Source organism: Hyperolius riggenbachi, chromosome 11 (assembly GCF_040937935.1).
Source record: "Hyperolius riggenbachi isolate aHypRig1 chromosome 11, aHypRig1.pri, whole genome shotgun sequence".
NCBI lineage: Eukaryota > Metazoa > Chordata > Amphibia > Anura > Hyperoliidae > Hyperolius > Hyperolius riggenbachi.
The window spans coordinates 190,259,090-190,331,178 of NC_090656.1; the positions used below are offsets into that span (position 1 = coordinate 190,259,090).

Genomic DNA, 72,089 nt, shown 5'->3' on the forward strand with positions numbered 1-72,089 from the left:
AATTTTAACTATCAGCATCACCCAGCACTTATTTCAACAGGTGGTACTGATGCATGTTATCCTTATAATCCTATATAATAAAACCTACAGTGTCCCTGCGTCACCCTCCTCCTGTCCGTGTGTCCGTGATTTTGCGCTACTGCTCATGTGTTGGGACAGGAGGAGGAGGACGGGGACGGGGGCGAGCAGCTGTTGGTGCGGGAGGCAGGCATGCGGGCACGCATGCGCGCTGACATGCGGGACAGACCTAGAGTCCATTTTTAAACGGGCTTAGGTCCCCTAGTTGGTTTATATTCTAGAATACTGCATATCTTAAACACTTTTGTAAACAAATTCTGCTGCGGCTTTATGAGCACCAGAACCCAGTCCAATGCCTTCCATGGTCTCCACAATTGACCAAATGTAAAAAATGCTGAACTTCTATTGGAGCCCTCCTGAAATGCAGAGTGTATTATTGTTATTATTTAGTATTTATATAGCGCTGACATCTTCCGCATCACTGTACAGAGTATATATAGTCTTGTCACTAACTGTCCCTCTGAGGAGCTTACAATCTAATCCCTACCATAGTCGTATGTCTACAGTATGTATGTATTGTGTAGTGTATGTATTGTAGTCTAGGGCCAATTTTAGGGGGAAGCCAATTAACTTATCTGTATGTTTTTGGGATGTGGGAGGAAACTGGAGAGCCCAGAGGAAACCCACTCAGACACGGGGAGAATATACAAACTCCTTGTAGACGTTGACCTGGCTGGGATTCGAACCAGGGCCCTAGCGCTGCAAGGCAAGAGCGCTACCCGCTACACCACTGTGCTGCCCTGTATTATAAATCTTACCTCTTTCAAAGAACTGAATACGAGTATGTAATTTAGAATGGTGTTTAGCTGCATTCTTAGTATGATTGAAAGCCCTTGTATAGAAATAACATGGGTTATGTTTCCAGGAAGAGGAGATCATGCACCTTTCACATGTGAACATGTGAACTACAAGCCATGAGTGAGGATTATAAGGACCTGATTGTATCATTTTACATTACATTGTCTATTTTGTTGAGCCTGAGTGTCTGGTTATTGCAGGATTAACTCCATTCATGGGCCAAGGCAAGGTAACCATTTTAGACATCAGTTAAAACTTAGCTGATAACAACCGCCTCTGCCAAGAATCTAGCATATGTACAGCAGCCCCCGACCCTCTCGACTGCTCAAACATCTCAGGGCTCAGGTACACTTTTAACCAGCTTTGTGTATGCACCCCTCCCCCCATTCCCTGAAATCCTTCCAATCCTTAGAACCTTCCTAATTTCCCCTACGGATAACTTGTGAATACCATTGCGATCTGCCTTTCTCATTCTATGGGATTGGTGGGCTGCTATAGTGAATAGGAGCGATTGTAAGGGCAATAAAGGTGTATGAATTTACAAATCCCTATCAGTTCACAAATATTGTAACCCTGTTTCTTTGCTGTATTAAATCCACTACACCTAGGTTTATTTTTTTCTCCTTCTCCTTCCCAGGAACATTCACTATGGCTGAAAGTGATACTGAAAGAAGCTCAAAAAGAGGTAAGACAAGCCTATTTGAGCTTATGATAGTGCTATGATCATATAATTGCTGTATGTTAAATGTTTTAACCATACCTCCCAACTTTTTGCGATGAGAAAGAGGGTGTAACGATTGTGGAATTCTCTCCGTGATCAGCGCACAAGACGTGCGCTGACACTCCGGAAATCCTCCACAAGCATATAATTTGAGGGAACCCAGCAAAAGGTGCAATGCACCTGTAGAGGGAAATTCCTGTCGGCAGGTGGAGCTGTGGAGTGCAGAGGAACAGCTCCTCTGCCCTGCCACAGATGCCAGACAGGAATTGCATGAAGGGAAGAAACGCAGGGCAAGATAGCCCTGAAAGAGAGAGGTCAAAGCGACAGAGGGTATGTGTGTCCACCAATCTAGTCGCCACCCTGCGACGATGAACACACAACCAGGAAGATAAAGTGAGAAGGCAATCGCCAGAGATGGCGATTGCTAACAGCGACACAAGACCGAATAAGCACAGATGAGGAATGTATGTATGTCCACCAATCTAGCCGCCAACCTGTGACGGTGGACACACAACAGAAGAGACCAAGTGAGAACGCAATCGCAAGAGAAGCGACTGCGAAAGAGAATGAGCACAGGGACAGAATGTATGTATGTGCCCCAATCTAGTCGCCAACCCGCGACAGTGCACATACAACAGCAGATATGAAGTAGGAACGCAATCGCGAGAGAGGCGATTGCCAGAGGTGACACAAGACTACAGCAAGGCAGAGCACGAGAGTAGCAAAGGCACAGCAAATCATACAATGAGGAGATAAGGAAAATAACAAACGCTAACTAAACGCGAACACCGCACTCATTTGCAACAGCGAACGCGTTTTCTCCGCATGATAAGCACAACAGAGACAAGCACGCCTAACTAACCACCGACAGACAAACATGAAACAGAGGACGCGAGCGCTTGCTTAACGGTTACCTCACCGAGCCTCCAGCAAGCGTTCGCAGACAAGACAGATACACGAAAACAGGAATAAGTGAGAGATACGATCCACTGCTCTTTCCACCAGAGCGAGTGCGTTCCAGGCAAGACAGATCAGATGAGATAGCTGGTAGCAACCGCTGCTCCAGCTATACTCCAAGAACAAAGATCAGAACGACTTCCTGTCGACCACTGTTGGGACAGGACAATCGCAACTGACAAACAAAACAGATATGCAATCCTAACTGCACTAGGGAACCTGCCTAGTGCAGTCCCAGGAATTACTCTAGGCTAATCTTCAAACAATAAGCAAGGCTGACACTCCAGGAGTGTTTCACAGGACAAACCCTTATAACCAGCCCAGGTCTGTGATTTCACATGGTATTTATAGTACAAACCTCCAGAGGATGTGGCTAGGAAATTTGCATGACCAACGTATGCAAATTCCCCAGCAGCAGCAAGCTGCAAAACTGACAAAAGGACTCTCTTCCAGAGACCTGCAGAATGCAGACCTGAACAGTGGTCAATAAGCTGCCTGCCTGCGCAGGCAGCCGAGCGATCATCACAGAGGGACACTTAAGCCATGCCCTGCCACGCCCCCGCCACACCCCTAGTCACGCATACAATAAATATTTAATAAGAAAAATATGTTGTTTTATAATTCAAATCACACTGGCCTTTTCTCTACTAGGTCATTTTCCTTCATATTTACGCTTTAAGATTATTAATATATAAATTTAAAAGATGGGAATAAAGTTTAGAGTCAATCAAACACATTTTTTTAGTAGAGAAATATATATATTTACATAGAAAGAGAGACAGAGTCCTGAAAGAGGGACAAATGAGGAGGAAAGAGGGACAGGGCTCCTAAAGAGGGACTGTCCCTCCAAAAGAGGGGCAGTTGGGAGCTATGTTTTAACATCAAAAATGGTAGAACTCTTGTGGAAATATTACAGCACAACTTATTTACTTGCTTATTGTAAGAACTGTACAATAAGAACTGTAAGAACTGTGCAGCTACACAGAGGAGTGAAAAGGACCTGTTCTGCTGAAGTAAACAATACCAAAGTATTCAATACCAGTTCCAGTATGTAGCCGCGCTACACAATCAAGTAGTTACAGAAGAACTTGGATCATCCTAAAATTAATACAAAAACTAACCCCTGATTAGTCTCTACATGATGAAATGCGTAGGGGGGAGCCTGGAGTTATGCAGACGGTGACAAGCTCGTAGTTTACAGCTAATCCTCTGCCTCTAATACTTTTAGCCATAGACCTGAACAAGCATGTATCCAAGTTTCTCTGTGACTTATGGATTGTGTAGCACGGCTACATACAGGAATTGTGTTATTGAAGAGTTGGTGACTCTAACTTAAGCCGCAATCCCCTATACTCAGTGTGTACTTTGTTTTGTCTGTTGGAGCACAGTTTTTTTTTTTTATCTTCAATACTGGTTGCCTGGCTAACCTGCTGATCCTCTGCCTCTAATACTTTTAGCCATAGACCTTGAACAAGCATGCAGCAGAGCAGGTGCTTCTGAAATTATTTATCCAAAGCAACATAAATATCGGGTCACAAAGCCTCCAAAATATACCAAAATCTTTATTTAAAAGACCACTGTCGTGAAAATATTGAAAATTTAATATATATATATATATATATATATATATATATATATATATATATATATATATATATATATATATATATATATATATATATATATATATATATATATATAATAAACACATACAAATAAGAAGTATGTCAGAGTAAAATGAGCCATAAATTACAATTCTCCTATGTTACTGTCGTAGGAGGAAAGTAATTTATGGCTCATTTTACTCTGGAAGAAATGCACTTCTTATCTGTATGTGCTTACATATATTTTAAATGTTAAGATTTTCGCGACAGTGGTCCTTTAAGTACACATACTGTATGTCTAATATCAAGGCTCCCCATTATGCCAAGATAATCAAAAGGTGAATAATCTCCTTAAAGGAGTTCTGTTATGGGGTTTCTAAGGAGGAAAACAGACACTTACCTTGGGCGTCTATCAGCCCCCTGCAGCGGTAATGTCCCACGGTGGCGTCCTCCCATCTGCCGTTCTCCGCCGCCGGCCGCGGTCTAGCGCGGCATGGAATCCAACTGCGGCTGCGCTACAGTGGCCGTGCACCCGCTCGCTTCCGCCTGCGTCATCGGAAGCTTACTGCGCAAGCGCAGTACAAGGCTCCGTTGTTATGCGCCTGCGCAGTAAGCCTCAGATGACGCGAGCGGAGGCGTCTGTGTGACAGCTGAATGATAGCCCGGTGCCGGCTGCGGGAAACGGCGGATGGGAGGAGGACGGCGTGGGACATTACTAGTGTTGGGCGAACAGTGTTCGCCACTGTTCGGGTTCTGCAGAACATCACCCTGTTCGGGTGATGTTCGAGTTCGGCCGAACACCTGACGGTGCTCGGCCAAACCGTTCGGCCATATGGCCGAACTAAGAGCGCATGGCCGAACGTTCCCCGAACGTTCGGCTAGCGCTGTGATTGGCCGAACGGGTCACGTGGTTCGGACCCGAACGCGCTCTGATTGGCCGAACTGTCACGTGGTTCGGGTAAATAAATACCCGAACCACGTCATATCTCCGCCATTTGTCTGTGGGTTTAGCTTTGGGTAGGCAGGCAGGGTAGTTCGCGCTCCAGCCACGCTAGCCAGGGTCCCCCCTGTCATTGTGTCACTGCTGGGAACAGTAGTACACCGCTTGCTCAGCCACACTATATAGCATTCTGTTTACTGCCACTCTGTGTACCTCGCTCAGCCACACTATATAGCATTCTGTTTACTGCCACTCTGTGTCTGCTGGGAATAGTAGTACACCGCTTGCTCAGCCACACTATATAGCATTCTGTTTACTGCCACTCTGTGTACCTCGCTCAGCCACACTATATAGCATTCTGTTTACTGCCACTCTGTGTCTGCTGGGAATAGTGGTACACCGCTCGCTCAGCCACACTATATAGCATTCTGTTCACTGTTCTGTGTCTGCTGGGAATAGTGGTACACCGCTCGCTCAGCCACACTATATAGCATTCTGTTTACTGTTCTGTGTCTGCTGGGAATAGTGGTACACCGCTCGCTCATCCACACTATATAGCATTCTGTTCACTGTTCTGTGTCTGCTGGGAATAGTGGTACACCGCTCGCTCAGCCACACTATATAGCATTCTGTTCACTGTTCTGTGTCTGCTGGGAACAGTAGTACACCGCTCGCTCAGCCAGAGTATATAGCATTGTGTTTACTGCCACTCTGTGTACACCGCTCAGCCAGACTATATACCATTGTTTACTGACACTCTGTGTACACCGCTCAGCCAGACTATATACCATTGTTTACTGACACTCTGTGTACACCGCTCAGCCAGACTATATACCATTGTTTACTGCCACTCTGATTCTGCTGGGAACAGTAGTACACCGCTCGCTCAGCCAGACTATATACCATTGTTTACTGACACTCTGTGTACACCGCTCAGCCAGACTATATACCATTGTTTACTGCCACTCTGATTCTGCTGGGAACAGTAGTACACCGCTCGCTCAGCCAGACTATATACCATTGTTTACTGACACTATATAGCAGACTATATAGCATTGTGTGTACACCGCTCAGCCAGACTATATACCATTGTTTACTGACACTCTGTGTACACCGCTCAGCCAGACTATATACCATTGTTTACTGCCACTCTGATTCTGCTGGGAACAGTAGTACACCGCTCGCTCAGCCAGACTATATACCATTGTTTACTGACACTCTGTGTACACCGCTCAGCCAGACTATATACCATTGTTTACTGCCACTCTGATTCTGCTGGGAACAGTAGTACACCGCTCGCTCAGCCAGACTATATAGCATTGTGTTTACTGCCACTCTGTGTACACCGCTCAGCCACACTATATAGCATTGCGTACTCTGCCAGTCAGTGTGTATATTGCTGGGATCAGTAATACTCCACTCACCGTCAACCACTATATGAGCTCAACATGAGTTCCCCAGAGACCTCCGCTGTGAGCAGCACTCCCAACAACAGCAACAGCCAACGCCCCACGCAAGCTATAACATCCACCCCAGCAGCCAGTGGTCAGCAGCAGCCCTCCCCGGAGGAGAACGTTGTGTCCATCAGTCCGTCGCCAGAGCGATTAATGAGGGCTGCCATTGAGGAGATGATGGGGCCTGATGTGGAGGAGGAGGTCTGGCTCAGGCCAGCATCCCAAGTTAATGTTGAGGACGATGAGGGGTCTGTGTCTGGGGATGTTGGGGTGGCAGAGGTGGTGGGTGGGTCAGACTCAGGAGAAGAGTTGTATGATGAGGATGATGATCGGGACCATCTGTATGTGCCTCAGAGTCCGACCCCGGAAAACATGTTGTATCGTGTGTTTAGGTACTAAAATCTGCGTTCCCTCCCAGTAGTGTTGGGCGAACAGTGTTTGCCACTGTTCGGGTTCTGCAGAACATCACCCTGTTCGGGGTGACTATATAGCAGACTATATAGCATTGTGTTTAATGCCACTCTGTGTACACGGCTCAGCCACACTATATAGCATTGTGTTTACTTCCACTCTGTGTCTGCTGGGAACAGTAGTACACCGCTCACCCGCCACTGTATAGCATTGTGCTCTGTGTCACTGCTGACAATAGTGGTACACCGCTCACCCACCACTGTATAGCATTTCTGTACTGCCACTGTACTGCTGCCAGTCAGCGTGTACTTTAAGGATAAGTGAAATGAGGAAGAAATCCGGTGAAAGAGGGAGGGGCAAGGGAAGAGGTGTTTCCCCTGACGGTTCACGTACAGGCCACAGGGGAGCACCCAAGAAAACCCACTCAATACTGCCCATGTTGTCCAGGACAACAACCCTCACAGATCCAAAAGAACAGGACCAGATAATTACTTGGATGACCTCTCAAGCGTCCAGCAGTGGGTTAAGCAGCACCAGCACATCACGCACGAGGTCCGAGTCCTCAGCCAGTTAAAGTCTGGGCTTTCTTTGAAGACTGCACTGAGGATGTTACCATGGCGATTTGCAAGGTGTGCAAGACCCGCCTGAGCAGGGGGAAAAGTATTAACAACCTCTCCACCACCAGCATGAGCCGCCACATTCTATCCAAACATCCCACTCTGTGGGCAAACGCGGCAGGACAGGGTACCACCAGCAACACTGCCTCCCTTGGGTTCACCAGACTCACCACCAGACCCGCCTCAGCAGCAGCAGTAGCCCAGCCATTGCGTGGTTCACAACATTCACAAACATCAGACGATGCTGACACTGTCACTTTCCGGACTAGTGCTCTTGAGGTCTCCCAGTGTTCATCAAACACAACAACCAACAGCCCTTCGGTGTGCAGCGCTACGGTTGAGTTGTCTGTCTCTGAGATGTTTGAGCACAAGAGGAAATTGCCAGCAAATGACCCCCGGGCCGTGGCAGTAACAGCCAGCCAGCATAGCCAAGCTTCTGGCCTGCGAAATGCTGCCATATCGAGTGGTGGAGACAAACAGCTTCAAGGGCATGATGTCAGTGGCCATCCCACGTTACGTGGTTCCCAGCCGCTACCACTTTGCGCGCTCTGCAGTGCCTGAGTTGCATGAGCACGTGGTCAGCTAAATAACCCGAAGCTTGAAGAATGCCGTTGCCTGCAAGGTTCACCTCACCACTGACACCTGGACGAGTGCGTTCGGCCAGGGTCGATACATCTCCCTTACCGCGCACTGGGTGAACCTTGTGGAGCCTGGCAGCGATTCCTCACCTGCTACGGCGCGGGTGTTGCCCACGCCGCAAACAGCTGGATAACAACAGCAGCACCTACCTCTCTGACTCCTTCTCCTCCAACGCATCTCAAAGCTGTACCTCATCCGGAAATGCTAACCCAGCACCAGCAGCAGTAGGATCGTGGAAGCAGTGCAGCACAGCTGTTGGCATGCGTCAGCAAGCGTTGCTGAAGCTGATCTGCCTTGGGGATAAGCAGCACACAGGGGAGGAAATTTGGAGGGGAATAAAGGAACAGACGGATTTGTGGCTGGCACCGCTGGACCTGAAACCGGGCATGAAGCTAGACACCTGGCACGAACTGGCAATGTACGCAATAGAGGTGCTGGCTTGCCCGGCAGCCAGCGTTATGTCGGAACGCTGTTTCAGTGCTGCCGGAGGCATCATCACAGATCGGCGTATCCGCCTCTCCACAGAAAATGCAGACCGTCTGACTCAAATTAAAATGAATCAATCCTGGATTGGAAACGACTACGCAACACTCCTGGACCCCAACCAAGTAACATGACCGATGAACATCTGGGATGGTTTAGCGTTTCCGGTCCCTGTTTATTGAACCTCTCATCTGTATTACATTTATGACTGCATGGCGGCAAAAAGCATTGCTGCTATATCCGCACGCTTTTTGTCCTCATGCAAGGCCTGGGTTGTTGTGTCTCACAAAGCGTGGCCTTCTCCTCCTGCGCCTCCTCCTGTTCCATCACGTGTGCTGCTGCTGCTGCTGCTGCTGCTGGGTTACCGTTGCCGGTCCCTGTTTATGGAACCTCTTATCTTTATTACATTTATGACTACATGGCGGTACAAAGCATGCTATCCGCACGCTTTTTGTCCTCATGCAAGGCCTGGGTTGTTGTGTCTCACAAAGCGTGGCCTTCTCCTCCTGCGCCTCCTCCTGTTCCATCACGTGTGCTGCTGCTGCTGCTGCTGCTGCTGCTGGGTTACCGTTGCCGGTCCCTGTTTATGGAACCTCTTATCTTTATTACATTTATGACTACATGGCGGTACAAAGCATGCTATCCGCACGCTTTTTGTCCTCATGCAAGGCCTGGGTTGTTGTGTCTCACAAAGCGTGGCCTTCTCCTCCTGCGCCTCCTCCTGTTCCATCACGTGTGCTGCTGCTGGGTTAGCGTTGCCGCGTGGTCCCTGTTTATTGAACCACTTATCTTTATTACATTTATGACTGCATGGTGGTACAAAGCATGCTATCCGCACGCTTCTTGTCCTCATGCAAGGCCTGGGTTGTTGTGTCTCAAAGCGTGGCCTTCTCCTCCTGCGCCACCCTCCTCCTGTTCCATCACGTGTGCTGCTGCTGGATTAGCATTACCGGTCCCTTTTCCTGGAACCTCTTATATGTATTACATTTATGACTGCATGCCGACAAAAAGCATGTTACCTGTGCAAAGAAAACAGACATTTCCCGCATTTAAAAGACAGTTTTCCCTTTGAAACTTTAAAATCGATTTTCTCAAAAACTATAAGCTCTTTTTGCTAAATTTTTTTTTCCTCTTGTACCCACTCCCAAGGTGCACATACCCTGTAAATTTGGGGTATGTAGCATGTAAGGAGGCTTTACAAACCACAAAAGTTCGGGTCCCCATTGACTTCCATTATGTTCGGAGTTCGGGTCGAACACCCGAACATCGCGGCCATGTTCGGCCTGTTCGGCCCGAACCCGAACATCTAGATGTTCGCCCAACACTAGACATTACCACTGCAGGTGGCTGATAGAAGCCCCAGGTAAGTGGCAGTTTTTCTCCTCAGGAACCCCCACAGAACCCCTTTAACTTAAAAATCTGTGACTCAGACAGTTAGTTATGGCCACAACGCTGACTGAAGCAATTAATCATAAAGTGCAGGGCAAAGTTAAATAACATGAACTGATATCTCATAGAGAAGTACACTACATGCGTTTGCGCATTCAATTCATCCATACACCTATGCTAGTCTAGATCGGGTGCCCCCATATCAAAAACTATAGAGTCTGTCCATAATCCACAGGGTAAGTGGGTCAAACGAGAAAAATACCAATAGTGCAAAGACAATGCTTTTGCAAGCGGAGCATCAGCAATAGCCAATATGCAAAGCTGAAGTTTATCAATAGATCTCACCCATGGGATCAGACTATGCTATCCACTAATCCATATATCAGAGGCCTGCAGTCTCAGCAGATGTCCACCACAGGATCCTGTTATGGAAGGTCCCACTCACAGGCCATGCTTAGGGTGTAACTCGCCTGCTTACACGCCAGGATCACACATTGTTCAGGGTGCCAGAACAGAGCTCCGAAGCATGTGGGTTCAGAACAGCGCACCAGACGTGTTGGCTCCGTCCACCTTTGCGTTTCACATCTCCATTGGATGCTTCATCGGGGTGTCACATTTTTTGTCACAAGTCTCTGACATTATTGTCAGATCTGACAAAATTAGTTGCATGCTTGTTTCTGGTGTGATTCAGACACTACTGCAGCCAAATAGATCAACAGGATTGCCAGGCAACTGGTATTGTTTAAAAGGAAATAAATATGGCCGCCTCCATATTCCTCTCACTTCAGTTGTCCTTTAACCACTTCTGCCTTTAGAGTATTTTCCCCTTATGGATAAGAGCAATTTCATTTTTCACATTTCTCCCATTCATTCGCCAATAACTTAATCTCTATTTATCACAACGAAATGATCTATATCTTGTTTCTTCCATTACCACTAGGCTTTCTTTGGGTGGTACATTAGACTAAGAAGTATTTTATTCTAATGCATTTTAACAGGAATAATAAGAACAAAATAGAAAAAAATAATTTCTCAGATTTTTGCCATTACAGTTTTAAAATAATACTGGCTACCATAGTTAAAAACCATGTATTTTATTTGCCAATTTGTCCTGGTTATTACACCATTTAAATGATGTCCCTATCACAATATATGGCACCAATATTTTATTTGAAAATAAAGGTGCATTTTTTTTCAGTTAAGCATCCATCACTATTCACAAGCCCATAATTTAAAAATAATAGTTATATACCCTCTAGACCTACATATTAAACAAAGTTCAGCCCCTAAGGTAACTATTTATGTAGTTTTTTTATTGTAAGTTTTTTTTTAATCACACAAAAATATTTTGGGTACCTTGAGGAGTGTGTGGGAGGGAATGAGTTAATTTTAAATGTAAAAAAAAAGTCTTTAAAGAGAACCCGAGATGGGGTTCTCACAACGAAATCCCCATACAGAGGCTGGGTTTGCCTATAGAGCCCAGCCTCTGTTGCTAATCAGATTCCCCCTAAATCCCCCCTGTGCTCAGCCAGACCCCATAAATCACAGCCGCGCTGTGTGGGCTGTGTTTACCTTCCTAACGTCAGTCTCGGCGCTCCCCCTGCTTCCTGCATCGCTCCAGTCCCCGCCCATGTCCCTTCCCTCCAATCAGCGGGGAGGGAAGGGATGCGGGCAGGACCGGAGCGGTGCAGGAGGCAGGGGAGAGCATTCCAAAGGTAAACACAGACGCTGCTGACACGCTGCGTGTCGGCAGCGCGGCTGAGATTTATGGGGTCTCGCTGAGTGCAGGGGGGATTTAGGGGGATCTGATTAGCAACAGAGGCTGGGCTTTAGAGGCAGACCCAGCCTCTGTATTGGGATTTTGTTGTGAGAACCCCACCTCGGGTTCTCTTTAATGAAAAAAAAATGCTTGTAGATGTAATTTTTACAATTTGGCCACAAGATGTCCTCAGTAAAAAATAATGTATGCATCCTGTAAGCATACAATGTACACTTACAGGAAGTGAAGGGTGTATGGGAAACTTTTTTTCAGAATGATTGCGGCTTCTATTAGAAGCCACTGATCATTGCTACAGGGACTTAGAACAATGAATGGGAACTGCGTTCCCATTTATTGATCTCCGGGCTAATGGGCGGCTGCAAGAACGAGCACGGGTGCACGATCGGCGGGGAGCACACAGAGCTGCGATCTCGGCGATGCGTATATATAGTGACGTTTTTAGGGGCATCGATATACTGTCACAGAGGCAGAAAAGGTTACTGTAAGTTGCCACAGTAATAAGCCCGCAATTGTACACGTAACTAGAGACTGAATTACAGTAACTTTGCCTTAAAGTGAACCCGAGGTGAAAATAAACTGATGAGATAAACAATTATATTTATCCTCTTACTACTAAAAATTATTATTTTTTAACGTATCCAGGGTTTTCTTTTGTATTTAAAAAACAACAAAGTAGGTTGAATGTTTAAAGTGAATCTGAACTCAGACATCCTCTCTGCTCTAAAATATGCACAACAGCATAATAACCAGTGATGATCGTAATCAGTTAATTACAAGTTTACAACTCATTTTTGCATTTACGCTTATACGTAATTACGATTTGTAAATTCAATTGGTTTCGTATAGTGATTCGTAATTTCGCCTAAAATTAAAATTATGCATAGTTTTTCCGTAATTTGTGTAACATTTGGCAGTGAATAGCAAAGCCACCATCCACGATAGTGACACCAAAATTGATACATATGTTAAGGAGAATAGTGAGTAGAAGTAAAAAAAAAATAAAACATTTCCAAAAAGACCTTGAGTTTGATTCACTAACCGGCGTCAAGCCGGTTAGTGAGCCTCAATACCTGGTGGGCGCAAACCACAGAGTTAGGTGGTTTGCGCACCCACATCGGGCACAGCAGCGTGCACAGCGTGTCGGTAATAGTGCGCGGTGCAACGATAACGTTGCACCCGCTGCCCTGTTTTCGCCGTTCACCGGGTGCGACATTTACAGGGCAGCGGGTGCAACGTTATCGTTGCACGCGCACTATTGCCAACGCACCGCGCTGCTGTGCGCGATGTAGCTTTGTGCGGCTGTTAGTGCGCGCATTGCTACTTTTGGTGCACTAAGTGGCTAACACTTAGCGCCAGTTAGTGAATCAAGCCCCTTGTAGTTTTTGAGAAAATCCATTTTAAAAATGCAAAGAAAAAATGGTTTTAAACAAAAAAATGACAGTTTAAATACCATTTTTCTTTGCATATTTAAAATTGATTTTCTCAAAAACTACACTGTGTTTTTGAAAATTTGTTTTTTGACTTGTACCCAATATTCTTCTTAACATGTGTAGCAATTTTGGTAGCAATAGCATGTTATAGGGGCTTTGCTATTAACCACTAAAGTCGCACAAAATTTCACGAAATTGTGCTAAAATTACACTAAAAATTACGCAAAATTACAAAATATTACTTTTACATACGAAAATTAATTATGCTTTCCCCTGAAATTTCGTATTAAGATTACAGTGCGTAAATGCGAATTTCGATGCCAAATTTCGCATGTGCGAAATTTTGGCTCACCGCTGATAACCTTTAAACAAAAAAAAACATTTCTTTGTTACAGCTGATCCAAATTCTAAAATAAAATCTACACAGTTTTTACTTCCTGCTTCATCGAAGCAGACATATTGCTAACATCCTGTACTTTCAAATGAGCTTATCTGCCATCTCAGCTGTGGTAGTCATGTGACACAGGGGAGAGATCAAATTACAACTTGTGATTAGACACAAATGAGGGGTTAAACAGACTAAACTTTCTAAATACAGGTTGCATTTCTCTATGTTGTCCTTCTGTCCTGTGCAAAAGTTCAAGTCCACTTTAAGGTCTCTAATCCGTGGCAGCAGTGTCCCAGAGTTAGAAAAAAGGTCAATAGTTTATATATTTTATCTCTCCATGCCCTCAGAAGTTGTATTCTGCCAGGAAAACTTTTATGGCTGACCACTTTCTTTTATGGTACAAAAAAAAGAACTATATTTTCTGTGATAAAATCATCTTCATGCATGACAATGCACCACATCATGCTACAAGGAATACCGTTGCATCATTGGCTGCTATCAGCATAAATTGAGAGAAGCTCAACCCTATTGAGAAGATTTGGAGCATCCATATGTTAATATGTGACCAGAGGTGGCTCGAACAGTTTGCCTGCAAGCTTTTTGAGGTGAGCATTAGGTATTCATGCTCGGTGCAAGCGGCAAGCACATGGCGATATTCGACCCACCCCCATACATCATCATTGGGCTAAACTTTGACCCCTTACATCACAGTCAGCAGGCACATGGCAGCCAATCAGCCTGCAATCCCTCACGGACCCCATATAAAAACGCACTCACGCCGGTCATGTTCCAGACTGTCTTCGGCTGGGATAGTGAGAGGAAGGGAGAGACATTGCTGGAGATAGGGAAAGCGTTAGCTAGGCCTGTTTATTTTGTTCCTCACTGACTGACTTGCTGTTAAGGCACCCCAAACAGCCCTTCTGAGGGCTACTTCATCCTTCTGCTGTTTTTTTTTTGTATGAGTGCGACACTGCACAGCCCCCAGCCCACAGACACCCACCCATAGCTGTGCTGCCCAGTGTCCACTATAATTGTGTGTCACATTAGACTCAAACAGAGTAGTACTCTAGTTCCTCTGTTATCACTGTATTGTTTGAACTATTGCATATCCCTATGTCTGATACTGTACAGCCACAAACAGAGTAATACTTCAGTGACTTATTTGCCACTATATTGTGTTTGCACTATTGCATGTCTCTGTGTCTGATTCTGCACAGCCCACTGACACTCAGAGCGGTGCCCAGTCCACTACTGCTATTGTTGTTGCCACATTCAGTTGCAGGCATAGTAGCATCTCCAGTGCATTACTTTTCACTTGTTGTAGGCACAGTACCCCGAATAAAAAAAATGATAGGCAGAGGCAGGCCACCCTGCAAGTGTACACGAGGTCATGCTGCTGTGATTTCCTGTGGCCCTGGAAGAATGCACACTGTTCAGAGGGCACGTACCATCAACACCCAAAATGAAATTAGTTGACTGGCTTACACAGCACACCCAATATTCTACAGCTTCTGCAGAGAACCTCCTTGACGCACCATCCTCCTCCTGCTCTGATTCGGGCACTCCACAACAACTTACCACCACTTGCCTGGCAGCCCAAACCACCACCACAAGCACCACAACCGCTCCACTTGATATGTCAGTAGAGTTCTTCACACATCCGTGTGATGAATTTAGTGATGCACAACCATTATTGGCAGAAGATGAAGGCAATAAGGATGTCACACCACGTGATATGTCTCAGTCAGGCATCAGTATACACGTGGACGTAAGGTGTGAGGATGATGATGATGTCCTACCTGTTGTTGGTGCCTATTCGGAGGTGTCTGAGACAAGTGAAGAAGTTGACAATGATGTGTGCATGGATGTCACGTGGGTACCTTCAAGGAGAGGTGAATAACAAGTGGACAGTTTAGATGGAGAGACAGAGAGGAGGAGGAGGCGAGTTGTTGTAAGTAGCAGGGGGAGCTCTTAGCAAGGAGCTAGTGGCACTGTCAGACAGCAGGTATCGGCACCTGGGGTCAGCCAGCCAACACGCCCTTCAACGCCTGCTGTTGCCACCACCAGAATGCCGTCATTCCAAAGCTCACCAGTGTGGCATTTTTTGTGTGTGTCTGCCTTTGATAGCAGCAACCTCTGCCTAAAAAAACGAGTTGTGGGAAGTCCAACACCTAGCGACAATTGTTTTGCAAGGCACCTGATAGCGAAATACAAACACCAATGGGATGCACACGTAAATAAAAGCAGCACACAAACTCAAAGCAACCCTCCTCCTCCTGGTCCAGCAGCATCTTCAGCCATGTCTACCTCTGCTGTCCTTGCCCCCTCTCAACCACGCCGCCTCTCATCCGCTCATCATCTGCCCACAGCAGTCAGCTTTCTGTCAAGGAAGTTTTGGAGCAGAAGAAGCCAATGTCTCAGAGTCCTCCCCTGGCTTGGCGTCTGACAGCTGGCTTGTCGGAACTGTTAGCCCGTCAGCTTTTACCATTCAAGCTGGTGGAGTCTGAGGCCTTCAGAAAATGTGTTGCCATTGGCAGGGCCGGCCCGCCCATGAGGAACTTCCGCGGAAGGTTCGGTTTGCGTACCGCAATAGACTTCAATGGGGAGGCGAATTTTGAAAAATAGAAAAAATTATGCTGGCCAGAAAAGTGATGGAAAACATGTTTCAAGGGGTCTAACACCTGGACCTCCAGGTGGCGGAGTGGGATAGACACCAAAAGTCCCGGGGAAAAATCTGGATTTGACGCAAAGCAGCGTTTTAAGGGCAGAAATCACATTGAATGCTAAATTGCAGGCCTAAAGTGCTTTCAAACATCTTGCATGTGTATACATCAATAAGGGAGTGTAATTAGAGTACTGCTTCACACTGACACACCAAACTCACTGTGTAACGCACCCCAAACAGCTGTTTGCATAGTGATGGCCGTGCTGGACTGGTGCGCAACAAGGCCATGGCAGTTTTCCAGCCCATATGGTCGCCGGGCTGTGGTAGCTCAATGATAGAACAACTGATCAAATTTGGTCTGTCCACAATGAAGCCTATGTAGGAAGGCATAGGTAGGAGTCCCAGTATAGGTAGGTAGGCATAGGTAGGAGTCCCAGTATAGGTAGGAAGGCATAGGTAGGAGTCCCAGTATAGGTAGGTAGGCATAGGTAGGAGTCCCAGTATAGGTAGGTAGGCATAGGTAGGTGCCTCAGTAGTTAGCTAGGCATAGGTAGGAGTCCCAGTATAGGTGGGTAGGCATAGGTAGGTCCCCTAGTATAGGGAGGTAGGTAGATGTCCCCGTATAGGTAAGTAGGTGCCCCAGTAGTTAGGTAGGCATAGGTAGGTGTCCCAGTATAGATAGTTAGGCAGGGCCTGGCTGGCACAGTAATAACAATTACCAAGGTCCAGCTACAACAGATAGGGCTGTATAATGCAATGTCAGTGGGCAACACAAAAAAAAAACAAAAACACATTAGGAGCACATTAGCTCTCAAAAGAGCTGTTGAGGGGTGCTATTTTAGCAATAATCAGCCAGGAGCAAGCTAACAAGCCTACAAGAGCCTAACTAATCTTTCCCTATGAGAGTCTGCCAGCAGCTGTCCCTTCACTAATAAATGTAGGCACACGAGTGAGTGTATAGGCCAGCGCTGCCTGCCTTTCATAAGGGGGGGGGGGGGAGAGTGGCTCCAGGAGAGAGTGTAGCCTAATTGGGTACAATGTGCCTGCTGACTGTGATGTAGAGGGCCAAAGTTGACCCTATAGGCGCACTATGGGGGCGAACCGAAGTTCTGGAAAAGTTTGCGTTACATGGCGAACGCGAACCACCGGAAGTTCGCCTGGAACCGTTCCCCGGCGAACCGTTCGGGCCATTTCTACTTTGTCTTATCTTTTGGGAGACACCTATGTCATTCCCCATCAAAAAAATTACTTGCTGGTTGAATAAAAGCAACTTTGTAAACATTTGCCAGGGGTATGAATAATTATGGGCAGTACTGTAAATCATTTCTTCTGGTCTGAAGCTGCCCTGCTTTGCTGTACACAACCGCAAAGGCAGGGCCTGGCTGGCACAGTAATAACAATTACCAAGGTCCAGCTACAACAGATAGGGGCTGTATAATGTCAGTGTCAGTGAACAACACACACAAAAAAAAACAGATCAGGAAAACATTAGCTATCAAAAGAGCTGTTGAGGGGTGCTATTTTAGCAATAACAATCAGCCAGGAGCAAGCTAAGAGCCTAACTAATCTTTCCCTAGGAGAAAAAATCTGCAGCAGCTCTCCCTAGTCTGTCTATTTGCAGCAGGCAGACGAGTGACTGTAATGGCCGCCGGAGGCTGCCTTATATAAGGGGGGGGGGGGGGGGGCTCCAGGGCTTAGTGTAGCCTGAATGGCTACAATGTGCCTGCTGACTGTGATGCAGAGGGTCAAAGTTGACTCTCATGGTGCATTATGGGGCGAATCGCAAATCGCACTTCCGCAAAAGTTCACCTGGTCCAGGCGAACGCGAACCACCAAAGTTCGCCTGGAACCGTTTGCTGGCGAACCGTTCGCTACATCTCTAGCCGCCTCCTGCCCTGGTGGTCTTGATGGCTGCAGTCATCAAGGTAAGCACCCAAGCACACTGATCTGCCCCCCCTTCCCTCTGATTGCCCACAGTACCCCTCAGACCCCCCCCCCCCCCTGCCCACCCCTCAGATGCCTGTTTGTACCCAATCACCCCCCTAATCACCCATCAATCACTCCCTGTCACTATCTGTCAACACTATTTTTTAGATTGGTCCCTAAACTGCCCCCTGGGGGCTCCTGATCACCCCCCCACACACACACACACTCTCAGATCCTCCCCAGAACCCCCCTGTGTACTGTATACATCTATCCTCCCCTGTAATCGCCTGTCATTCACCTGTCATTCACCCGTCATTCACCCGTCAATCACCCATCAATCACCACCTGTCACTGCCACCTATCAGATCAGACCCTAACCTGCCTCTTACGGCATATGATCACCCTCCCACACCATCAGATCGCCCGCAGACCTACCCTCAGATCACCTCCAAAGTGCATTGTTTACATCTGTTCTGCCATCTAATCACCCACTGATCACCCATCAATCACCCTGTGTCACCACTACCAATCAGATCAGACCCCTATCTGCCCCTAGGGCACCCAATCACCCGCCCACACCCTCAGAACAACCTCAGACCCCCCCAGACCTCCCCCCCTGTGTACTGTATACATCTATTCTCCCCTGTAATCACCTGTCAGTTACATCTGTTCTGCCATCTAATCATCCACTAATCACCCATCAATCACCCATCAATCACCACCTGTCACTGCTACCCATCAGATTAGACCCCTATCTGCCCCTAGGGCACCCAATCACCCACCCACACCCTCAGAACGCCCTCAGACCCCAGCCCTGATCACCTCGCCAGTGCATTGCTTGCATCTATTCCCCCCTTTAACCACACCTTGAGACACCCATCAATCACCTCCTGTCACCACCTGTCACCCCCTAGCACACCTACCCATCAGATCAGGCCCTAATTTGCCCCGTGTGGGCTCCTGATCACTCGGCCAAACCCTCAGATCCCCCTCAGACCCCCTTCTGATCACCTCCCCAGTGCATTGATTGCATCTATTTTCCCCTCTAACCACCCCCTGAGACACCCATCAATCACCTCCTGTCACCCCCCTAGCACTCCTATTCATCAGATCAGGCCCAATACAACCTGTCATCTAAGAGGCCACCCTGCTTATGACCGGTTCCACAAAATTCGCCCCCTGATAAACCACCTGTCATCAAAATTTGCAGATGCTTATACCCCTGAACAGTCATTTTGAGACATTTAGTTTCCAGACTACTCATGGTTTTGGGCCCCTAAAATGCCAGGGCAGTATAGGAACCCCACAAGTGACCCCATTTTAGAAAAAAGACACCCCAAGGTATTCCGTTAGGTGTATGACGAGTTCATAGAAGTTTTTATTTTTTGTCAAACGTTAGCGGAAATTGATTTTTATTGTTTTTTTTCACAAAGTGTCATTTTCCACTAACTTGTGACAAAAAATAAATTCTTCTATGAACTCGTCATACACTTAACGGAAACCCTTGGGGTGTCTTCTTTCTAAAATTGGGTCACTTGTGGGGTTCCTATACTGCCCTGGCATTTTAGGGGCCCTAAACCGTGAGGAGTAGTCTAGAAAACAAATGCCTCAAAATGACCTGTGAGTAGGACGTTGGGGGCCCACATTAGCGCACCTAGGCTGCAAAAAAGTGTCAAAAAATAAATTCTATGAACTCACCATACTCCTAACAGAATACCTTGCGGTGTCTTCTTTCTAAAATGGGGTCACTTGTGGGGTTCCTATACTGCCCTGGCATTTTAGGGGCCCTAAACCGTGAGGAGTAGTCTTGAAACCAAATGTCTCAAAATGACCTGTGAAATCCTAAAGGTACTCATTGGACTTTGGGCCCCTTAGCGCAGTTAGGCTGCAAAAAAGTGCCACACATGTGGTATCGCCGTAATAAGGAGAAGTAGTATAATGTGTTTTGAGGTGTATTTTTACACATACCCATGCTGAGTGGGAGAAATCTCTCTGTAAATGGACAATTGTGTGTAAAAAAAAAAAAAAAAATTGTCATTTACAGAGATATTTCTCCCACCCAGCATGGGTATGTGTAAAAATACACCCCAAAACACATTATACTACTTCTCCTAAGTACGGCAATACCACATGTGTGGCAATTTTTTGCAGCCTAACTGCGCTAAGGGGCCCAAAGTCCAATGAGCACCTTTAGGCTTTACAGGGGTGCTTACAATTAGGCACCCCCAAAATGCCAGGACAGTAAACACACCCCACAAATGACCCCATTTTGGAAAGTAGACACTTCAAGGTATTCAGAAAGGAGCATAGTGAGTCTGTGGCAGATTTAATTTTTTTTTGTCGCAAGTTAGCAGAAATGGAAACTTTTTTTTTTTTGTCACAAAGTGTTATTTTCCGCTAACTTGTGACAAAAAATAAAATCTTCTATGAACTCACCATGCCTCTCAGTGAATACTTTGGGATGTCTTCTTTCCAAAATGGGGTAATTTGGGGGGTATTTATACTATCCTGGAATTCTAGCACCTCATGAAACCTGACTGGTAGTCAGAAAAGTCAGAGATGCTTCAAAATGGGAAAATTCACTTTTGGCACCATAGTTTGTAAACGCTATAACGTTTACCCAAACCAATACACTGAATAGTTTTTTTAATCAAAGACATGTAGTACAATACATTTGGACAAGTGTATACAGAAATTTTACATTATTTTAAAAATGTCAGCACACAAAGTAAAAAAAATCATTTTGTTGACAAAATTCATGTCTTTTTTGATGAATATAATAAAAACTAAAACTTGCAGCAGCAATCAAAGAGCACCAAAAGAAAGCTGTATTAGTGACAAGAAAAGGAGGTAAAATTCATTTAGATACGTTGTATGACCGAGCAATAAACAGTGAAAGCTGCAGTGGTTTGAATGGAGAAAAAGGCTCTGGTCCTTAAGGGGCGAAAAGACTGTGGTCCTCAAGTCGTTAACAAGCTGTTCCTCATCCCGTTCTTGCACCTCTGACACTGTAGTTGTCATTGGCAGGTTTTTTCGTGCACCGTATGAATTGTAATGTATAGAGTGCTTGGGGGGGGGGGGGGGGGAAGGCATATAAAGCTTGCATCAGGGCCCAGAGCTCCTTAGCTATGCCACTGGTAGTATAGTTGCCCCAGTATAGCTTGTATCATTGCCCCCAGCATAGGCAGTATAGTTGCCCCCAGTATGGGAAGGAGGGGGAGCAGGGACAGCAGCGGGGAGGGGGGGGGCAGAACCCTCCCCCCCCCACACACACACACACACACCTTGGTTCCCTCCTTCCGCACTCACCCCATTCAGATATGCGTCAGGCGCGGCGGGTGGGGCAGGGCAGGCGCTACCATGATAGAGGCAAAGGAGGCAGCTGCCCCAGGGCCCCAGAGCTTGTAGGGGCCCCCAGTGGCTACAAGAGGAAAAAACAATTTTCAAATCAGCCTTATAGTTTTTGAGAAAATCGATTTTAAAGTTTCAAAGGAAAAAAAATACACATTTAAAAACCTGCCGACTTTAATGGTTAATAGCAAATCCACCTTAAATGCTAGAAACCCTAAATTTGCAGGATGTGTTAAGGAGATCATTAATAATAAGAGGAAAAAACAATTTTTCAAAAAGACCTTATAGTTTTTGAGAAAACCGATTTTAAAGTTTCGAAGGAAAAAAAGTATACTTTTAAATGCGGTAAATGTCACTTTTAGTAGCAAACCTAACGGTAGTGTAATTTTACATGCATCAAACGAAAGCGCAATAAATTTCCTGACGGGGTTTCCAGGGGGTCTATACGCAGCCGCAGCACTTTGGCTAGAGATCGCTATACAGCCGCAATATGGCTGTATGAAGATCCCTGGCATTTTTTCCTATTTTCCCAATTTTTTTTTTTATGTTTAGAGTGTGGGATTTAAAAAAAATAAAATATGTGGGGTCCCCCCTCCTGAAACTTTTTAACCCCTTGTCCCCCATGCAGGCTGGGATAGCCAGAATGTGGAGCTCCGACCGATTGGGACTTCACACCCTGAATATACCAGCTGCAAAAAAGGTCCCCTAATGCCGATTTTTGTTCCAGGGTATATGTTGGGGGGGGGGGGGGGGCAGATTTATTTTGCCCTGGGGCCCCATTGTTGCTTAAACCGGCCCTGGGGTGGGGAATACTTCACCTAACTCCTGCGCTCCAGGCATTGAAGCACTGCGTCAATGTCACGTGCCACAGGTCTCCGCCTTTAATGCCGCTTACTGTACTTCCTGATTAGTGGAAGCACAGTGAGCGGTATTGAAGGCGGAGACCTGGAATGCAGGAGTTAGGTGAGTTATTCTCTGCCATACTCTCCTGCCGCATATCATGGAGAGTGCGGAAGGAGGGGATCCAGGTGAGGGAAGGGGAGGTTTGGCACCCTTCTTTTGCGCTGCTTCCCCCTCCTGCTCATGGCCTTTGTTGGAGACCTTTTTGACACCCCCTGGTGCCGCGCCTGCCCCCTGGAGGCTGGCGCCCAATGGCCGGAATGCCCCTGCTCAGCTGTCCAACTAATACGCTTCTCTTCTTTCTCTTTATCTGCCGTTCTTCTTTGTAATGCTCTTCATTGGCAGCCAATTAACCAGATGATTCACATCAGACCCTAACCTACCAAGCTCTCCACAATCTCTTTTCTCCATACATCTTCTCACTAGTCTCTCTGAGTATCGTCTAAACAACAACCTCTGCTCTGCACACGACCTTCTTGTAATGTTTGCGGGTTTCTATTTCCGTGGTCAGCGCACCAGATGTGCGCTGACGCGTTGGAAATCCTACACACACCTGTAATTGGGAGAACCCAGGTTAGGTGCAGTGCATCAGTAGAGGGCAATTCCCACCAGCAGATGGAGCTGTGGAGTGCAGACGAGCACAGCCTCTGCACGGCCACAGATGCCAGATGGGAATTGTACGGATAATGCAAAGTAGGGCACGATAGCCCTCCAAGAAAGAGAGCACAGAGACAGACTAAATGTGTGTTCCCCAATCTAGTCGCCACCCAGCGACGGCAAACACACATTCGCAGAAACAAAGCGGGAACGCAATCGCAAGAGAGAGACGATTGCCAGAAGTGACACAAGACTGAACAGAACAGAACAGAACACGAGAGTAGCAAAGGCACAGCAAACAACAATCAGAAGGTAAGGAAAATAACAAACGCTAGCGAACACCGCACTCATTCGCAACAGTGAACGCCTTTAAGCCCGATCACCGCACGTTAGGCGCCCATTGATAAGCGAGCCACCCTAACTAACCAATGACAGACATACACAAAATAGAGAACGTGAACGCTTGCTTAACAGTTACCTCACCGAGCCTACAGCAAGCATTCGTACAAGACAGACAGACGAACGGAAAACAGGAATAGGGTAGGTAGGATCCACCGCTCTTCCGCCAGAGCGAGTGCGATCCGGGTTCAGGGATAGGACAGGAAGGATCCACTGCTCTTTCCACCAGAGCGAGTGTGAACCAAGTACCAAAACAGAGCTAGCAAGATCCACTGCTCTTTTCCACCAGGGCAAGTGTGAACCAAGTAGAGAAACAGAGCTAGCAGGATCCACTGCTCTTTTCCACCAGAGCAAGTGTGATCCAAGTACAGAAACAGAACTAGCAGGATCCACTGCTCTTTTCCACCAGAGCAAGTGTGATCCGAGTACAAGAATAGGCTTAGCAGGATACACTGCTCTTACCGCCAGAGCGAGTGCGATCCACACGGCAAGACAGACAGGAGTAACCAGTAGCAACCGCAGCTATGGTAAAACTCCAAGACATAGACTAGAGAGATCCACTGCCACTAACGCTAGGGCAAGTGCGATCCAGGTACTGGACCAAACGATTCACCATCGCCAACCGCTGGCGACAGTGCAATCGCAAGACAGGCAATACAGATAATCTTTAACCTGACTGCACTAGAAGAGCTGCCTAGTGCAGTACCAAGGAATTACTCTAAGGTAAACTTTGACAAACAAACAGGACTGATACTCTAGGAGAGTATCTCAGTAACAAACCATGAAAATGACCAGCAAAGGATTCTGGGAGAACATGGCATTTATACTGCCAGCCTTCAAAAGGAGGCAGTTAGGCAATTTGCATAACAAATGTATGCAAATTCCTCAGCAGCAGAGCAGGTCTGAAACTTGCAAAGTAAAGACAGGTCTCTTTTCCAGAGACCTGCAGCCCTCAGACTTAAGGAATGCTCAAACAGCGGATCATTACACTTCTGTTTTCATCCAATAGGGTTACCTCCTACCATTCACACATACAGGACTTCTTAATAGTCCCTCCCTTCCTCTGGAATTCCCTTCCAAAACACATCCATCACTGTCCAAACCTTTCAACCTTCAAGCCCACACTTACAACTAGGGATGGTCGTTGAATTCGGCGGAAATCTAAATTCTGTGATTCCGGACGGAATTGGATCAATTCTGATTCCGGAGATTGGAACGGAATTGCAATAGCTGTAAAACGGAATTCCGTGGAAAATTTTTAAATTCCGAATTCAAATTTACTTACTCTCCTACCTAATTCTTCACTTCCCTTCCTCCCTCCTCCCTTCCTCCCTCCTCCTGGTCTTTTCTTCCAGGGAATTGTGGTACACACAGACCTGGGTTCAATTCCCAGCCCAGCCTGGGTTCTATTCCCAGCCAATGTGAGTTGGCTTTTAACATGCTCCAAATCCTTAAGCAAGCTAATTTTTCTCTTGGATTGATCATAATGGTACATGCTTGGCTGGCTTCAGCATGTTGTGTTGGTGGTGGTACAGTGGTTAAGTGAGTTACCTACCACACACTCAGACCTGGGTTCAATTCCCAGCCCAGCCTGGGTTCAATTTCCAGCCTGGGCTCAATTCCCAGCCACGGTATGTAAGCTGGCTTTTGAAATACTACAATTCCCTGGAGGAGGGAGGAGAGAATAGGGAGGGAGGAAGGGAGGGTTAATAGGGTCTATGGGCTATCATATAGGGTAAACAGGGTTACTTTAGCGAATTTTTTTTTTAAATTTTCCTCGGAATTTCGTACAAATCCGGTGGAATTTTCATAGCGACGGAATTTAACACTGACGGAATCCGTGATTTCCGGCAGAACGGAATTTTCTCTTTCTTTCGATCATCCCTACTTACAACACACATTTTCAGACCAGCATACAGTCTAACCTCGGACATTTAGCTTTCAACCTATGGATGAGCCGTGCTCCTTTCTGAATGTAGTGCTCAGAAACAACAACCCTGTATGAAATCCTTATATATTTCCATACTTCTTGTTTCCTCCCTATTCCTATAGATTGTAAGCAGTGGTGGACTGAATTTTGCATCGAAATTCGCAATTACGCATCATAATCGTAATGTGACATCTCAGGGATAATCATAATTAATTTCGTATGTAATAGTAATATTTCAATATTTTGCGTAATTTTTTGCGTAATTTCTGAGAAATTTCGCATCATTTTGTGCCGACTTTAGTGGTTAAACTTAATAGCAAAGCTATTGAAACCAAAGTGAAGAGCGGGTACAAGTCAAAAAAAGATTTTTTCAAAAAGAGCTTGTAGTTTTTGAGAAAATTGATTTTAAAAATGCAAAGTAAAATGATTTTTAAATTGTCACTTTTCTGAGTTTAAAAACCATTTTTTCTTTGCATTTTTAAAATCGATTTTCTCAAAAACTACAAGGTCTTTTTGGTGTCAATAGCATGTATGGTGGGCTTTGCTATTCACTGCCAAAGTCGGCACAAAATTATGCAAAAATTATGCGAAGTTACGAATAACTACGAAATCAAATGTACAAAATTACGTTTAGGCGAAATTGCGAAAATGTACGCAAAAATTTCCATAATTGTAATTAGCTGATTACGATCATCACTAATTGTAAGCTCTGAAGGGCAATGCTCGTTCCCTTTTCTGCCTTGTAAGGTTCAATATGTTTAGTCAATCACTATACTTTTGTCATTATTACTTTTATACTGTCTACCACCTCTGTATTATGTACCAAGGTCTGTATTTTTATGTACTCTTGTCTGTTACTTGCTCTGTACAGGGCCATGGAGGACAATAGCATAGCACAGTATAAATCATCATTAATAATAATGCAAGCCAGAATATAACAATGTCATTGACCATCTCTAAATATCAAAACCTAAAGGCAACTTTCAAACACTCCTATCTACAGTATTGTATTTGTTTAGGTTGCTGGTAGCAGTAAATATATTCTTCTGGCTATCTGATGTCTGTGATGATGTAAGTATTTAACTTACTAGCTTGCAGCTGTGGCTGGATGGTAACACTAAAGCGAACAAAAAACTTATGATGTCATGAATTGTATGTGTAGTACAGATAATTAATAGAACATTAGTAGAAACAAAAGAGTATTACATTTTTTATTTGTAGTTATATAGCGTTTTTTTTTTCTATAACATTATATCATTCTCTAATATTTACAGTTTACAAACTACACATGAAACAGAGCAGAGCTAATGACCCTTTGGATTTCCTGCCAGAAAAACCTTAAACAAACAAGAAACAGTGAGAGACAGGTTGAGATAAGAGCTTCAGAAAACAGGACTGTAGCCAATCCCAAGTTGGGTCGGAGAGCTCAGAGAAGCTCTTTTGCATATATATAACAATGAAAGTTTTTTTTTTTTATCTCTTCATGTACTGGAAAACAATATAAGGCACACTGCAAATCGGAATCTGAATTGGCTGTAAAAACTGATTAAAAAGCGGAATCTGAATCGGAATCACTTGCAGTGTGCAAGAGTCCTTAGACTCTCTTCTTTGCTACTAATGTTCTATTTCTTAGCTGTACTACACATACAATTCATTATATAATAAGCTTATTTTCACTTCAGATTCCCTTTAAAGAGAATCTGTATTGTTAAAATCGCACAAAAGTAAACATACCAGTGCGTTAGGGGACATCTCCTATTACCCTCTGTCACAATTTCGCTGCTCCCCGCCACATTAAAAGTGGTTAAAAACAGTTTTAAAAAGTTTGTTTATAAACAAACAAAATGGCCACCAAAACAGGGAGTAGGTTGATGTAAAGTATGTCCACACATAGAAAATACATCCATACACAAGCAGGCTGTATACAGCCTTCCTTTTTAATCTCAAGAGATCATTTGTGTGTTTCTTTCCCCCTGCAGCTATCTTCCACTGAAGTGTCAGGCTGTTTCTTCCTGCAGAGTGCAGACAGCTCTGCCTGTATGTAATTCCTCAGTATGTGAAAGCCCAGCCAGCTCAGAGGAGGATTTATCCAGCTTGTAAAAGATAATAGAGCAGAGAGAAGCTGCACTAATCTAAATAACACACAGGCAGTGTGCATAGAGGGCCCTGGAACGGGGAGTTCATAGCAGAACCACAACACTGAAGAACTTGGCAGCCTTCCAGACACAGGCCGACAAGATTTTTTATGTACATGATATTTTTTACTAGTGTTGGAGGTTGCTTCCCTGGGGTTATATGTGGGGCGATTGTCTCTAGATGATGATTAATTATTTTGTTTTTTACGATTGAGGCATCGCTATATATTTGTACCACATGACTCCCCGGGTAGGCAGCCAAATTATTTAATATCTTGACATGTGACTGTTTGTGATTAATATTATTTAGGGGCCTTGACCCTGATTGGCGGCATGTTTTTAATTGTTTTTATTAAGTTTTGAGCTGGCTATGAATAAAGATTGTTTCAATTGATACTTTGGTCTCAGGCTCGATTTATATATTTTTTGCTCATATATGGCTATATAACGTTTGTGATATTTGAGGGGGACCTTTTTTCCCTTTTTTTGTTTGTCAATTAGTAGTTTGGAGGTCGAGGACCTCTTTCCCCCTGCATTTAATGAATCCTATTTAGGTAATTAGGGTAATTATTGTTGCCTGAACATGTTTGCTCAATTTTGATGTTAACAGGCCGACAAGTCTGACAGGAGAGAGATAAGTTGATTTATTACAGAGATGGTGATAGTAGAACGTGCTACAGTAAGCCAGAACACATTAGAATAGATTTTGGAACTTGTAGGATGGAAGAAAACCGGATGAAATTTTTGTTACGGAGTCTCTTTAAGGGCTCTGTCTCTGACTGAGAAAACCAGGGTTTGAATCTCCGCTCTTCCTGTTGAGTAAGCCAGCACCTATTCAGTAAGGAGAACTTAGGCCAGACTCCCCAACACTCAGTGGCGTAGCAATTGGGGTTGCAGAGGTAGCCACCGCATAGGGGCCCTTGGGCTAGAGGGGCCCACTCCTCAAACACAGTATTAGCTCTTTATTGGTCCTGTGCTGATAATATTCACTTATATAGTTGATTTGAATAGTAGTGAGCATTAACACACAGTTTCCCATCCCCTTCTTGCACCTCTGACACTGTGGTTGTCCTTGATTGGTTTTGGTGTGTCGTAGCAATTGTTATGTATAGAGTGCTTGGGGGGCCCCAATGCTAAACTTGCACCGGGGCCCACAGCTTCTTAGCTACGCCACTGTCAACACCGCTACTGCCTATAGAGTGGGTCCTAGTGGCTGCAGCTCTGGCGCTTGGAGTCCACCAGGAGAAATACACAACATAAATGTTATGTGTCTTGTCTAGCTTGTTAGTGTAAATAAATTATTTCAATTAAATGTTAATTCTATGCACTTTTAATGTGTGTTTGTCATTTCAGAGACACGGATAATCGGTGGTATAGTATCGCTTGTAGCATTCAGCATTTTCATGATTAGCAAAGGTATTATCAATATGTGTTCTATTCAAAGTCATAAACACGAGTTATGGTAAAGTTAATTCTGTAATGTAGTGTTAAATGTTATTTTACTTTGTTGTACCAACAGGGGCCTCAGACCTCAATCACTGCAAGATTCAGCCCATGATTCCCATCTACTTGATAGTGGCTGGCTCAGGTCAATTGCTTTTTTTACTTCTCTTGCTTCTCTATTTCCTCTCCGAAAAGGCGACAATAGTCATCGAAGGAATTCTCATCTTCTTTTTATTCTGCTGGTTCATTGCAGGTATTTCTAGATATATTGAGGATGATTCACAAAGCTTTTGGGGCCGGTTCACACTTTCTTAAAGACGTTAAGCTCCACTTAAAAGCAGGAAGCAGATCCTATGTTAAAAATAAGATCTGTTTCCACAAAAACACAGATCCGTTCTCTACGGAACACAAGACAGAATGCAGAGTCCGAACTTCCCACATTTTCCTGGACCGGAAGGGAAAATGTCTCCAATGACAGCTTATGAGAACAGACACTGCCCATTCTCACTAGGCTAGTTGCCGCATCTACGTCACCGCCGTGACGTGATACTTACATGTCCCTGCCACCCATCGCTGCCGCTTGGTCCCTTCTAAACAGCGCAGTGGCTGGTATTAGCATGGGGAATCTCCATTGGACTGCAAAAAATCATTGGAAATGCTCAACAGGGAAAATTCTCATTGGTTCATGTTGGACCAATGAAAATTCTTCCTGTTTCTAGGGAGAATTGGCCTGCTGCCAGTGTTGCTGGTGAATTTTCGGCAAAGTCTTTTTCGCATAAAAAATACCATTTTCGATTTCGCCTAATTTTCACGAAAATAAGCTTAAATTTGTGCGTTTTCGCCCAAATAGCGAAATTAAAGGAAAAGGGTCATATTTTCGCCCCAATAGCAAATTTCGATAATAACTGCTATATTCGGCATGTGCTTAGCATGAAAATTCGAAGATTGATAGGAAGTAATGTCTTCTCTCCCCATATTAGGCCGCCCATGATTCTTAGCAACGGAATTGACCCAGGAACCATATAACTACAACCAATCAGACAACAGACAGTCCCCTGAGAAGACTAGCTCTCTGACACACCAGCCTCTGTTGGGGAGAGTTAGGCCCAGTGCACACCAAAAACCTCTAGCAGATCTGCAAATGCTAGAGGTTTTTGGAGCAGATTTCAGAGCCATTCTAGGCATGTTTAGAGAGGTTTTCTAAACATGCCTAGCATTTTTTGAAGCGTTTTTGTGTAGCAGATTTCATATATTGTTACAGTAAAGCTGTTACTAATCAGCTTTTGTAACAAAAACTCTTGGAAAACCGCTCTAAGGCCCCATTCGCACCTAAAACCGCAAAATGCCGGCGATTACCGCTAGCATTTTGCAGGTGTGATTTTTCCACGATTAATGTGGAAAAATCACTGGACACTGCAGCGTTTTGGGAGCGATCGTGTTTAGCGGTGCTATGTATGCCAAACAGTTTTCTATCCCCAAGCGTTTTTAAAAAGTCTCACGAACCGCTCAGATCTGACAATAATGTTAGAAACACCTGATCTGCTCCATGCTTGTTCCGGGTCTATGGCTAAAAGTATTAGAGGCAGAAGATTAGCAAGATAGCCAGGCAACTGGTATTGTTTCAGAGGAAATAAATATGACAGCCTCCATATTCTTCTCGCTACAGTTGTCCTTTAAAGGACTATTATATTGAGAGGTATATGGAGGCTGCCATATTTATTTCCTTTTGAGCAATACCAGTTCCCTGGCTATGTTGCTGATCCTCTACCATTATTACTTATAGCCATAGACTCTGAACAAGCATGCAGCAAATCAGGTGTTTCTGATATTTGATTTCTGACTAGGGATGCTCATTCGGATTCCGCGGAAATGCAATTTCCGAAATTCCGATCGGAAATTGCATTTCCGCATCGGAATGCGGAAATCGGTACTGCAAGTGCCCTAGGCGGACTTCCGCCGGAAATCGCGGAAATTTCCGCTGGAAATCGCGGAAATTCCACCCGAATTGAACATTGATTTTCTCAAAAACTATAAGGTCTTTTTGAAAAAAATTTGTTGCATCTTGTTCACAAGATTCGGTTTAATAAACCCTAAAAATTTGGTGTTTCTAGGACTTAAGGGGGCTTTGCTATTAACCGCTAAAATCGGCAGATTTTTACTGTAATGTAAAATGCAGAAAATCTGCATCTGCCTATTTTCTGCATTTTACATTACAGTAAATATCCGCCTACTTTAGCGTTCCGATTGGAATGCGGAAATTGGTAGCGGAATCTGAAATCGGTACATGACGGAATGCGGATTTACCGCGGAATCGGAAATTGGCATTCCGACCATCCCTATTTCTGACAAGATTAGCTGCATGCTTGTTTCTGGTTTGATTCAAATACTCCTGCAGCCAAACAGACCAGTGGGGCTGCCAGGCAACTCCTCCATTTCCCCCCACTACAGTTATCCTTAAAGCATTGTCGCTGTGTCCAAGCTGATGTTCCTATCTGCCTCTGGATTTTTTTTTATTTGTACACTGCCAGCTTCTCCTGACTTATGGGGGTGATGGTCACACAGACCAAGCCGCTGCTCCCCCCGCCACTCTCATTTTATGGGATATGTACCGCTGCCTGCTTCTCCTGGACCCGACTTATGGGGGTGATGGTCACTCTGACCAAGCCGCTGCTCCCCTGCCACTGTCATTTTATGGGATATGTACACTGCTTCTCCTGGACCTTACTTATGGGGGTGATGGTCACTCTGACCGAGCCGCTGCTCCCCCCGCCACTGTCATTTTATAGGGTTATGTACACTGCCAGCTTCTCCTGACTTATGGGGGTGATGGTCACACAGACCAAGCCGCTGCTATTCCCCCCCCCCCCCCCCTTATATCCACTGTTCTCCTTAACATACTCAGTCAATTTGGGGAATCTCGCTTGTAAGGGGGCTTTACAATTTACTGTGAAAATCGCGGACATTAGGTGAAAATAAATGCTAAAATATTTGCGTGAATTTTCGCTAGCAAACGAAAATTTTACTTATTTTGGTGAAAATTCGCCGAAAAGAATATATGCATTTTCGCTCAACACTACCTGCTGCAACCTGTGAAAAGCCCCAATGCTTCTGCTGGCCTCCGGGCTGTTTAGAAGGGACTGGGCGGCAGTGGGGCAGGTGAGCCAGGATGCTTACGGGCAGACATGATCGACGCAGGAGCGGATGTGCAGACGTGGAACAGACAGTGTGCAGGCGTGGAATGGACGGGTTTAATTGTTGCATCTGCCTCACAGATGCGCTTACTGTTTCCATTCTGCATCCGCTCAAGTGTGAACCGGACCTTACTTCTGTTTTCATCTGTTTTCACCATGTTGCATTTTTAAGCTCTCAAAAAAATGAATGTAATTAACCACTTCACTAATGAGGGTTTTTTCCCCTTCTGTACCAGAGCAATTTTCATGTTTCAGCGCCCCTTCCATTCATTGGACTATAACTTTATTACTACTTATCACAACAAAACAATCTATATCTTGGGTTTTCTTTGCCACCAATAAGGCTTTCTTTGGGTGGTACACTTTGTGAAAAAAGGTTTCCAAATGCATTTTAAACAGAAAAATCCCCGGTATTTTAACCGGAAAAATCCCAGACTCCATGGCACAACCGTTATGCTGGGTACACACGATACAATTTTCTGTGCGATAGATGGATCCGATTGATAAAATCCCTCATGTCCACTATTACTCCCGATTGATTCTGCGATCGATTTCTCATAGAAGTGAATGGAAAAAGATAAGAAAAATGAGCGAAAATAAGAGCACAGAATCGAGTGCAGAATCGAGCAAACGATCGGGTCTGAAAATCGCACGGAAAATCGTACCGTGTGTACCCAGCAATAGGCCCTCACCAACTCATGGTCATAAATCACTTCCTTCTGACAGCAAGAATAGTAGGACCAATGTCAGTTGAAATATCTGCTCTTGGGTTACCAAAAGTGCAGGGGAGATTGAACTTCATCCCAATCAGTAGCTGATACCCCCTTTCCCATTAGAAATCTTTACTTTTACTCAAACAGATCATCAGGAGGGCCATATGGCTGATATTGTTGAGCAACCCCTTCCACAGTGTGATGTCATGACCAAGGTCCTGACAGCTGTCTGTGAATCTCATTGTAGGAAATAACGGCTTTTTCCAACTGCCAAGCAAGCAGTATCTCCCTCTGTGCATAGAACTCTTAGTACCGAACATTCCGTACAGATCACCTGGCAGAACTAAAGGTGTCACCACCAGTGATACATCTCAGAATGTAAATTGGTCCCCGACTTTAAGGGAAGATTTTACAATGGGCAAACACTGACTAAATAATGTATAAATGAATCTTGGGGGCTTCCCTCATAGTGGCTGCCGACCCGGTTGGAGGCTTCTGTGAATGCACAAATGCGGGGCAGAGCTGCGGTGAGGGACAATAGACTTCTAGGCGCTAGAAAAAGCCCCAGGTAAGTAAATCTGATTTTATTTAATTTGCTTCATGTATTCTTCTGCAAAATATGAGGGTTTTAAGAGATGATTCATAATTTGCGTCATACTCCAAAGTCGAGTTATTAATTTCTCTGATATGAAATATAATACATCACCAGGGTTTCATGTGTATGAATTTAGAAGCTCATGCCAAAACTAAAAAAAACTGATCTCGCAGTCATTGGGGTTGATTCACCACTAAAAATAGCGTGAGTAACATCCTGCTACTTGCGCTATTTAATCAGTGTGTAATTAAGCTTAGCCAGAGGAGTGCGCACTCAGCCCACGCTATGCTGAGGTAGTACGCCAAAGCGAGTGCTGGTAACTTACGCCTGCTTCTTGAGAATAATGGGCACTCCTTTGGGTCCAGTGATTTTAAAGAACGTGATCCCCGTGCTTTGATTGACCCTGCCTGTCGTGTCCACTGCACAGGAGCAGAACGCTCCCGGCGACAGGAGCGACACAGGGGAGTGCACCTGGCCGGACTTTGCCTGTGCCGACTGGCCCCGACTGGAGCATTTTTCGGGGTCAGTTTCGGGCAAACAGGCAGTCAGAAAAGGATGGCATGGGAGTGATCAGGCCGGAGGGGGCTGGAGGCATGGGCGTAGCAATTACCTCTGCAACCCCTGCCATCGTAGGGGGGCCCAGAGGCATTGGGGGTCCTAACTCCTTACTCTCACCAACCACAAGTGTTGCCAATTAGCAGAGAAACCACCCTATTTGCTCACAAAGTCTGTGTGCAGGAGCATGTGTTATTCACCGGCTCCCAATCAAGTGACCTCCATGGGGTTTGGGGACCAAGGGGACTTCATGCTATCATTTTTGCAGGGGGGCCCTATTAAGTCTAGTTATGCCCTTGGCTGGAGGTATGTATATTTTATTGCTGTGGCCCCATCTCAGGTACACTTTAAAAGGACTCCGAGCACCTCTCATGGGCATGCCTTTAAACCAGATGACTTCCAACAAAGTCATGCTATGACCCCTCTAGAGGAGCCTCTTGTAATGGCCATGCAAGTCACTTCCTCTTCCTGTTTCATTCAGGGATGCACTTCTCTAACTGAGAAGACTGGGGTGACACAGAATTCATAACATAGCCAAGATGGCAGCTGCGATTTTTAAATTGAAATTGAATAAAAACTATTTGGTGTAAAACGGCATCAAAAGAATGAGGAGAGCACAAGCCACAGAATGGTATGCATCTTTAAGTACTGGTCAGAGTCTCTTTAAAGGCATGCCCATGAGAGGTGCTCGGAGTCCATCTAAGAGCCCAGGCTCATGAGTGTCCTTTGCCTGATCTCATACCATCGATAAAACCAGAACAGAACTCTGGTAAAGAATCTTGTGGACTTTTCAAATATTGCTGAATTATCTTACAAGGATTCATGGACTTCCCAGAATTTTGGACTTTTAAAAACTCAGGGGATAATTTTACAGAGGCTAGGAACACACTAGGCAGAAATGCTAGTGTTTTTTCCATCAATGAAAGCCTACGGGCCGCATGAAAAAAAAAAAAACGCATATCTGTGCCTTTTATATGTACATGTACATGTGCATTTTTCGAAACGCACAACTTGCTGCATCATTTTGCAAAATGCATGTAAAAGCACATAATGTATCTCAATGAAGATGCAGAGGATTGTGTTTTTACATGTGTTTTAATGGAACCAGAGACGAGAAGCGTCTCAGGTTCCATACTTGGGGGTTCCTTAAGCCCCCTTAAGGCCGCTCGCCCCTCGCCGTCTCCCCTGGTGGCTCCGGGTGCCCGTCAATTCAGCCCAAAAGCCATGCTTCATCACCAGGTGCGCTCCCCTGTTGCGCTCCCGTCCCTGGGAGTGTTCTGTGCCTGTGTAATACTACTGCGCAAACGCAGAAAGCTCCCAGTCACGGGAACAAGACAGGGGAGTGCACCTGGCTGCGCATGCACAATGAAGCACGTCTCGGCCAGGCTTTCAGGCTGAATTGTCAGGGACCGGACCCACTCGGGGGGACAACGAGGGACGAGTGGCCCTAAGGGGGCTTAAGGAAGCCCTAGGGAAGCATGGTACCTGAGATGCTTCTTGTCTCAGGAACTCTTTAATTAATTTCTTTTCCTAACAAAACAACATGATACTGTGTTTTACTCCATTGATAAGGGGAAAATATAAAAAATCCACAAAACGCAAAATGCACCAAAAAAGCAATTGCAAAATCAGACACGAGACCCAATTGCAAACACATTCAAAAACGCATCGAAAAAAAGAAAATGCACAGTGCGGAAAACAAACGCATGGTTTTCTGCACTTCCTAGTGTGCTTTTCTTAATTTTAATTCCTTTTACAGGAATTTGCTATCCGATCTCAGGTCAGTTGTTAGATATTGTTGTTGCTCTTCTTCTGAATGACCCAGAAAAGAATCCTGCCTTCTGAAGAGACATTACCAGATTGTTGTATTATTGCTATTGCTAGTTAGGTTGTATGAAATAACTTCTGTAACAGAGGGACTAATCAAACATTGGAGTTTTGTGGTCTCAATTTGATCTGGACCTGGTCAAACAGTTCTTCAGGGCTGCAAATAAAATGTATCCAAAAGTAAGAAGAAGGCACTCCACAGGCTTCAAACTTGTGGCCTTTGTGCTCCAATAAAACAAACAGAAGTTTGAAGCCTGTGGAGTGCCTTCTTCTTACTTTTGGATGAATTTGGATTAACAGAAGTGGTGTACCTGCTGGAGAAGTGCACCGGTGTGCTACCTATTAGGTGAGCGACTCTGAGTCCCATGGTGAATATTGAACTGCAAATAAAATTTGCCTTCAAAACAGCCAGAATTTTCCTAACAGGATTTTTTTTTTAGTTTCAAACCCCACAACCGTCCCGTATTCGGCGGGACGGACACGCTTTGGGTGGCTTGATCCCGCCTCCCACGGCAGCCCATCTGTGTCCCGGGTTGAGAAGTCAGGATGGAGAGCGGCAGAGGAATTACAGAGAACAGAGCAGTCACCGCGGGACATGCTTCATATACAGAGTAATGACGTCAGTTATAAAGCCCCACGGTAACTGCTTTGCTCTCCTCCAGATATTCTCCTCACCTAGCTGCCTCTTCTTCCTCACACATGCTGATGCGGGATAATCTGCTGTCCTCTGCCTGGCTGACACTGTAGCAGTTGTGCCCTCTGACCTTCCCTCCCCCTCCTCATTTACACTCAGCACAATTACTGGAGGTGGGAATGGACACGGGCTGCAGGCACCATGCTTAGAGCCAAGGCATGGGGAGAAGCTGGGCACACAGGCTCTGCACTCCACTCACAGGCAGTGGTGCTCAGCAGAGCTCGAATATTCGAGTAGCTCGAATATTCGAGCTCTTTTTCAGCTATCCGAGCTCGGTATTCGAGCTCCGAATAGCTGTAGCTATTCGAATGGGCTATCCGAGTACACTCGAATAGCCCATTCACTATTCGAGCTATTCGAGCAAACGGCGCTATTCGAGCTCGGTACCGAGCTCGAATAGCGTCATAGCCCAGATTGATGTCCTTAGAGCCAATCAGAGGGCTCCCAGGCCCTCTGACGGCAGCCAATCACAGAGGGGGACCCTGGCCAGCCCCTACCCTATAAATAGCGGCCGCCATGTTCCGTTTCTCCATGCTTGCCTGAGACTTGTACAGAGAGAGAGTTGCTCCTTTGTGCTTTGGCTTAGCAAGTGCTCTATTGTGATCATTTACCTAGCGTTTTTGCTCACCTACACCTGCCATATACACCTATATTGTTGTTAGTTAGATAGACATTGTATTTTAGTTAGTAGCTTGTGTGTTACATTAGAGACAGGCAGCTGCTGCAAGCTTACAGGTTTAGGCCTCAGGGGGGCCTTGCCTCTGTGGGCAGCTGTCCTCTGTTTATTTCTCTCATCTATACCAGTATTTCTGCTGTCCTTTACTAATAGTATTGTAGTTATACTGTACTAGGAGTAGGACACTCACTGACTGTCACTGTTTATAGGCTACTAGCTAGCTCCTGCGTGTGTGCACTCACTCACTGTCTGTGTGTACACACACTCTATTTCCTTCTGATTACTGATAGATTATTGTTAGTTAGTTGTACTTACTGTTACTACTTACTCTTACTGTACTAGGAGTCTAGGACACTCAGTCAGACAGTCACTGTGTTCATAGGCTACTAGCTCCTGCGTGCGGTCACTCACTGTCTGAGTGTACACACACCACCCACACTCCATTTCCTTCTGATCGCTGATTGATTATTGTAATTAGTTAGTTCTACTTACTGTTACTACTTACTCTTACTGTACTAGGAGTCTAGGACACTCAGTCACTGTGTTCATAGGCTACTAGCTCCTGCGTGCGGTCACTCACTGTCTGAGTGTACACACACCACCCACACTCCATTTCCTTCTGATCGCTGATTGATTATTGTAATTAGTTAGTTCTACTTACTGTTACTACTTACTCTTACTGTACTAGGAGTCTAGGACACTCAGTCACTGTGTTCATAGGCTACTAGCTCCTGCGTGCGGTCACTCACTGTCTGAGTGTACACACACCACCCACACTCCATTTCCTTCTGATCGCTGATTGATTATTGTAATTAGTTAGTTCTACTTACTGTTACTACTTACTCTTACTGTACTAGGAGTCTAGGACACTCAGTCACTGTGTGTTCATAGGCTACTAGCTCCTGCGTGCGGTCACTCACTGTCTGAGTGTACACACACCACCCACACTCCATTTCCTTCTGATCGCTGATTGATTATTGTAATTAGTTAGTTCTACTTACTGTTACTACTTACTCTTACTGTACTAGGAGTCTAGGACACTCAGTCACTGTGTTCATAGGCTACTAGCTCCTGCGTGCGGGCACTCACTGTCTGAGTGTACACACACCACCCACACTCCATTTCCTTCTGATCGCTGATTGATTATTGTAATTAGTTAGTTCTACTTACTGTTACTACTTACTCTTACTGTACTAGGAGTCTAGGACACTCAGTCACTGTGTTCATAGGCTACTAGCTCCTGCGTGCGGTCACTCACTGTCTGAGTGTACACACACCACCCACACTCCATTTCCTTCTGATCGCTGATTGATTATTGTAATTAGTTAGTTCTACTTACTGTTACTACTTACTCTTACTGTACTAGGAGTCTAGGACACTCAGTCACTGTGTGTTCATAGGCTACTAGCTCCTGCGTGCGGTCACTCACTGTCTGAGTGTACACACACCACCCACACTCCATTTCCTTCTGATCGCTGATTGATTATTGTAATTAGTTAGTTCTACTTACTGTTACTACTTACTCTTACTGTACTAGGAGTCTAGGACACTCAGTCACTGTGTTCATAGGCTACTAGCTCCTGCGTGCGGTCACTCACTGTCTGAGTGTACACACACCACCCACACTCCATTTCCTTCTGATCGCTGATTGATTATTGTAATTAGTTAGTTCTACTTACTGTTACTACTTACTCTTACTGTACTAGGAGTCTAGGACACTCAGTCACTGTGTGTTCATAGGCTACTAGCTCCTGCGTGCGGTCACTCACTGTCTGAGTGTACACACACCACCCACACTCCATTTCCTTCTGATCGCTGATTGATTATTGTAATTAGTTAGTTCTACTTACTGTTACTACTTACTCTTACTGTACTAGGAGTCTAGGACACTCAGTCACTGTGTTCATAGGCTACTAGCTCCTGCGTGCGGGCACTCACTGTCTGAGTGTACACACACCACCCACACTCCATTTCCTTCTGATCGCTGATTGATTATTGTAATTAGTTAGTTCTACTTACTGTTACTACTTACTCTTACTGTACTAGGAGTCTAGGACACTCAGTCACTGTGTTCATAGGCTACTAGCTCCTGCGTGCGGTCACTCACTGTCTGAGTGTACACACACCACCCACACTCCATTTCCTTCTGATCGCTGATTGATTATTGTAATTAGTTAGTTCTACTTACTGTTACTACTTACTCTTACTGTACTAGGAGTCTAGGACACTCAGTCACTGTGTGTTCATAGGCTACTAGCTCCTGCGTGCGGTCACTCACTGTCTGAGTGTACACACACCACCCACACTCCATTTCCTTCTGATCGTTGATTGATTATTGTAATTAGTTAGTTCTACTTACTGTTACTACTTACTCTTACTGTACTAGGAGTCTAGGACACTCAGTCACTGTGTTCATAGGCTACTAGCTCCTGCGTGCGGGCACTCACTGTCTGAGTGTACACACACCACCCACACTCCATTTCCTTCTGATCGCTGATTGATTATTGTAATTAGTTAGTTCTACTTACTGTTACTACTTACTCTTACTGTACTAGGAGTCTAGGACACTCAGTCACTGTGTTCATAGGCTACTAGCTCCTGCGTGCGGGCACTCACTGTCTGAGTGTACACACACTAAATTTACTTGTGATTACTACTGATTATTGTAACTGCTAGTTGTACTTCCTGACTGTTACTACTTACTTACTGTACTAGGGGACACTCACTCAGTCACCTCACCAACCAACCCACTCCATTAAAGTACCCCACTTTTCACCCGCCCTTTTAAAAAACTTTTGTCTATACGCCCAAAACATTGAAGATGTCTGGAAGTGGCAGCCAGCGCGGTTTGGGCAAGGGGAAGGGCAGCAAGGGAATCAGGAGGAGAGGGAGCAGCATTGTGGCAAGCCGCGGCCGCGCCACCATGCACAGTTCCGCAGCAGCAGCAGCAGCGTCAGTGGCTAACATTCCTCCCATAGCCACTGGCCGTGGACGCCTTGGGCGCCGCCCAGCAGGAGCATCTGCAACTCACGCTGCAGAGACACAGCAGCAGCAGCGTGTAGCACCTGCTCCCATTTTCCTCCAGCCGGGTCGGAAACGTCCCATTGAGGAAAAGGATGCAGACACTGTGGTGCAACTCATGACGGAGGATGAGCAGCCCGCCATCAGCTCTGCATCCGAGGCCTCCACCCTCACCACCACCACCACCCCTGTTCGCAGCAGCCGCCCAGCAGGGTCTGGGGAGGAGGCCAGTTCACCGTCACTCGCCGACCTGTCATTCAGCAGTCTTTTGACCCCAGGCATCATGAGTAAATTGTCTGCTGTTGTTGGCGATCTTGAGGAGGAGATGCTGATGGGCACTTTGGGGGATGAGGGATTGGACAGCAAGACTGTGGCGACAGTCAAGCAGCCCATCCATGCATCAGGAGAGGAGTTTGGGGGGTCCTCATCCCAGCAGGACATGTTTCAGGAGGGGGAGGATGATGATGACCCGGTGACAGACAGAGACTGGGTGCCACCACCTCCAGGGGATGTCGTCCTCAGCAGCTCTGAGGAGGAGGAGGAGGATGCGCTTGTGGGCCTTGCAAGGAGGCGCATCATTGCAAGCATTGGCAGCGTCCCACACCCTGCTGGTGTCTCAGGCTCAGCAGCAGCAGCATCAGCCAGTACCACCACCAGCCGCACCCAAGCCCCCCCCCCAACCACCACAGGGAGACAGGCAGCAGCGCTTCCATGCCGTAGGGGGATGTTTCTGTCACCAATCTGGCGCTTTTTCACCATGCCCACTGTGTACAGCAAGTACGCCACTTGCAACCACTGTCAGCGGAAGTTGAGCAGAGGTGCAGACCCCTTAAAGTTCAGCACCAGCTCGCTCATCAACCACCTTGCGGCTAAACATTTCCACCAGCATGAGGAGTTCCAGAGGCTGAAGGCATCTGGTGCTGGCAGTGGCACCACACCCATCACTGCACAGCCTTCAGCAGCAGCAGCAGCAACAGCAGCCACCCGCCCTCCTGCTCCTCCAGCAGCACCAGCAGGAGTGCGGAAACGCACTGCTCCTCCCCCCTCTGCAACTCCTGCCGCCGACACTGAGGCCTGTTCTGGCAGCCAGTCCTCAGTGGCCTCCTCTGCTGTGTCTGCTGATTCCCGTGTCAGCAAAAGGCCACGCCAGAGCCTTTTGAGCGAGTCCTTCCAGGGGGTGGTTAGGGCTCTGCCTCCCAGCAGCCGTCGCGTGCGGCAGCTGAACGGCTTGCTGGCACGGGCCATGTGCTCCCAACTCCTGCCGTACACGCTCGTGCAGGAGGGGAGCGACATTCGTGCGCTGCTTGCTTGCGCAGCCCCAGACTGGCAGCTCCCCAGCAGACACTTTTTCTCCCGCAAGGCCATTCCTGCACTGCACCGCTTTGTGATGGCCAATGTGGAGCGAGGGCTGGAGCACGCGGTTGGTGAAAGGGTCCACGTCACCATGGACTCCTGGAGCAGCCGCTTCGGGACAGGCCGCTACCTGTCCTTCACTGTCCACTGGGTCAGCTTGGTGGAAGGGGGTGAGGATGGGAGAGCAGCAGCGGGCACAGCAGCAGCAGCAACACAGTGGGTGGTGCCACCCCGCAGGGTCAGGGGAACTGCAGCAGGTTCCTCCGATCCTCTGCCATCCTCCGGCACACCTGGCCAAACCCCCCGCCTCAGCAGCAGCGTGAAGGCCCGCCACTGCCAAGCGCTGCTGCACTTGGTCAGCCTTGGGAAGACCAAGCTGACGGCAACCCATGTGTTGGCCAAACTCCAGGAGCAGGAGAGGATTTGGCTGACCCCCAGAGGCCTCAGAGTCGGAGAGGTGGTGGCCGACAATGGGGCCAATCTGGTTGCCGCAATACACAGGGGAAACCTGACCCACATTCCCTGTCTTGCCCACGTGCTGAACCTGGTGGTGCAGAAGTTCCTGCGCACCTACCAGGGGATGGGCGAACTGCTGGAAACGGCAAGGAATGTTGTGCGTCACTTCCGGCGCTCGGCTGCAGCCTGTGCGAGCCTGGAAGACGTGCAAAAGGAGCTGGATCTGCCACGCCATCGGCTGATCCTTGACGTTCCGACTCGCTGGAACTCCACCCTGGCGATGTTGGAGCGTCTGGTTGAACAGAGGCACGCTGTCAAACAGTACCTTGCCCTGGCCACTGTTTCCGCAGCTCTGAGAAGGGACAAGACCAGCAACTTCCCGTCCATCGTCCCCGATGATGACTGGAGGCACATGCAGCAGGTGTGCTTAGTGCTGGCTCCCTTCCTGCAGGCCACAAACATGGTGAGCAGGGACCATGCTATGGTCTGCGAGTGGGTGCCCCTGGTTTCTCTGCTGAACAGGGCCCTCGATGCTTTGCTGGAACAGGGAGCGGCAGCCTTGGACCAGCAGGAGCGGCAACCAGCTGCGCAGTCCACCTCTGAGGGGGAGGAGGAGGAGGACTTGGTGGAGGTCCCTGACCTGGCTGCTGATGAGGGGGATCAGCACAGCGCAGCTGAGTTGGTGCGGGGGTGGAGAGAGGATGAGGCGGCAGAGGAGGAGGATGAGGACAGCACTGACGTCGATGTGGCAGCAGACGTGGCCCGCCTCTTCCCAATGGCAGCGCACATGCTGACGTGCCTGCGCAGGGACCCCAGGGTGATCCAGATGAAGCAGAGGGAGGACATCTGGATCAGCATGATGTTGGACCCACGCCTTAAGGGGAAGTTGAGCCAGTTCCTGCCGCCTGCAGGAGGAGACCCAGCGCAACAAATAAGGAGCTTGCAGCAGGCCCTTGTTGAGCGCTTGGAGGAAGCCTTCCCCCAGCCTTCCACCCCCACTGTCCAGCAGCCAGCACAGAGGCAGCAGCAGGTGCCTGCATCCAGCAGCAGCAAGCGCCCCACAGACCTGCTGTCTCTCAGCCACGAGCTCTACAGGACTGTAGAGGCTCCGGCAGCAGTGACTAGAGAGGAGATGCATGCAGCAGCATCCTCCTCCGGTCACAGCCAGCGCCTGACCCGCATGGTGGCTGACTACATGGGGTCGTACAGCGGGCTTGACAGCGATGCCCCTGTTGATCCCATGGAGTATTGGGTCAAGCGCATGGAGATCTGGAGCGAGCTGGCGCAGTACGCCCTGGAAGTGCTGTCCTGCCCCCCTTCCAGCGTGCTGTCCGAGCGCTGCTTCAGTGCAGCTGGTGGCGTGGTCACCGAGAAACGCTCACGTCTGTCTCACAAGTCTGTGGACAGACTGACGTTTCTCAAGATGAACCAGGCGTGGGTGGAAGGCGAGTTCCTGGCCCCTGTTGTCGGCGAGAGGGGGACATGAACTGGCTGCCGGAACCATCGTTAATGTGCCTTACCACCCTTTACCACCTCCTGGCTCCTGCTCACTAAGCCAGCCTGGTTCACTTTGACTATTACGTCGCCTGCAGCCACACATTTTACACCTACAGTGGGCTGCTGTGTACTGCCCTTCTGCTGTCTGTCTGTGTTTCCCACTGCCAGGGTACACAGATGATTTACCTTCTGCTGCCACTCTGCCACCAGCTATTACGTCAAACAATAGCTATATTGGTTGCAAAACCAAAAACCAAAAAACCATAAAAAAAAAAAAAAGGTTTAATTTTTCTGAGGTGCCCGGGTTGAAAACTGTGTTGTCCCAGTTGTGTATTGGACACAATGTGGGCTGCACGACCGCTGTCTGGGACCTCCTGTTGTGTTTATTTACAGCCCTGGTATCACCGCTAGGTACCAGGGCTATTATGTCACGCTGCCTACCTGCTGCCACACTCACACTGCTCCTCCATACCTCCTCCTGCTGCTGCTGCTGCTGTCTGTCTGTGTTTCCCACTGCCAGGGTACACAGATGATTTACCTTCTGCTGCCACTCTGCCACCAGCTATTACGTCAAACAATAGCTGCTCGCCTACTCCTCCATTCCTCCTCCTGCTGCTGCTGTCTGTCTGTGTTTCCCACTGCCAGGGTACACAGATGATTTACCTTCTGCTGCCACTCTGCCACCAGCTATTACGTCAAACAATAGCTATATTGGTTGCAAAACCAAAAACCAAAAAACCATAAAAAAAAAAAAAAGGTTTAATTTTTCTGAGGTGCCCGGGTTGAAAACTGTGTTGTCCCAGTTGTGTATTGGACACAATGTGGGCTGCACGACCGCTGTCTGGGACCTCCTGTTGTGTTTATTTACAGCCCTGGTATCACCGCTAGGTACCAGGGCTATTATGTCACGCTGCCTACCTGCTGCCACACTCACACTGCTCCTCCATACCTCCTCCTGCTGCTGCTGCTGCTGCTGCTGTCTGTCTGTGTTTCCCACTGCCAGGGTAAACAGATGATTTACCTACTGCTGCCACTCTGCCACCAGCTATTACGTCAAACAATAGCTGCTCGCCTACTCCTCCATTCCTCCTCCTGCTGCTGCTGTCTGTCTGTGTTTCCCACTGCCAGGGTACACAGATGATTTACCTTCTGCTGCCACTCTGCCACCAGCTATTACGTCAAACAATAGCTATATTGGTTGCAAAACCAAAAACCAAAAAACCATAAAAAAAAAAAAAAAGGTTTAATTTTTCTGAGGTGCCCGGGTTGAAAACTGTGTTGTCCCAGTTGTGTATTGGACACAATGTGGGCTGCACGACCGCTGTCTGGGACCTCCTGTTGTGTTTATTTACAGCCCTGGTATCACCGCTAGGTACCAGGGCTATTATGTCACGCTGCCTACCTGCTGCCACACTCACACTGCTCCTCCATACCTCCTCCTGCTGCTGCTGCTGCTGTCTGTCTGTGTTTCCCACTGCCAGGGTACACAGATGATTTACCTTCTGCTGCCACTCTGCCACCAGCTATTACGTCAAACAATAGCTGCTCGCCTACTCCTCCATTCCTCCTCCTGCTGCTGCTGTCTGTCTGTGTTTCCCACTGCCAGGGTACACAGATGATTTACCTTCTGCTGCCACTCTGCCACCAGCTATTACGTCAAACAATAGCTATATTGGTTGCAAAACCAAAAACCAAAAAACCATAAAAAAAAAAAAAAGGTTTAATTTTTCTGAGGTGCCCGGGTTGAAAACTGTGTTGTCCCAGTTGTGTATTGGACACAATGTGGGCTGCACGACCGCTGTCTGGGACCTCCTGTTGTGTTTATTTACAGCCCTGGTATCACCGCTAGGTACCAGGGCTATTATGTCACGCTGCCTACCTGCTGCCACACTCACACTGCTCCTCCATACCTCCTCCTGCTGCTGCTGCTGCTGTCTGTCTGTGTTTCCCACTGCCAGGGTACACAGATGATTTACCTTCTGCTGCCACTCTGCCACCAGCTATTACGTCAAACAATAGCTGCTCGCCTACTCCTCCATTCCTCCTCCTGCTGCTGCTGTCTGTCTGTGTTTCCCACTGCCAGGGTACACAGATGATTTACCTTCTGCTGCCACTCTGCCACCAGCTATTACGTCAAACAATAGCTATATTGGTTGCAAAACCAAAACCAAACAAACCATTAAAAAAAAAAAAAAGGTTTAATTTTTCTGAGGTGCCCGGGTTGAAAACTGTGTTGTCCCAGTTGTGTATTGGACACAATGTGGGCTGCACGACCGCTGTCTGGGACCTCCTGTTGTGTTTATTTACAGCCCTGGTATCACCGCTAGGTACCAGGGCTATTATGTCACGGCGAGCTGCCTGCCGCCACACACTCATCCTCCTCCTCCTGCTGCTGAATTTACCTCCTGCTGTCTTTGTGTTTCCACTGCCAGGGAGCACATACAATGGCGCTTCCAACATGCGTGCGCCCACCAGCTATTTGTTACGCTCAAAAATAGCTGCATTTCTTTAAAAAAAATTGAAAAGAGAAATACGTGAAGAAGAATAAGACTATATTGAAAAGGAAGGAGAAGAAGATGAAGAAGAAGAAGATGAAGAAGAAGAAGATGAAGAAGAAGAAGATGAAGAAGAAGAAGATGAAGAAGAAGAAGAAGATGAAGAAGAAGAAGAAGAAGATGAAGAAGAAGAAGATGAAGAAGAAGAAGATGAAGAAGAAGAAGATGAAGAAGAAGAAGAAGATGAAGAAGAAGAAGAAGATGAAGAAGAAGAAGAAGATGAAGAAGAAGAAGATGAAGAAGATGAAGATGAAGAAGAAGATGAAGAAGAAGATGAAGAAGAAGATGAAGAAGAAGATGAAGAAGAAGATGAAGAAGAAGATGAAGAAGAAGATGAAGAAGAAGATGAAGAAGATGAAGAAGATGAAGAAGAAGATGAAGAAGATGAAGAAGAAGAAGAAGAAGAAGAAGAAGAAGAAGAAGATATAGAAGAAGATATAGAAGAAGATATAGAAGAAGACGATATAGAAGAAGATATAGAAGAAGACGATATAGAAGAAGACGATATAGAAGAAGAAGAAAGATAAAGAAGAAGAAGAACAAGTATATACAGTAACACTACTGAACAAAATTAAGGACACAACTTCTCTTTCCACATTTTTTTTTAAAGGAACATCCCCACATAATCACTTGCTGTTGTTACTTGGAAAAAAAGAGGTTTCTTGCATCATTCACCCTCAAAACAAGTGTTGGAAGCTATTTAAGGCCAATTCGAATAGTCAGCTCGAATAGTTAGCTCGAATACCGACTCGAATAGTGAGCTCGAAGTCCGAGGTCGAATCGAATAGTAAAAATTATTCGACTCGAATATTCGAATGACCTCGAATAATTTACTATTCGAATTCGACCAAACTCGAATTTTAAAAAGGGGTATTTGAGCACCACTGCTCACAGGCAGCAGTGTTATCCATCCACATTGACAGCAAAACAAAGGGTGAAGTAATATATACTTTTCTATGTACATTACCCCATTCCAGCAAATAGAATCCTCTCTGTTAGACAGCCAGCATCCATCTAGCGCCTGCTATACACCAGCAGACTTTCTCCCAACATGCCTAAAAAAAATAGATCAGATGTTAAAAAGATGCGCAGTGTGTGGCAGTGATAGATCCCTCTCTGATCAACATGATGTTGATCAGAGAGGGATCTATCACTGCCACACACTGCGCATCTTTTTTTATGGATTTCTTCCATATCAATAGTAGTGTTGCTCCCCCAGGCGTCCCCCTTGCTAATACTGCCCTCCCTGGAGCCCCTGCAGCGTATTAGCACAGTGGAGTGCTCCGACACTCATCCATCCAGCCAGTGAATTTCTTCCTGCGTGCTTCCGTGATCTCCCGGTGCCTGTACTGTGTGTCTTGGAGGTGTTATGCCAATTTAAACATGCTGCTTATTTCCGATGGGAAATAATAACAAAAATATATTACGTTAAAAATCGTTACGTAATTCAATAATACCGCGTAACCTAACCCTACTCTCACACAGAACCCTCCCCTGGTGGTGCCTAAAACTAACTACTCCCCTGGTGGTGCCTAAAACTAACTACTCCCCTGGTGGCGCCTAACCACCCCCCCCCCCCCGGTGGTGCCTAACCCTAACCCCCCTGGTGGTGACTAACCCTAACCAACCCCCTGGCAGTGTCTAACCCTAACCAATATAACCCTAAACATACCTGGAGCTTCCTCCAGCCCTTTCAGTGCAGATTACTCCCACGCTGGCGTCTAAATCCTCCTAGATGCTCCGGTATCAGCCCTGTTTACCACAGCCAGTCAGGCATACTGCGCATGCGCGGCCTGGCCGTGCGCGCCCCTCCAGCCGCACTCCCATAGCCAGGAGCATTCTTCGCCTGTGCACTACTACTGTGCAGGCGCAGAACACTCCCAGCTGCAGGAGCGAGACAGGGGAGCGCGGTTGGCTGCACTGCACCTACGCCGACTGGCCGCAGTGAACGGGGCCAATACTGGACCTTCTAGGAGGATTTAGACGGCAGCGTGGGAGCGATTCTGTAATGCACTGCAGCATTGCATCGCGTTGCACCACAGGCAGTGTCATGTCTCATTGATTTTAATGGCCACTGTGATGAGCTGCGGTGGGGAAGAGTACCGCTACGCAAAACACTGCAGTAAGTGAAGTAGTAGCGTAAAACTACTGAGTTTGAAAAAAAGAGTAAAGCTACATACTCATCGCAGCGATGTAGGAAGATGGATCCAGCGCCGTCCCTCCACAGCGAACGCTTTCCCGATCCATCTGTCTGCTGACACGTATGCACGAAGCGATGTTGCATGATAGGCGCGAATGATACTTCAAGCAATTGCGGTACTATGTGCGGTGTGGTCGGGGATCTTAAAGATCCAATCCGCCGTGATTGTTATTATTATCGGCGCACGCCGCTAAACCTCGTTAGCATGATCATGCACCTGTACCCATGTCAGGAGGTCACGGAAGTGATCGTTCCTTGCTCAAAAAATCGCCGGTCTTTAGAAAAATTGTCGGGGAAATCGCGTGGTGGGTATGGGCCTTACAGGCTGGTGCACACCAAGAGCGTTTCTGAGTGCTTTTAAAAATGCTAGCACCTTGAAGCTTGGCTAATGTTATTGAAGAAGAGTGATCACACACCAGAGCGATGGGATTTTTTCCCAAACGCAAATGCGGGTCCTGCAGCATTTTGGAGATGGTTACGTCTCAATTTAAAGTATAGGAAAGGTGGAACATTGCTCTAAAAAAGGCTACAACAGAGCGATTTTCCTAGTGTTTTTTTTTTTTTAAAAGCTAATCTCTTCCAGGTCAAAGTGTAAAAGATGTATGAAAGCGCTCCAAAAAAAGCTCCAAAAATCGCCAGGAATAAATAGAAAATTTCTAGGCACATGCTTTGAATCACTTTTAAAAATTGATTTAAAAAAATGCTAAGCGTTTGCGATTACGCTAATGATTTTTGGTGTGCACTGGCCCTTACAGACAAAAACCAGCAGCAAAAGAGATACAGGCGGCTTTTCAAAAGTACCTAGTTAAAGGGAATCGGATGTGAAAATAAACTTATGATATAATGATTTGTATGTGTAGTACAGCTAAGAAATAGAACATTAGTAGCACAGATATTAGTCTCATATTATTTCCAGTACAGGAAAAGTTAAGAAACTTCACTTATCTATGGAAAAGAGCTTCTCTGAGCTCTCCGACCCAACTTGAGTCGGCTACAGGGCTGTTTTCTGAAGCACTTACCTCAACCTGTCTCACTGTTTCTTGTTTGTTTAAGGTTTTTCTCCCAGAAAGTTCAAAGGGTCATTAGCTCTGCTGTTTCATAGTTAAAAAAACAGAGTGTGGTTTATGAACTGCAAATATTAGAGAATGCTAACTGTTATAGAACAAAAGCTATATAACTGAAAATAAAAATATGAGACTCTTTTGTTTGCTACTAATGTGATTTAAATCATCCGTACTACACATACAATCCATTATATCATAAGTTGTTTGTTTTTTTCACATCAGTGTCACTTTAAAGTGGACCCAAATTAAAAATACAAGATTTCAGAAATAAAATCTATTTTCTAAATTATAATAATAAATAGCAGCCTTTTTTCATCTGCATGATGGCAAATATAAAATATTTTACATTTATTGGAGAAACCCCTCCCTTCCTTTCATATTGCCGGGACAGAATCCGGCAAACTGGTGGAGTAGGAGGTGTCCGGCAATGGAGGAATTGCTAATGGCTGCCACCTGTATAACCCTAGTTATGGAAAGAAAAGGGTGAGAAGCATGCACTGAAATGCTTATAGGCTTGAAGGAGTGTTTATTTCTCTTTGTATGTGTCAGAGTGGTGCAACTAAATATTTTTAATTAAAAAAATGTTTGGTTTGGGTCCGCTTTAAGTCACAGTGAACCAGAACCACTAGGATTTTGTAATGGACTAAAAACAACCTAAAAGCCCCTTTTTATTAAAAAAACAAACAGAAAATAACTCTGCTAAATACAAATGTACCTTGTTAAAGCAAAAAGGTATTTACAATTATAGTCAGCTCTATAGCAATTTTTTTTATGAAAGGAGGTATTTGGCCTAAAGTGATTTGGCCTTTTACCCCATAGCAGAATCACTTGTTCTATTACTGAAAGAATTATATAAAAGAACATTACAATACAGTACTTTATATTTCTTTGTAGGAAGCTATTGGGTGTTCAGTGCCAGGATCGACATGACCACCTCCAGCAGCGACTGCAGTTATTTTGTGTACATTACTGCCTTTATAATTTTGATCGCTGAACACATCATCACGGGTATTATTTTGGTCGGCTTAATTATTTGGTGCTGTGGCTGCCGCGTACGTTCGCTGGTAAGTAATACAAAATACTTAACTGCAAATGCATGAAAGGATTTATTATGTCGCAATTACGCAGAACTGAAGATCCGTTAAAAACAAACAGTTTCACTTACCTGGGACTTCCCCAAGCCCCCTGCAGCCGTCCTGTGCGGCGCTGGGCCTCTATGATCCTCCGTTCCCCCGCCGCCGTACAGGTTCGTTAACGTTAATGGTTTCTGTCAACATCTGAACCAGAGACCTCATGAAGGAGCGGTAGCTGCGGGACGTCCCGGCCTCGGGACTCTGGCCACCGTACTGAATGAACTGGCTGCAGCGTCTAATAGACGCTGCGCCAGTTCATAGCCTGCAGCCCCGCTCCAGCCTGCATAGTCTCCGGCAGGCAGAGCAGGGCTACGGGAAGATGGCTGCTGAAGCCCTGTACTGGAGACTATGTGTCCCCAGTACAGAGCTTCGGGCGCCATCTTCCTGTAGCCCTGCTATTACATTCCAGAGCGGGAGACTGCAGGAGGAGCAAGATGGTCCGGGGAGCTGCGCGCCAGAGGCCGGAGACTTCTGTCAGGCGAGTAAATTCTTTTTTTTTTCAGGTAAAATGTTGCCCACAAAGCGTTTATTTTGTGCTGACATGTTGCCCACAATGCGTTTATTTTGTGCTGAACTGTTGCCCCCATTGAGTTTATTTTGTACTGACCTGTTGCCCACATTGCGTTTATTTTGTACTGACATGTTGCCCCCATTGCGTTTATTTTGTACTGACATGTTGCCCACATTGCGTTTATTTTGTACTGACATGTTGCCCACATTGCGTTTATTTTGTACTGACATGTTTCCCCCATTGCGCTTATTTTGTACTGACATGTTGCCCACATTGCGTTTATTTTGTGCTGACATGTTGCCCACATTGCGTTTATTTTGTGCTGACATGTTGCCCACATTGCGTTTATTTTGTGCTGACATGTTGCCCACATTGCGTTTATTTTGTGCTGACATGTTGCCCACATTGCGTTTATTTTGTGCTGACATGTTGCCCATTGCGTTTATTTTCTGCTGACATGTTGCCCATTGCGTTTATTTTGTGCTGACATGTTGCCCATTGTGTTTATTTTGTGCTGACATGTTGCCCCCATTGCGTTTATTTTGTGCTGACATGTTGCCCACATTGTGTTTATTTTCTGGTGTCTGGGGTAACTGTTGCTGCATTTATTATTTAATGGTCATAGTTGGCTATGTTTGCTGCTTTGGGGTTACGGTATACTATTAAATAGCATCACACAGTTTCTGCACACCCATGATGCAAAACCTCATTTGACCACATCATGGCGTAAACACTGCTTTCTTATGCCTCGCTGTTACATCATTATGTTAGCTCCGCCCATACAATGTCATGGCCACGCCCATTTTTCAGCATGGTGCAGCCCCCTGTTTTTTGGTGTGGCCCATTTTTCGGTGCGCACGCCCCGCTCCTCCGCCCCAGGTTGAACCGACAAAAATCTGGTCACTCTACCTACCGTATTTATCCTTTATCTAAATTCAATCCAAAAGGAATTTATTGAATCACCCATGCCCATTTAGGTTTAGCTCTTCCCTGTTTTGATTTGATTTGTCTATTTTTGAAATTCATCTGCACACTCTAACAGCTTGCTGCCACCTATGGCTCGCATTGACTATTGCGGAAGCCAGTAGGTGGAAGCGTAGCCAGTGTGACACACGGAAGTTTTCCAATTTGTACGCCTGACGTATTCAACGTCTACACATACTGGAGGCAGATAGGAGAGGCGCATGACGCAATGGCGTATAGGGTTGGCCCATGTTATTTAACTCCTAAACCAGGACGTCCATTTGCCACACTGCCTCTGAAGACGCTGATACAGCAAAACGGACGTTAGACGGGCTGCCGCTCCCATGCCGCCCCACAACTATCTTTCCTAATGTAATGAGTATGCGCATATAGTGTTATGCTGGTAGTCATCTGGGGAAGCCATTGGTGTTTTACTTATAAAGCTTTTTTATCCTGTGGAAACGGAGTGCGGGAGTATTTATCTCCTATATTGAGCCCCCAGTGAAGGAAGGCAGAGAGTCTCCCCCCTTTCCTGTGTAGGTGGCCAGGGAGCCCACCGTGTATGCAGTCTGGTAGCCCCTGTGCAGGTACCCAGAGGACCCTCAGTGTAGGTAGCACAAGAGACCCCACATCCAGTGTTGGTATCCTGAGAGCCCCCATGTAGGTAGCCAGAGAGCCCCCGATGAAGGTAGCCAGAGAACCCCCACATCCAGTGTAGGTAGCCAGAAAGCCCAATGTGTAGGTAGTCAGGGCCCTCCTACTATAGGTGTCAAGAAAGTGCCATAACTCACCTCTACAGGATCCACATGCGGCGCATCTCCTTCTTCCTAGTCATCTTGTCTCACTTTTAACAGCGCCCCCTGTGACGACATTACAGGGGTGTGGTGTTACCAGTGAGACAGGACACCTAGGACTAGGAAGAAGGAGATGTAATGCATGTGGATCTGAGAGGTGGGCTAACTTAACTGCACATGTTGCACACTCTGCATGCGCAAATGCTCCCCCACCACTGCTCCCTGGGACATGTCCAGCCCTGCCCACCTATAGAAACAGGCCTGAATATACTACTCAATTTTTTAAATTGATTATACCTTGGATTTGATATAGATTCCGATCTAATGAAAATCTTTTGAGACTATAGCATCTTCTGTAGATAAGAAATGGTGGTTCTTACCATGATTGTTCCTACTGGAGGGTAGGAGAGGTTAGCTTCTATTTCCACATCTACCCTTAATCTAATAGTGTATGGACACCATGTGGACCAAGGCAGTAATCAATCCAATATGGTACCTTCACCAGTGGGAATGTGTTGGCAAATGGCCACAGAACTTTAAGCTGTCGCGCAGGGCCGGGCCGAGGCATAGGCTGGAGAGGCTCCAGCCTCGGGGCGCAGTGTAGGAGGGGGCGCAGAATTCATTCAACTGTCATTCCTAATTGTGTATGAAGCAGAAAGAAATAAGAAAAGGGGATACATAGCAGTGACTGCAAGCCAGATAACTAGAGATTAAGGTGTTGGGGAGGTTGTGGGCCCTGTGGCGCCTCTTAGTGTAATAGCAATCAGTGTGTGACGGCTGGGGTGGGAGGGATGGGGGGGCGCACTTTAGTGTCTCAGCCTTGGGTGCTGGAGGACCTTGTCCAGGCTGTGCTGTCGCGTTCCATTGTATTCCATCCTCTCCAATACTCCTTCCTTGAAACCCAGAAGGAGGAGGTATGGGAGTAATATGGAACAGGATCGAACATGACTTGGAAAGCTTCCACTTTAATCGGCAACAAGGGTGAGTTAACCCTCCTGCCGCAAGTTTAAAGGCTCCTCTTCGTTTGGAATGCGGAATCTGAACGGCAGAGCAGATGCACACAAGGAGATGGGCTGTATGGAGCGTGGCTGCACTGAAGAGATGAATGAGGACCTTTCCCACCACGGAAACCTGGTAACATGAGCACTGCTGCAGTAGCAGCAGCAGTACAAACTCACATTGCCGTAGCAACTCGAGAACTGTGGGTTGGTTAATAGCCTAACTTGAGGTACACTGCTGCCAGTAGTAAGGGTAATAATGCCATGCGTTTCATGTGCACAGCAATATTATCACAGCTTCCTGCATCAACCCTAAAGTCACATATGTGGCTGTGCTCAAATGCCATATGACACTTCCACTCCACTGTCTGTGCTCAGTGCTACAAAGTGCCCAGCCAATGCATGGGTGCAGCTGTGAAATGCTTTAGTCAGTCTGTCCTTAATGGACCAGTTCCCAGTTTGTCAATCGGACTGCTTTGCCTGCAACCCACAGAGCCTGTGAGGCAGACTTTTTATCCTGTGCAGTCTGCAACCAGCCAGTTATTCTGTTACACCAGACCAGTCCATAGTCTTTCCCTTCAGTACGCCATGCCAGTCCTGTCCAGAGTTTTGTCATCCTGGCCCCTTCCAGTCGAACTTAATGGTTATTAGGCAGCAATGTATTCCACCACTCACTAGAGTTGGTATCCCATCATCTCTTGTGGGGTACTCTAGTGAAGACCCATAGCCAGGGTCTGATTCACAAGTCAGAGGCCTGTAGGCACAGTGGTTCTGGCCCCTGAACACAAGCCACACCCCCAATTAAAATATTCTCGCCTTGCCTTATGTCACTAATTGTCCTTAGAATATTACAATCTAATCACTGTTTCATATCACCCTTAAGGTGGCCATACACTGGTCGATTTGCCATCAGATCGACCAACAGATAGATCCCTCTCTGATTTGAATCTGATCAGAAAGGGATCGTATGGCTGCCTTTACTGCAAAAGAGATTGTGAATCGATTTCAGCATGAAATCGATTCACCATCTGTGAAGCTGCCGCTGCCCCCCCCTCCCCCCTGCATACATTACCTGATCTGGCCGGCACGAGTCCCCCGGTCTCCACTGTCTTCTTCTCCGCTCTGGGCTCCAGGGCTGCAGCTTCACTGTACTTCCTGACCGGGGAAATTTAAACAGTAGAGGGCGCTCTACTGTTTAAACTTCCTGTCCGGACAGGAAGAAGTGAAGCTTGCCGGAGCCCAGCGGAGAAGGAGCAGCGGTGACAGAGGGGATACGCGCTGGTGGAGCAGATAATGTATTGCCGCTAGCGTCGGTCGTCGAACATTTCAAACGCCGCTATCGACGCACTCCTGACCCGCCGGCGATCGAGTGAAATGTTTTGCACGGACAGATCGACAAGAACGATCGATTTCGGATGGAAATCGATCGTTCGGTGAGCGTTTGTGCAACGATTTCACAGCAGATTCGATCACAGTGATCGAATCTGCTGTATATCGGTGCGAAAATCGTTAAGTGTAAGGGCCCCTTTAGTGACAAGAGACAAGGATTAGGGTCTAAGTGCCTGAGGTCAGTGATATTAGGCAAGTATTAGACTGTAAGCTCCTGAGGTCAGTGATCTGAGGAGGAGGGGCCACCTCACATGTCTACAGTGCCTTATGGAAAATCCGGCCCTGCTCATAGTGCTTTGAGAGCCCACACCTACCAGCAGTGCCGGGATCAACCGGGTTCCTGATACCATCTGGAAATTCAGTACTTTATTAAATTCACTTGAGCCTGTGCACCACCTGAACCATCCACTGCTGATAAAACAGGATGGTATTTTGGGCCACATTAGACTCCATTAACAATTTGTTTTCATGCGTGGTGCGTTTTCCGACATACACCGTGCCAGGCAGTGGTCAACGTACTTTTCAGTGCAACAATAAAGCATACATATCATTCACAAAAATGTTCCCAATTAAAACATGGGAGCATGTCATGTCACTGTAAAATGAACAGTAACATGAAAGTCTATGCACTTTCTTTTCTCCATGCAGTTTGCACACCACGTGCCATGCATCAGTACCTACAGATCTATCTGATGATCTTCAGATAAAATTCGGATAAAATCCGAATGAGTTTCATTTGGATTTCATCCTCGTAATTAGTGCAGCTGAGCGAGTGTGTGTGCAGAGGGGTTAAACTTACCCAGCAGCCGTCTTCTTTAACCCATCCAATGCTGCATTCCAAGCTGTGCCACGTGACTACTACGCTTACTCCTTCAACCCGAAAGGAGGAAGTGTAAGTTTAAATCCTCCCCCCCCCCCCCCCCCGCACACACCCGCTCAGCTGCACTAATTAGGAGGATGAAATCCGAATGAAACTCATTCGGATTTCATCCGGAGCTCATCCCTACCTACAGCACATAGGGGTTGATTAACTAATGGAAATAGCGCGAGCAGCCTCCTGTTGCTCGCGCTATTAAATCAGCATAACTCAGTTACACACACTACGTTGCTACTAGCGCACCTAGCGTGCATGGCAACAAAATTAAGTCGCTCTGATTTAATAGAGTGAGCAACAGGAGGCTGTGCTGGTGCTATTTCCATTAGTTAATCACCCCCATAGTGTGAACAACCCCATACAGCTAAGGCCTCATTCATGGAGCGTTTTGCTAGCGATTTCAGCTTGTCTGTAAATTGCAGGCGCTTAAAAAAAGCTCTGTGGCAATGCAAATCAATGGTAGTGTTCACACTGTAGTAATCACCAGTGATTAGTGATTTGCTGCAATCTCAAACTTGGTGCGTGCAGCATTTTTGGAGTGAATTTGGAGCTTTTGCATTTCAGGGCCCATTCACACTTACAGGCGCACAACTGTAGCCCTTTACCATGATTATCGTGGTAAAATCACTGTACACCCCCGCAATTCAGAGTGACCGCGATCAGCGTTGTACTGCGAATGCTCGTGAATCGCAGCAAAATGCTGCAGGTAACACGTTTTGCGATTGCTGGTAATCGCAATCGATGGCAATCGCAGCAGTGAGATCACTGCCATTAAGCTACTATTGCACTAGCACTTTAAAAAGCGCTAGCGCTTCGGCGATTAGCGGCCGGGAATCAGCCGCAAATCGCCCGAGTGAGATCTGGCCCTCAATGTTAAATAATCACAAAACACAATCACTACAAAATCGCTTTCCTGTACAGTGAAAAATCACAGGAAAATCGCTTTGCAAACCGCTAGGGATTTTTTTTTTTTTGCATTTTGCGATTACCAGTGTGAATGGGGCCTTAGTGTCAGCAAGCAACCAACCAACCAACAAAGCAGTTTATATGATATCAGCACTCCTACTGATAACCAGGGCACAAGTTCCCTTTTTTTCCTATTAACTTAGGGTAGTTAAATTAATATGAAAAATATTAAAATATGAATTGCTATTTCAAGCTGTGTTGTCACCATATGAAACTGTTTTCCTTTAACCCTGTATGTATAGTTTTGGCATTGTTTGTAGTAATTATGTATGTGTGCTTTTATATTTTAGCCATCAAGAAACAATGGAGAGACCACAAATCTCATTGCAAATTAATCCCTGTTAACAGAATCACTGGAAACGGAAAAGATGAATTCAAATATTGATAACGAATACATTTATATGCCATAGATTCATGATAATTAGAAGACAAAAGTACTACCACAGATACTGTATGTTTCCTGGCTGCCGGTGCCCATGTCTCTGGCAGGAGTAAGATCCACTGTGAATGGACATTTGTGCAAAAAAACAACAACTTTATTTTGTCACTTTGAGCAACAGAAAAAGGTGCTTAAAGGGAACCTAAAATAGAATAAAGTCTCAGTTTAACTTACCTGGGGTTTCTTCGAGCCCCCTGCAGTCCTTCCGCTCCCTCACCATCCTTTCACTCTTCTCCCTTCAGCTGCTGTGCTCCTCTGCAATCATGCGCGAGCCCGAGCCACACATCTCCTGACTGTGTTCCTGTGGCCAAGAGCATTTTGCGCTTCTGCAGTTTGAAAAAATTGCTACTGTGCATGTGCCAAATGCATGGCCAGATTGGTGGGCAGGCCAGAAAGGTCAGAGCCTAGGGCGCTGAGGAAGCTGGGGTGGCTGGCCGCTTGCCAACCCATACAACCACTGATGTACCACTTCATAAAGTTACCCTCGCTGGCGGCACTTCACATACACAAGCCGGAAGATCACTCCATTCCCCTGCCGCCCACTTGCACGCCCGGCCAGCCACACAATCAAAGACCTCCTGCTCTTTCTGATATCGCTGCTGGCGCTGCAAGACTTGTAGATCATTAACCACTTAACAACCAGCCAATGCCAATAGGCGGCGGCTGGTCGCATGTGGGTTTCTATGGAAACGGCCACACGTCAGTTCACGGCTCGCAGGCTAAATGTAAACACCCGGGAAAGTAATCCCCGGCGTTTACGTCGTACGGCGCTGCTGTTACAGCAGCGCCGTAAAGGAGATCGGCGAGCCCCGGCCTCTGATTGATTGGGGATCACCGGCATCTGATAGGCTGAAGCCTATCTGAGGCGGTACAGGATGGATCGCTGTCCTGTACCGCCTATAGTGAGGAGGGGAGAAAGGGAAGGAGAGGGAGGGGGGAATAGCGCTGCGGAGGGGGGCTTTGAGGAGCCCCCCCCGCTAGGCACAAGGCAGCGGCGGCGATCAGACCCCCCCCAGCAAGACATCCCCCTAGTTGGAAAAAAAGGGGGGGGGAAATCTGATCGCCCTGCCTGCATCCTGATCTGATCTGTGCTGGGGGCTGAAGAGCCCACGCAGCACAGATTATTCAAAACACCCCTGGTCCTTAAGTGGTGTCAGTGGCTCAGAGTGCAGTGGAGCGAGTGGTGATGAGTGACACGCTGTATACTTAACATGCAGAAAGAAGGAAGTGATATCACTTCCTGTATACAGCGCATCACTCGGCATCACTCGCTCTATATTCACTCTGAGCCACTGGCAACGCTGATAATCTATATTATTTTTAGATCTAAATACATTTTTAAATCTAAATTATTATTAGAGAATGCAATGTTATAAAAAAAGCTATATAACTGAAAATAAAAGTATGAGACTTTTCTTTGCTACTAATGTTCTATTAATTATCCATACTACACATACAGTTCATTATATCATACGTTTTTATTTAGCTTCAGTGTCACTTTAAGATTGTTTATTTGGATCGATTATAAATGTTCAGAGGCATGACTAAAACCATTGGAATTGAATATGAGCAGACAGAGCTACCATAAGTGGAGCTTTAAGAACCCAGGGCCGGATTTAGGCCAAGGCCACCTAGGCCATGGCCTAGAGCACCACAGGTGCAAGGGCACCAAATCAGCAGGCGGACCTGGTGCATTTGCAAGCTTCCAAATGCTGCAATGCAGGGAGATCATGTGAGCACCGGTACTCTGCTGCTAGCCGCCTATGCAGCAGCCACCTTGCTCTCTGTGCACATTTGCATTGTGGCGTGCGGCTATGGACTTGGGCAGCATTGGAGATGGAAAGGAAGAGGAAGCTTCTGCACTGGAGACAAGTGGAGAAATGAGTGACACTGATGGCTGCTGTAGTGCGAAGGCGAACTGGCTACCTATGCTGAAAGTGAGGGTGGGAAAAGGAGAGATGAAGGTAGTCATCTCGCTACCTATACTGGAGGGAAAGGGGGGAGGGGTCATCTGGCTACTTATACTGGGGGGGTCCTCAGGCTACTTATACTAGAGGGAGGGTGGAGGGGTCATCTGGTTACCTATACTGGAGCAAAGGGGGAGGGGTTACCTCGCTACCTATACTGAAGGGGGGCGGCTGGTGACAGTGGCCTTGGATGGTAAAAAGTACAAATCCGGCCCTGCAAGAACCTCAGGATATATATATTTGTATCCCCCACCTTCCCACATCAGTGTACAGTGACCACCACCACAGCATGACCAGTATGGCCACAGATGTGTGTGTGTGTGTGTGTTTGTGTATATATAGGGCAAGAAGGAAAGTCCCCCTCACTTTGCTTACCAGCAACACTATACCTGCCAGTAGGGAGATGAGGGGCTAGTTCAGCAAGTCTTTCCCTTCATTTTCTCCCCCACAAAGCATGTACCATAACGCGGTAAAAGGATTTATGGTGCTATCCAATGGCACTGGTATTGGAGCAATCTGAAAGCTCTCCTGCCAAGATGGACATACTGGGGGAACAATCACCTAATGGCCTTAAAGAGAACCAGAGATGAATGTTTCACACAAAATAAACATATCAGTCGATAGCTTGTAAAGAATAAATGCTCTACCTGATAATTTCACCGCTCTGGTGTGCCTTTTTTAGTGTTTTTTATCCATTATTGCTCCAGGAAAAATCAAATATGGCCGCCGGCTCAAATCCCTTCTGCTTCTGGGTTATAAGTTGTTCTGGGTGTGCTGTCTAGGCTATATGAGAAAGGCTGCAGCCTTTCATCTGTGTGCTTTCATTTTGGTATGATGTGCAGCTGCCTGAAGAGTGTCTCTCTCGTAGGAATGAAACTGCAGTCATCATCATTATCTATGCAGACAGAGTGCACACAGAGCACACAGATCATATTGCAGCCACACGTGTCTGTTTCAGAGATTCTCTCTCAGCAGCAGCAGCCCCTCCCATGTCATCACAGCTCTCAGTATGCAAAGCAGGAAATCTGAGCCAGGAGGTGGCAGGCTTGGGCTTGAAAAGACTCCACAGAAGAGTGACTCAGCTCTAATGATTCCAGGTCAAGCCTAGACTGAGCTGTGATGAACATTACGGAAAAGTCGTGCGCTAGCGCCATCGACTCTCGCATGGTCGTGCACAGTTCCTGTCAGTCTTGGGTAAATGCACAATAGATGTCAATTTCCCTCTCTCTTACTGAGAGAGGGCAGCCCTCCCCCACATCCTGTTCAGGTCAGGAAAGAATTCACACGTGGCTAGCTCCCCTGCCGAGAAGCCATTTGGTACATAGCTCATCTTTCCCCAAAAGGAAACCCAGCTCAAACTGGTTGAGATTCAAAATTTCCCTCCAAGCGTATAGCTTCACACAAAGGGAACGTTAACTTATTAATAATTCAAAATAGGTTTGGCACAGCAAGACCAAAATTACATTTCCTGATACCTAGGAAACAGGTCTATAATTCACATGAATTATCATTCTCTAGCTATCAGGAAACAATAGAGAGACCACTTTATCCGGCCTGCGTAGAGCAAATTCGACAGACTAGGCGTGTATAGTCTCATTTAATACAGAGTCGCATGCTGCTTATGAATATGGTCTCGGATTTGCGTTGCACCCATCTGGGGCGGAATTACACAAATTATTAATAATTGGTACATTCCTTGCTCCAAGTCTGTGGGTGGTAACCTGACTGCCAGAGGTAACCCTGCCTCAAACACACCTACTTTCCAGGTAGTGACCGCCCCAAAACTCTGGTCAGTAAAAAGCGTTTGCAAGGAACTCCACCCAGTTCTTCAATTTTCCATCTATGAGGGAAGTCCAGACATGTGCTCACGGAGAACCGGGCACATGTTGTGTACAACGGACTTTAACCTGAATGCCTACGTTTAAACTGGACTATTTTCTTCATGCTTCAAATGGACTGCTCAGCTAGCTAAGTAAGAACTTTCTGATTTTATTCCTTTTATTTTTAAGCTCTGTGTTTTATATGTTAATAGGTGTATATAACTGTATGTAATGCATTTGTGTTATTAAACGTTTAAAAATCGTTTAGCGGTTATGACCTGTTGCTGAACATACACAATCGTACCTATTCTCCTGAACTCGCTACCCTGTGTTTAATAGAAGTATACATTTATAACCCGTATGCGAGAACCCGGCCCAGACATAACGATCTGACCTAGATTCTTGCATACTGCTAAGGGTTAATAGAGCGTTCTCGAAGTCCTAGTAAAATTACAGTAGCGGGCTGTGTAACTCGCTTGGTGGCAGATCTTTAAATTATGTGTGTGGAGTGATTCGGTTGGTATCAGAACGCTCCCTTCGCGAGTCAGTTCATCAAATTGCGAATGCGGGTTACCCTTCGTGATGAACAAATGACCGTGTAAGAGGATTTCTGACGCTGATCGATTTACCCCATCCGCAGACCGGCCTAGCGGTCTGTGACATTGTTTGGCAGCTTATTGGGATTTGTGTATGTTCAGAACATTAACGGCAACGTTATTTGATTAACCTGCCAGAACAGATCAAAAATCTGTGGTCGATAACCGGTGCATTACCATTTATATAGACTAAACGTGTAGCACAGAGTTCCCCCCCAATCTCTTTTGCTATCCTATCTTTTATTTGGCAAAAATGGCTGCAGCAAGATACAAGAAAATGTCAGTGGCAGACCTAGTAAACTTGTGTGAGGAAAAAGGCATTATGACATATAGAAAAAAGAAATCGCAATTGATCGAGGACTTGTTGCGACTGAATACCCAGCCGGAGCAGATGCTGGGAGAGCACACTCCTAGTTCAGACGGTGCTGTAACTGGGGCAGAGGAAAGTGAGCGGTTGGAGCAAAGCAACCCACTTCCAGACCCAGAGGAAAACTGTACCGCGTCTGAACCGGTCGCTGTAACTGCTGAGGAGCATGGTGGCCGGCAGGAGCCCGCCCATGCCAACCGTTCCTGTGTTCCTGAGGCTGGAATGCAGCATGCTTTACAAAGACTGGCGGATACAAATCCTGAGCTGTACATGCAGATTGTCAGAGAAAATGCTGACCGTGCAGAACGCCAGGCTGAACGGGAATCCTCAGAACGCCGGGAGCAGGCAGAAAGGGAAGCGGCAGAGCGCCGGTGGCTTGCTGAGAGAGAAGCGGAAAGAGAGGAGAGAGCAGCTGCACGCAGACATGACCTTGAAATGGCCAACCTGCGAACGCAAGGCCAAAATCCCTCGCAAAGTGCTCTGGAACCCCGGCCCACAGCAGGCCCGTTTGGGACTCCAAAGTTTAAATTCCCAGAAATGGAGAAGGGAACCGACCCGGACACTTATTTACACTCATTTGAAAAGACTTGCCGTCAGCATCATCTGCCCCAGGAGCAGTGGGCGAGATATCTGACACCCAACTTGCGGGACAAAGCGCTTGAGGCGTTTCTGGACTTACCCGCTGAGAAAGACAATGACTATGAGGCGATAAAAGCTGCAATTATCGCCAAATACCAGCTGACCCCAGAGGTCTATCGCAAAAAGTTTCGCTCCCTGCAGAAAGGCCACACCGACTCTTACACCGACCTGGAGAGTCGCCTGCTGACCGTGTTCAGGCAGTGGTCGCGGGGCCTCAAAGAAAACTCTCACCAAGGTCTGGAGGACCACATCGTACAGGAGCAGTTGCTGAACTGCTGCACTCCAGATGTCCGTCAGTTTGTCTTGGAGCGGAAGCCGGACTCCGCCAAAACTGCCGCAGAACTTGCAGACACTTTTGTGGCCACCCGTGTGCCGGACAGCCGCAAACCTCCAGTCCCGAGCTGGAGAGGGGGGAGACCTATGCAACCCAGCTCTCCTCCCCCTGCTAACCGTGGGAATCGGGTCCCACAGCCACAGAGGCCGGATGCTGCCCCTGCTACTCATCCGCCTGATGCCACATATGTTCCGAAGTGTTACCACTGTGGACAGCGAGGACACCTCAAGTCTGCCTGCCCCGAGGTGAGGACGCCGTCTCCAGAGCCTAGCGCAGAAGTGGCTAGCGCATCCTCTACTGCACACGCCTACCTCGTCATGGGAGCAGCAAATCCTCGACTTTCCGGAAATCATCAAGTCGTGGAAGTTAACGACCAGATCGCTGTTGGTTTCCGCGACACAGGCGCAGAGCTTACCTTGGTTCGCTCTCATCTTGTAGCCAGGGAGAATTTCCTGCCTAATGAGCGTGTCACACTTTTGGGAGTTGGTGGCACACACGCACGCATCGCCAAAGCTCGTGTTGTTCTCGATTGGGGGAGGGGCCGCCAGTCAAAAGTTGTGGGGGTGACAGATGACATCCCAGTGCCTGTGCTGTTGGGCACCGATCTTGGCATCCTACGATCCTTTTATGAACCTGTGATCAACACCCCGGATTGCCAGTCTGGACCCACTCAGGTACTGTACAAGCTTGGGGTGGGACAGAGGGAGGCAGCCAGGGTAATGGTACCTAGCCCTCCTAGGGAAGGAGGCAAGGAAGCGGTACCTGTTTCTAATGGACAGCTGTCTAATCAAGGTTTGTCTGATTCTAAACCTGTCACTGTTGTTCCAGATACCTGTGTACATGATGTGAAAAATGAACGTAACTGTGATGTTAATGTTGTGCCAGATGTTGCTAATAGATTTCATGCTGAATCTCCTATTGCTAAAAATGATGTATGTTTAAATGTGACAGTCTCTAATCTAAGAAGTAACAGTCTTGTTTTGCCTGGGTCATATCCGTGCAGGGCAGTGGAAGCAGGCCAGGTGTCAGAGCAGGCAGCTGGGGGCCTAGACCTCCCCTCCTGCTATGACAGCCAGAGTGCTCCACCATTGTCTGCTGTTAACAAACAGCTGGTGGAGACAGGCCGCACCTTCCCTGTCTCACTCTTGCATGTCTTCCCCTTGCAGAAGCAACCCAGTGCAAAACTGCCCAGAGGTCCACCCTCTATCCTTCCTGGAGAAGGGGCAAGCCTAGCCACCCAGGTGAAGGCTGATTCGTTTTTTAAAATGTGCTCTAATGTCCACCTAGGTTGTGCTGACCAAAATGTTGTGCCAAGGTGTAGTCAGTTAGAGCAGGGGTATGCCACGCTGCTTCCAGATTCGCAGGCTGACACCCGAGAGTCAGGAAGTGACCCGGATGTCAGCCAGCGACTCTCTCCCTTACAGGAAGCGCTATGCAAACCCAGCCAGGCCTTTAGAGGTAAGCCTGTTGGTGTGCATCGCACCGTCCGCAAAGCGGACACTGGGACACACCGGACCATGAGGCCTTATGCTTCTGGTGAGTTGTCGGGCAGTCAGATAAGAAGTCGAGAACCCGGCCCGTAGCTAAGCGGCGCGTAGAGCGGGTCTGGCAGACCCACTCTGTGCGTCCGTCTGGTAGGGGGAGATGTGACGAACATTACGGAAAAGTCGTGCGCTAGCGCCATCGACTCTCGCATGGTCGTGCACAGTTCCTGTCAGTCTTGGGTAAATGCACAATAGATGTCAATTTCCCTCTCTCTTACTGAGAGAGGGCAGCCCTCCCCCACATCCTGTTCAGGTCAGGAAAGAATTCACACGTGGCTAGCTCCCCTGCCGAGAAGCCATTTGGTACATAGCTCATCTTTCCCCAAAAGGAAACCCAGCTCAAACTGGTTGAGATTCAAAATTTCCCTCCAAGCGTATAGCTTCACACAAAGGGAACGTTAACTTATTAATAATTCAAAATAGGTTTGGCACAGCAAGACCAAAATTACATTTCCTGATACCTAGGAAACAGGTCTATAATTCACATGAATTATCATTCTCTAGCTATCAGGAAACAATAGAGAGACCACTTTATCCGGCCTGCGTAGAGCAAATTCGACAGACTAGGCGTGTATAGTCTCATTTAATACAGAGTCGCATGCTGCTTATGAATATGGTCTCGGATTTGCGTTGCACCCATCTGGGGCGGAATTACACAAATTATTAATAATTGGTACATTCCTTGCTCCAAGTCTGTGGGTGGTAACCTGACTGCCAGAGGTAACCCTGCCTCAAACACACCTACTTTCCAGGTAGTGACCGCCCCAAAACTCTGGTCAGTAAAAAGCGTTTGCAAGGAACTCCACCCAGTTCTTCAATTTTCCATCTATGAGGGAAGTCCAGACATGTGCTCACGGAGAACCGGGCACATGTTGTGTACAACGGACTTTAACCTGAATGCCTACGTTTAAACTGGACTATTTTCTTCATGCTTCAAATGGACTGCTCAGCTAGCTAAGTAAGAACTTTCTGATTTTATTCCTTTTATTTTTAAGCTCTGTGTTTTATATGTTAATAGGTGTATATAACTGTATGTAATGCATTTGTGTTATTAAACGTTTAAAAATCGTTTAGCGGTTATGACCTGTTGCTGAACATACACAATCGTACCTATTCTCCTGAACTCGCTACCCTGTGTTTAATAGAAGTATACATTTATAACCCGTATGCGAGAACCCGGCCCAGACATAACGATCTGACCTAGATTCTTGCATACTGCTAAGGGTTAATAGAGCGTTCTCGAAGTCCTAGTAAAATTACAGTAGCGGGCTGTGTAACTCGCTTGGTGGCAGATCTTTAAATTATGTGTGTGGAGTGATTCGGTTGGTATCAGAACGCTCCCTTCGCGAGTCAGTTCATCAAATTGCGAATGCGGGTTACCCTTCGTGATGAACAAATGACCGTGTAAGAGGATTTCTGACGCTGATCGATTTACCCCATCCGCAGACCGGCCTAGCGGTCTGTGACATGTGCCAGTCTGGAATTCTTATCACAGCTGCTAATAGACTAATTAAGCAGATAAGAATGAAACTAAAAGCAAGGTAGGTGTTTACTGTCATGTTCACACTGATAAATGTAATAAAAATACATGAGGATGCTTCGTCTCTGGTTCTCTTTAAAGCTAAAGTGAACTCAGAACATCCTCTCTGCTCTAAAATATACAGCATACTAACCTTTTAAAAAAAATATTTCTTTGTTACAGCTGAGATAAATGCTACAATTAATCTGCAGTGTGTCTACTTCCTGCTTTCATGGAAGCAGACATATTGTTAACAGCCTGTTCTTTCAAATGAGCTTATTTGCTGTGGCAGTCCGCTGACACAGCTGAGGGATCAAAATGCAACTTGTGATTAGACACAGATGAGGGGAAATTAGACAGGCGAAACCCTTTAAATACATACAGGGTGCATTTCTCTATGCGTTCCTTCTGTCCTGTGCAAGAGTTCAGGTCCACTTTAATAAGGACTTCAGCCTGAAAGGCTTCTTATGAATTGGTTGATGCTGTTCTTCACCTGGTAAGGGGTTAACGAGTATTCAAGATTGTGCCTGCTCCTAATTGCTGGTTGGAGCGTTTTTGTCCATTGTCTACATAATTGAACATTGTGAAGTGAAGCAGCAGATATCTTAGCACTTGACAATGGGCGCCAGGCCCGAAAGGTTGTGCTGGTTTGCTATGCTGTGTCAACGCATTATGAATAAAAGTTAAATGTTGTAGAAATGTCCCTAATGCAGTCCAAACTGGATGTTTTGCATATTGTACATTGATTGTTGAGGAGGCCTGATGGATCTCAAGCCATTGTTGTGACTACCTGTATGACTACTAGCACACCTGAGGCCCGCAGTCTTTGCATTGTTGCACTCATCTTGATCTACCATAATATAGGAGTGCAAATGTACACCTCATAATGCAAATAATAAACTTATGATATAAAGACACCAACACTTATTACTATTCATAAGCTGGAGCCTTCTGTTTATTGACATGAAACCAAATGACCAGAATGTAATTAACCAATCTTAACCAACCATAAACTTTACATGAGATATTTGGTCAGATGACTCAATCAATACATACAAAAAAATCGTGAATATGGACTATTGGGAAATAACTAAAAGGCACTTGATAAAAGGCCCTTATACAATGTCTATAAAACTTAAAGGGTGCCTGAAGCTAGTAGAGAGGTTAGATACTTATCTCTGTAGAGGGAAAGCTCTGGATAGTCCAAAACCTTCCCCAGTCTTCCTATGTCCCTCCATTTCTGTGCCGGAACCCCCCCCCCCCCCTTTTTTTTTTGCAATATTTGGCATTAAAGCGGGATTTTCACCATACAAATCAAATTTCAACAGCAACTGGTCTGAGTATATTAAATGATAAAGATGCTAATCCTGCATTCAGAACTCGCAAAACTTTTTCTGCTGTTCTGAGTATATTAAATGATAAAGATGCTAATCCTGCATTCAAAACTCGCAAAACTTTTTCTGCTGTTATGGTGTGGAGTTATCACATACTGTACATTAGGAGCACTAGCCCTTTACTAGCCATTGCCAAACAGTTGCATGCTGGAGGTTCTTTATATCTATAATATATTCCTCCTCTCTCCTTTATTTCCCTGCTTAGCTGAAACATGATCCTCTGCTCACCTGTGTTTACAAGCAAGGCTGAGGTGATTCAGTGACTGGAGAAGAAAATAAAAAAAAGTTAAGGGAAGAAATGACATCAGTATTTAGCCTCAAACTGTGGGCAAAAGACATGGTTCCCACTAGGAACAGAATTCTCTTCATTTACTATATAAAATGCACTGAAATCAAAATGTGGACAGTACAATACATGTGTTATGTAAGTAGATAAAGTATTTATCTACTTACGTATGTTTTTTTTCCCTGGCATATTATGGCTAATTCTACTGCTTTAATGTTAAATATTGCTCACAACTGCACTCCCCTCCATGTACCAGCACAGCTGCAATACACAGGTACAAAGTATAGCCCGCACCTGCGCAGTAGCATGGAGATGCTCATGCATGTTATTTTTTCCTTTGTGCACAAGCAATTCCGTACCACTGCACAAGTATGAACTGTGAGAGCCCCTGTGCAGTGTGACCAATGCTCATACATGAAGGGCAGCAGAGGTTGCCAGCCAGGAGATACTGGAGCATCCAGATGCTTCTCTCCGCTGTGGTAAGTGTCTTTTTCAAGTTTTCTTTAATTTTTAATAGTGTTTACAAAAAAAAGGGCCAGCAACTGACACGATAATTGAAAAGGTATGATTGAAGACCACAAATAGGCTGTCAGTATAAAGCCCCTGTCATTTGCCAGAGACCAGAGGCTTCCCCAAGTGTAACGATTGCGGAATCGTCTCCGTGATCAGCGCACCAGACGTGCGCTGATGCAGCGGATTTCCTCCACAAGCGAATAAGTGAGGACACCCAGGCTAGGTGCTATGCACCTGCAGAGGGAAATTCCTGTCGGCAGGTGGAGCTGTGGAGTGCAGAGGAACAGCTCCCCTGCTCTACCACACACGCCAGACAGGAATTGTACAAAGGGAAGAACTGTAATCGCAAGAGAAGCGATTGAGAGTGAGCACAGAGACAGATTGTGTGTGTGTGCATAAAACTAGTCGCCAACCCACGACTGTGCACACACCACAGCAGATACGAAGCAGGAACGCGATCGCGAGAGGTGTGATCGCCAAGCGTGACACAAGGTTACAGCAAGGCGGAGCACGAGAGTAGCAAAGGCACAGCAAATCATACAATGAGAAAATATGGAAAATAACAAACGCTAGCTAACCGCGAACACCGCACTCATTCGCAACAGTGCACGCGGTTACGCGCGGTCTCCACGTGATAAGCACAATAGAGACAAGCACGCCTAACTAACCATCGACAGACAAACATGAAACAGAGGACGCGAACGCTTGCTTAACGGTTACCTCACCGAGCCTCCAGCAAGCGTCCGTAGCAGACAAGACAGACACACGAAAACAGGGACAAGCGAGAGATAGGATCCACAGCACTAGCGAGAAGCGAGTGCGATCCAGGTACAGAGTAGCAGAACAGAAGGATCCACAGCACTAGCGAAAAGTGGCTAGCGCGATTCCAGGAGACAGAACAGAAGGATCCGCAGCGCTAGCAAAAAAGTGGCTAGCGCGATCCCAGGAGACAAAACAGAAGGATCCCCAGCGCTAGCGAAAAGTGGCTAGCGCGATCCCAGGAGACAGAATAGATGAGATAGCTGGTAGCAACCGCTGCACCAGCTATACTCCAAGAACAGAGATCAGAACCATTTCCTGTCGACCACCGCTGGGACAGGACAACAGAACAAACAAACAGATAAACAATCCTCACTGCACTAGGGAAATCTGCCTAGCACAGCTTCCAGGAATTACTCTAAGATAACTTCAACAAGAAGTAGCATGGCTGACACTCTCTAGGAGTGTGTACTACAAACCCTGAAGGAATGACCAGCAAAGGACTGTGGGTAATCCCAACCTTTATACTGCCAGTCATCACAGGAGGCAGGTAGGGGATTTGCATAACGAATGTATGCAAATTCCTCAGCAGCAAGCTGCAGAACTGACAAAATGTCTCTCTTAAAGAGACCTGCAGAATGCAGACGTGAACAGTGATCAAAACGCTGCCTGTCTGCACAGGCAGCTGAGCAGATTCTGACACCAAGCTTCTTACACCCATACATTCTAGTGTTGAGTCCCTCTAGACATATTCAATATTGTCTCATGCACAGCTTTTTCCTCCATGCACGAGTGGCTTCATGCTACTGTGTAGGTGTGGCCCATACTTGCACATGTGCAGTGGGGCCATGCTTTGCAGGGGGGAGCGAAGCCCTGAAGAACAAGAAGGTCCTAGCCAGCAGTGGCATGATCAAGGAAGATCAGAGAAGCCTCTGGAGGATCTAGTTTTTTGGTTTTCTTTTTACTCTGAGTTTAGGTTTGCTTCAATTACAGCATTCACGCTTCTTGGGTACATGCCTGCCATCAGTTAAAGAGACTCGGAATAACCCCAAGTAAAGATCAACTTTCTGAGGCTGGGTTCACACATGAAAAGTGTCCAGTCCAATCCTGTCAGTTTTTGACAGTTGGCATCAGTTTTGTATGCGTTGCTATAGCTGTGCTTATACATAAAAGGTGTACATTTCTGGTACAGTCAGGTAAAACTGATAGAACACTGATGCAGATTTATGTGTGAACCAAGTCTAAGGCTTAGTTCACACCGTATTTTTAAGCCAAATGGATCTGGTAAAGCGGATCTCCACTTCACCGGATCCGTATGGCTTGGTCTACACTGGCAATTGGATCCAGGAAAACGGATCTGATAATCACCAGTCGATTGGATCCGTTTTCACTCTCTTTGCCACTCCATCAGGTGAGGCAGGGTGCAGCAGCTGGGCGGGTGAGGGAGGGTGCAGCATCCGGGCGGGTGAGAGAGGGTTAAAAACGTACCCAGGCGTCTTCTTCATTGCAGCCGGGCGGTAGAGAGGGTTACATGACGCATGTAGTCACATGACGCGGAACAAGACAAAAGACGGAAGGCTAGAAGAAATCCTCTATACCGCCCGGTTGCAATGAAGAAGAATCCTGGGTATGTTTTAACGCTCCGTCACCCACCCACCTGCTCAGGAATGGCCAGGTTTGCATCCCCACCCCCAGTGGATTTTTCCCTCCGAACCGTTCACCTATTGCAACCAATGCAGGGCTTCGTCTTCCGTTTTCGGTCCGTTGGACTCATCGATCCGGAAAAATTGGTCCTGGAGCAAAGTTGCGTTCAGTTCAGTGGAACGTATGGAACTGATCTGTTCGAGCAGATGCATGTGAACGGTTCCACGGGTTAACATTGGATCCGTTTGCATCCGTTCCGTTTGTACAGTATTCGTTCCATTCTGCTTACGGTCCACTTTTTAATACTAATGTGAACTGGGCCTAAGTGGGATTTTCATCATAATTGCCTGCTACAGTGAATACCATACTTACAAAGCATCATGCAAAGCATTAAATCTTATTGTTGAAAGATATAAGTCATGACCCTGCAACGTTAATGTGAACCTCCCGACTAAAAATCTACTCAGCAGAACTGAAAAGGCTTGGTGTTTCTTTAACAGTTTCACAGCATCAGAACTTTGTTTTTCTTACCAAAGCATAATTTTTTAGCTGCATTTTTAGCTAAGCTCCACCCATCAAAGAAAACTGCTTGGACTTTTTTTCATGATGCTGTGCAAAGCATGATGGGATTGCCTATGTTGTTATTCACATTGCCTAGAAACTGGGAGGGGTGATCAGCATACAGGACAGTTGGAACTGTGTCTCATGCTCCCTATCACCTCCTTTCAACCAAAAAGATGTCTGCCCTCATGAAATCAAACATTTGCCTGTTCTTTTAAAACAGTGTGGGTAAGAGATTATATTACCTATCTATTTTAATTAACATAACTAATCGGTGCCCTCAACGTGTCCCTCCGATCCTCGCGGTCCCGCCGGCGACCACTTCCGGTTTTGCCGTCAGGACCCGACAGGCTGGGAACGCGAGTGATTCTTTGCGTTCCCAGCCTTTCGGGTCCTGACGGCGAAACCAGAAGTGGTTGCCGGTGGGACCAGGAGGATCGGAGGGACACGTTGAGGGCACCGATCAGCTGCAGGGGGCTGAGGAAAGCCCCAGGTAAGTAGAACTCATTTTTTTTTCACTTAAGGGTCACTTTAATGACAGTATGTGTGTTTAGGCTGAAGTTCCTCTTTAACTACACATTAACCTCACCCTCCCCTTATTTCTAAACCCACCCCATGCTAACTGTGAAGGACCCCAACCACTTTTA

At 46.5% G+C, this 72,089-nt stretch overlaps 1 protein-coding gene across 1 annotated transcript; it reads left to right on the plus strand.

Moving 5' to 3' along the window:
- The first annotated feature begins 1,516 nt into the window (after nt 1-1,516).
- On the plus strand, nt 1,517-58,085 carry LOC137538298 (transmembrane protein 272-like). Its single transcript, XM_068260378.1, has 5 exons — nt 1,517-1,561; nt 28,946-29,008; nt 29,112-29,288; nt 50,327-50,496; nt 57,351-58,085. Exons 1-5 carry the CDS (start codon nt 1,525-1,527, stop codon nt 57,393-57,395), a joined length of 492 nt encoding a protein of 163 aa, XP_068116479.1. The 5' UTR covers nt 1,517-1,524; the 3' UTR covers nt 57,396-58,085.
- Nucleotides 58,086-72,089: the final 14,004 nt, after the last annotated feature.

Bases quoted from the DNA above. Each gene is read 5' to 3' on its own strand.
- LOC137538298 (XM_068260378.1), top strand. From the start codon at position 1,525: ATGGCTGAAAGTGATACTGAAAGAAGCTCAAAAAGAG. The intron at 1,562-28,945 runs GTAAGACAAGCC...TTGTCATTTCAG, and splicing joins TGAAAGAAGCTCAAAAAGAG to AGACACGGATAATCGGTGGT. The intron at 50,497-57,350 runs GTAAGTAATACA...TTTATATTTTAG, and splicing joins GCTGCCGCGTACGTTCGCTG to CCATCAAGAAACAATGGAGA.